Source organism: Hemiscyllium ocellatum, chromosome 17 (assembly GCF_020745735.1).
Source record: "Hemiscyllium ocellatum isolate sHemOce1 chromosome 17, sHemOce1.pat.X.cur, whole genome shotgun sequence".
Lineage (NCBI taxonomy): Eukaryota > Metazoa > Chordata > Chondrichthyes > Orectolobiformes > Hemiscylliidae > Hemiscyllium > Hemiscyllium ocellatum.
Window position 1 is genome coordinate 59,001,956 of NC_083417.1, and position 72,089 is coordinate 59,074,044.

Below are 72,089 nucleotides of genomic sequence, written 5' to 3' on the forward strand. Positions count from 1 at the left end.
AAGGGCCCTCCCACCGGGGTTCCAGGCCGTGCTTTCTGGCAAAGTTTTTAATCAATACAAAAGTGCCAGGTCGGATATTTGGGGCAACGGCAAATCCGACCGCAAAGGCCTGGCAGCTTTAACCATCGCATGGTTCATGCGTAAGGCATCAGTTAAGGATAAAACATAGGAGATCATCCCATCTGACATCTGATGTATGTCAACAGGAGAATCAGAGGAGTCAGAGCTAAAGGGAGTGCGGAGGGGCCGCCCATACAAAATCTCGGCGGGGGAGAGACGGTGGGCTCCTGCCCGGGACACCCGGAGTTGAAACAAGGCAATGGGAAAATTTTGGAGCCACGAGAGACCATTGTCAGCTGACAGTTTGGCCAATTTAGATTTCAAGGTCTGATTAGCCCATTCCACCACTCCCGCGCTCTGAGGTTGGTAGGCACAGTGGAACTGCTGCTTGATATTAAGAACTTTACAAAGTTCTTGACTAACAAGGGCCACAAAATGAGGGCCATTATCGGAACTGAGTGTCCGCGGCACACCAAATCTAGGGATAATCTCCTTGAGTAAAGTCTTAACAACAGTGTCAGCCTTGTTATCGGCTGCAGGATAAGCCACAATCCATTTACTAAAAACATCTACAATAACTAAAACATATTTACACTTGGCCGTTCTGGGTAGCTCAATGAAGTCCATTTGCAACGTATCGAAGGGGCCTTCAGGCAGTGGGGTTCTACCCTGTTCACAGGGGACCCCCTTGCCGGGGTTATGCTGCATAATGTCAAGCATTTTTTAGTTTGTGCTCTAGCCAATTGCAGAACACTGGGATGCCACCAAGATTCCCAGACTAAATCTGCAGTTTGTCTAGCCCCACAGTGTGTTAAGTGATGGACAACATCAACCACCCAGACAGCTAAAACATCAGTCATACACACCTGGCCTACTGGGGTTTTCCAAAGACCGTCAACGTCCTTGAAACATCCCAGATCAGTCCATTCATGAAGTACATTGTCAGGGGCGTCCCCCTGTAAAGCAACAATATCAGCGGTGGAGGGAGGCGGCTTGTCAGGAACTGAGGCCCTAATAGATTTCCTCTGAACCATCATAAAGGAGCCAGGGAGCTCCGTAGCCTGTTTAGCAACTTCATCTGCCTGTTTGTTTCCCATAGAAACCGGATCTGTTCCGGCAGAGTGCGCGGAACATTTAATAATGGCCAATTCGCGAGGACTTTGAATGGCCTGTAACAAATTAATGACTTCCTCCCTGTGTACGATAGGGGTCCCCGACGAGGTGAGGAAGCCTTGATTTTCCCATAGTGTCCCAAAATCATGGGCAACCCCGAAAGCATATCTAGAGTCAGTATATATATTAGCTGTAAGTCCGGAGGCTAGCTCACATGCCCTAGTTAATGCAATTAATTCAGCTTTCTGAGCCCTTTTGGTTTTGCCAGCCTGGGACATAAAAATCCGGTTCCAGCTGATAGCCTCTATTGTCAGACTGCAGCTGGGGACCGGGTAATCTCCACAGCCCTTGCTGCTGTGTCTGCTGGGGAGGGGTGGGAGGTTGCCGCAAGGGGGCCATGGTATTTTGATCACTTTCCCGTACAACAAATTCAGATTTAATAGGTTTTTCGGCCTTAGGACCGTCACCCTCGCCCCATAATGCTTTAATTGCCCTAGCTGTATCACCCTGTGAGGAATTGATCCAATTTAAGTTGTTAGTTTTCCATCTATCTTGTGTAGGTTTAAGCAAAGTGTTCATCAAGAGACTATTATACTGTTGTGAGACAGCCCCCGCTCCCAAAGGGAAAAGAGGGTTCCCAGAATATGTGCCATAAGTTTCATTAAACCTCTGTAGGTATTCCTCAGCACCCTCCCCCTTTTTTGGTTTTAAATCAATGATTTTTGCTAAGTCAACCGGTTTCCTGAGGACCTGCCGCATTGCTTCTTTAATTTCCTGCTCCTGTTGTTGTTGATTCGGGTGTTGTGCTGTAAAGGCAGTCCAACTGTTGGCACCAGGGGGCATATTTAATATTTCTAAAAATTTTGTCCACTTAAAGCCAATAAACACAACCCTCAAAAAGTTCCAAATGCTTTCAACTGATTCACACCATTTTTGTGGGTCCTTATCTTTGTCAGGGAGATTCATAGTCAGTGCCAAAATTTCCTGCGGTTTCCATGGCGTAAAAATTTCTAGGGTAGGAGGGTAAAGAATCGCAGCGACAGGAGGGTTAGCGCGCGGCTGGGCGGGGACTCTTACCCGTCCCGCTTGAGGGTTAGGAACAGTACGCATAGGGAACATGTGACCTGAGGGTTCCTCTATCTCTGAACTGTCATCGTCAGCCTCCTCTGTCCAAGGGTAGGACAATTTCCGTTCGGGTTCACACTGTGGTGGAGGCCGATATCCTTTTTTACCTGTGCTTGGGGTCAAACTCCTTTCACTACATGCCTCCTGGAGTATTGTACCTGATGGAGGGGGTTGGGGAGGGGATTCCACATTCCTAGAACTAATTCCCTTATCCTCCTATCCTGCACCCAGCCTCAGGTCTGACAATGCCGTCTGCACCGCTTGGTTGGCCAACCGTTTGTTCTTATTAATATTTTCATCAAAATTTGCACATGCAACCTTGAGCTCATGGAGGGTCAAAGGAAGCCCATCCTTAATGACACTTAGCCCCCTTTTTGTAGCATTATGTAACCAACTGTTGTAAACCTTCTGCTCGTGTTGTTGTTTAGCTTCCTCTTTCTTTTTTAAGCATGCATCTCTTAGTTTAGCCATAATTTTCTTACCCTTCTTTCCCCCTGTTCCCTTTTTCCATGCTAACTCCGTAGCTCTTTTTACAATCTCCAATTTCCACGTACCTCCTGCAGGCCATTCATCAGATCCCAATCTTTCGGTTAGCCATCCTGACAATTTCCTGAGTGACTGTGCATCCTCAGGATATTCTGCGCAGACTGTTACAATTAATGATCCCGGATCCTCACATTTATCCATAAACTGTCCCATAATGTTCCCTAAACTTTCCCTAACCTTTTGTGAGTGTTGCTTTTATGAGATCCTGCTCAAGGGACTTTAAAACCTCTCACACATACGTACCTCGGTGCTTTTATGAGGACTCTAACCCCATGGGACTTTAAACCCGTACGTATCTAAACAACTACTTGTGAGCGGTGCTTTTATGAGATCCTGCTCAAGGGACTTTAAACCCTCTCACACATACATATGTATCTAACTATTCTTATTTCTTACCGCGCTCCCAGCGCCCTTCTTTTCTTTTTGTCCTACCTTCTATAGCACTCCCAGTGCTTTTGTGGTGGTCCCTTTAAAAAGCTGTTCACTGGTTCGTTCTGGATCCCGTCCGGTAGCAGCTCCTGCTGCGGTGAGTTGGATCCAGGTCCGCCCCTGACTTGGGGAGACACTAGTCGTGAGTCCCAAACGGTATACTCACGTCCTAGTTGGGCCCGTGTCCACCTTGCCACAGCAAGACCGTGTCCTGTTCAACCGTCACCAGGAGCCGCCTTCCGTTGGGATCCCACCGCTGCTACCAAAATGTGGAAGCTCAGCCACGCTACCTGGCTTCTTGTGAACGCCTGTCCAAGAACAGAGAACCACCACTTGATTAACACATTTCAACAGCACTGTTTTTATTCAAGACTGTCAGTATACGAATATACAAACAATCCTGGGAGAAAAGCCACTTTAGACCACGCCGGGTACTAAAGAGTGGATTGTCTCACCGTTGATAGGGAAAGTTGTTACATTTATACATAACTTCTCACGCAATACAGAGTCCCGTGTCATTAAGCTATCGCAAAGTATATTAATCAAAGTATACTTAATTGGAAGCTTACACATCAAAAAATGCTCTAAATCTAACACACAGACACCAGCAGCCATCTGGTTAAGATATTAACACTATCTTTAAAGTCAGACATTAGCCCCCATTATTCTTCTCTTGCTCTTCAAGGTAACAGTCAAATCTCAGAGATGCTCTTAAATGTAAACATTCAAACCTCATTACTGTGTTACAGCTAGACCGTGAGGCACCAGTACTCCTCTGGTGGCTGCCCTTTGACCTAGTGCTATGTACTACATCATTCTCAGATCTGTGGGATTGGACATGTTTATCCAGCTTGTGCAGGGATCCTTACAAGTTGCTGTGTTAGCAATTTGTTTCGCTCGGCATGCCGGACAATACAGCCAATGTGCTTCAGCCATTTTAATTAACATTCTAAGCTCCATTTTCTATATGGTCACTATATCTATTTCCAACTTATCAATGTGGAACATCTTGTCACGAGGAAGAAGGAAGCTTACTTAAGGAGTGCTAGAAAGGAGTATCAAAAAAGGTTAAGCGGGTAGGATTACAGAAAACCTTCAGGCATTCTTCACTGATGTGAGGAACAAGGGAATGGCCAGAGTGAGGTCGGGCCAATCAGGGATAGTGGAGGGAACTTGTGCCTCGAGTTGGAGGCGGTAGTGGAGGTCCTTAATGAATACTTTGCTTCAGTATTCACTACTGAGAGGGACCTTGCCGTTTGTGAGGACAGGGTGAAACAGACTGATATGTTTGAACACGTTGATTTGCCGAAAATGTTGAAAAACAAAAGGAGAGATAAATCCCCTGAGCCAGACAAGTATACCCTCAGTTACTAAAGGAAGCAAGGGAAGAGATTGCTGTGTCTTTGGTGATGATCTTTGTCCATTAGAGTAGTGTCAGATGATTGGAGGGTGGCAAGTGTTATTCCTTTGTTGAAGAAAGGGAATAGGTATAATCCTGGGAATTACAGATCAGTCAGTCTTGTATAGTGGTGGGCAAAGTATTGGAGAGGATTCTAAGGGGCAGGATTTCTGATTACTTGGAAAAATAGTTTGATTAGAGAAAGCATGGCTTTGTGAGGGGCAGGTCATACTTCAGACACCTTATTGAATTCATTCAGGGTAGGACAAAAAACATTGAAAGGAGAGAAGTGGATATGGTGTACATTGACTTTAGCAAGGCGTTTGAGAAGGTTCCCCATTGTAGAATCGTTCAGCAAGTAAGGAGGAATGGGATACAGGGAAATTTGGCTGTCTGGATATAGAATTGGCTGGCCAACAAAAGACAGAGGGTGATAGTAGGTGGAAAGCATTCAGCCTGGAGCTCGGTGACCAGTGGTGTTCCATAGGGATCTGTTCTGGGACCACTGCTCTTTGTGGTTTTTATAAATGAGTTGGATGATGAAGTGGAAGGCTGGGTTAGAACATAGGACATAGAACAACATGGAACAATAGAGCGCAGTAGAGGCCCTTCAGCGCTCACTGTTACACCGACCTGTGAAACTGATGTGAACCCCACCATAGAGTCATAGAGCTGTACAGCATAGAAACACACCCTTCAGTCCAATCCTCAACCCAATCTCATCTCACCTGCCAGCACCTGGCTCAAATCCCTCCAAACCCTTCCTATTCTTGTACCCATCCAGATGCCTTTTAAATGTTGTATTTGTACCAACCTCCACCACTTCCTCTGGCAGCACATTCCATACCCGTACCATCCTCTGTGTGAAAAAGTTGCCCCTTAGGTCTCTTTTATATTTTCCCCTCTCACCCTAAACCTATGCCCTCTAGTTCTGGACTCGCCCACCCCAGGGAATGGACTTTGTCTATTTATCCTATCCAGCGATACAAAAACTTAGCTTGACCACAGTGTGGCACAAAGAGATTCAACAGTGGCTCTCAGGAGAGAACTGGTAACTAGGTGCAGAGAAAATAAAACTGGTAAGGTACAGGAAAAGGGCGGAAGAGTGGAACTAATCACAGTGCTCTTGTCCAGTCAGCATGGACATGATGGCTTGGATGGTCTCCTTCTGTGCTGAAGTCTTCAAGAGGAGTATTCTCCAAATTGGGATGTGGTTTGGTGAGGAATGGGCAATAACCATGGCTGAAAACCACAACTGAAAATGGAAAGGGAAATGTGTGCACTTCACTTCTGACTGGTCGTTGCATCGCTCTCTCTCACCAACTGCAAAAAGGTGAAAGGATTGACTATTCCATTCTCATCCATATATTTATCCAATGACCATTTAAATGCCCTTAAAGTTGGCAAATCTACTATGGTTTCTGGCATGTCATTCCACGCCCTTAATACTCTCTGAATAATGAAGATACATCTGACATCCATCCTGTAACTATTGTTGGGGAGAATCTGCTATCGGGGTACCCACATTGGGGCTAGGGAGGGGAGCACCATTATTAAAGCAGACACTGTCAGGTACCAGCTAAAACACAGCCATGTAAAGTAAATGCAGCCACTGCAGGCCACATTCCTTGGGGATTAGAACATGTCCGTCAATTTCAGATCATCCTGTTACACTCTCATTGTTAATAAAGGAAACCGGTAACTATCAGATAGTGTAAATCGCACCGATACTACACTTGATTGATAAAGTACTTGCTAATGCCTCCGCTGACGTCAAACTCATTCGGGTCCTGTGTTAAATGATAATACCTGTATATTCAACTATGGAGAACTATTGTGAACGCCCAGACAGCCAGACGCATGGCAATGAGGAAACCCTTCCAAACAATAAACTCTTAATTTACAAGATCGGAACCTGCTGAACCCAGGATGTCTACCCATTGTTCAGCACAGCAGGAGTTGGTCAGGTATCTCGGGGCAGCCAATAGAGACACTAATCCCTTCACAGACAGGTGAACCGACCAATGAGAAGACCGAACGAGGGAAAACTGACCGGGAACTTGAGGAAGCGCGAAGTATAACTGCACCAGATCCGAAGGGAAAGGGAGAACGCCTTCTCCAACGAATTTGCATGCTTTTGAATTCGTTGTATAGTTTGCCAGTCTTGATTCTGTAATAAACGGTGTTTTTGCTCCAAACTCTAGCCGGTTTGATCTCTCCTTCCAACGAACACATGGAGACGAGACCATACGGTTCCGTCCCAACAGATGGTGAGCCTGACCGTGGGAAGGGAAAGAGACGACCGCAAGTTGGCCACGTTGGCGGACCGGAGGGCAGACAAACTTTCGGCCGAACTTTTAAAAGGTGAGGAAGCGCCTGTTAAAGCAAAGACTTCCAGTAGGTAAATTTTTTAGTTAGTCAGTCTTTGTCTGCTCCCTGATCCTCACCAACACAAACAGTACTTTTAAATCAGTTTGGCAGCAACGTTGCAGAGTCCATACTGGTAAGCTATTTTCTCACTTCTTCACTAATACCTGCCTGTTTTCACGGTACTGAAGTGACTAATTGATCCACGGCTAGCCTTAAGTTAATGCGCAGTTTTTGAGTTGAGTTAATACGTGAATTTTGGATCCTGGATGCAGTTTTTGAGATGAGTTAATACGTGAATTTTGGATCCTGGACGAGGTTTTTGAGTTGAGTTAATGCGTGAATTTTGGATCCTGGACGAGGTTTTTGAGTTTTTAAAGTGTGTTTTTCCCAGAGGTAACAAGTGATTCCGGCAGCCCAATTTTCAGAGGTGACAAGGGACTCTGACGGCCAATTTTCAGAGGTGGCAAGGTGATCAGACGGACAATTTTCGAAGGTAACAAGGTGCCCTGATGGACTGTCTTCAGAGGTAACGAAGGCTCTGACACGCCAGACGTCCAGTACTGCAGTAATTTTCTTCTGAATAGGGGATTTTGTCGGGCCCGACGCGCTAGTGGGGAAAAAACTCTGGGTCTGAGTTAAGGTACAGCGTGGCTTACGGAGCCTGGACGCTTTGTGAAATTAATTAATACAGCGCTGACCGCACTTGACTGATTGGATCCTTTCTCTTTTTAATAAGCACTTTAACTCTGACAACTATCGATAGACACACTCGCTGCTAGCATCCTAAGGGGACAGAGGTAGACGGAAACGGGGATACAGACTCACCGATGGTATGAGTGGGATGAGCTGGGTGCAGACAAGCAGTGTGCGAGGGGCCGGTCCAGTGTGAGAGAGAGAGCGAGTGCTGTGAATTTAACGGACGTTGAGAACGGCAGGGAAGCAGATACGGGATAGATTACAAGAGATACGGATAGGGATAAGAAACTTACTTTCAGGATTGGGATTGCTGACTCGCGATGGCAGCGGAGGTGCGAGGAGCAGCAGACCTGTACCAGCAGCCTGTGTGAAATAGAGAGAGAGCGTGGACAGTGGCTCAGCGAGCAGGAGCTGTTTTACTCCTATTCGACTGTGTAAGTTTGTTCCTTGGATTTTACGATTCGGGACTGTTTTAAATGTGGTTTTCTACAATCTTACAATAACTTCTTTTAAGGTTGATAACTTCTGCCCTCCCACAAGTAAAGGCTGCCTTACTATCGAATCTAACTTATCTCTTATCCTTACGTAACAGCAATATATTGAGGACATTTAAAGTTTCATTTTTGACAGTAGCTTGTGGTAAGAACGGCACAGAAATAGGGACGGGGTGAAACAGTGTAGGAGAAAGGAAGAGAGACAGAGGGAAAGATAGGTATAGGGAGTGACGGGAAAGGCATAATGGAGAATGCAGATTTTGGATCGGAGAGATTGCGCCATCCCAGAATGGTACGTTCCGAGGTGCCCTGTTGGCGACTCAGTCTTGGCGGCACTGTGACCCTAACAGGTCACCTACTATTGCACAACATAACCCTCAGAGCTGAACATCCCAGGCGGCCCTGGGGGGGGCTCTCGCCTTCCCCCGACAGGGCAGGCCGTGATCGCTCCGACATGCCTGCCCGCGGTCAACCAACACGGCCGCCCACAGGGACACCAAGGGGGGAAAGGGGAGGTCAATTAGCCGGGCGTTGTTGGAAGTGTAGAGAAATCGGGCATTTTGCTTACAGCTGCGATAAGGAGGGAGGGAAATCATGCTGGATTTGCAAGGAAACAGGGCATTTTGCCCGCGACTGCGTCAAGGAGATGGGAGTTCAATGCAGGAATTGTAATGGCATCGGACATTTTGTCTGTAACTGCTCAGAGACTGGGGGGCACGGGATCGGACCAGACACCCGACTGGTCGAACGAAACGAGGTAAACCCTGCAATTGCTGGGCTTGCAGGGGGCAGCAAGAAACAGCATGTAGGGCAAAGAGGAACGGGGATACGGAGAACCAAGGAGTAGCATTGCTTACAGGTTTTGAGCAACAGGGGCTGTACCGACAGTCTCCACAGTCAGGATGCTGCTATTGTGAAAGGCTAACGGATTTCAGTCGGGAATGCCCTGATAAATGAAGGGAGAGCCGTTCCGGTTGTGATGTTGGAATTATATCACTGGGTGGGAAGTTGTTTATTAATTATTAGGTTAATATGAATCATGCTTCTACTTACATCTTTTTCGACAGGTTGTACATTTTACTTCTAACTATAACGTCCCGACCAACAACATGCGCATTGCCGTATCGCCATACTGTGCGTTTTCATTTACAATGTTTTGTATGTCCAGTGTTTGGCCGTCCCACTGCCCAAATATCCCCCAACCCACTTATTTTTGTCTCTCTCTCTTTTTCCCCTGCTGGTCACAGGCCTCAGGCCTCCAACTAGGACGTGCTACTCAGCACACAGCAGGGTGCTTGGCCCATCTCTTTTCCTCGCGGCCGCTCACTCATCTTTTTGTCCGCCGACATGGGTGTTTAGGCCATCCCTTTTCCCCTCACGTTCACAAAGTGCCAAGAACGAGGGGGGGCCCACCTACTCCTTCTTCCGTCTATGCCCTCCAAATTTTTCTGCCCCTTCTCACGCACCCATTTTTATCTTTTCTCCCAAGTCCACAGATTTTTTTCATTCGCTAAAGCATTATGGACGCTCATTTTAAAGCAATTTCCTCCTGCTACTTGTCCCCCCCCCTCCTCAACTTTGCGGCTAGGCAGGATTGAGCTACTGCTGTCACAGACACTGCCATTTCCAGTCCCAAAAGCGGGTATTGGCAACCATGCGGGGTGAAGATGCCAGCCAGTCTACCTGTCTGAGGCTACACTCTCCAATGCTTTGAACATGCAACCTGTAACTGCCAGTCAGTACCAAACCTTCCCATTGAAATCTCGTACAGACTCCTCTTGCCGATTGCACTGCCCTATCCTACAACCCTGCTCCCCATTCCCCACGCCATAGTCACGCCCCTTTATCGTTTTCTCCCAAAACCCACACACTTTATGTTCACCGCCGGATCCGAGGTCGTTTTAGTTCTGTCTTTCATTCAGCTTGCATGAATTCAACTGGGTCTTGCTGAGTAGAAGATCCGCGGATCCTTACGCTCCATCTCTTTTAAGGTTTTCAGCTCCCTGAGGTTTTCTACCAGGACACAGTAACTCATCTTCTGGCCTCATCTCTCCATTAGGGCATTTCACTCACTATGCTTCTACTGCCGTGCTCTGCGCCCCATCTTCTTTCCAAAGTCTTATGCTCCCTGAGGTTTCCTACCAGGGTTCGTCACGTCGTCTCCAAAAAACTAAATGGCTTCTTTCCCCAATCTCACGCTCCCTGAGGTTTTGCTGCCAGGACTTTCCCCACTCTCATGCTCCCTGAGGTTTGCTACCAGGATTCGTCACGTCATCTCCAAATAATAAATGGTGCCACCGCCACTGCAAACTTAAAGGTTCCCGACCCCTCTGTTGCACTGTGGGCGCTCACGCCTGCCTTTCATTTTTCTCTGTTACACTCCTGGCCGACGCTCTCTTTTGTCCTCCACCGCACCTACAGTATCGGCAGCACTTTGCCGTCACCTTTTGCTTGAAGGCATTATACATACAATCGCCTCCCACAGGGATCAATACTCAGCTCCTGCCCAAATCCTTCAGTCTATTCAACTGCGAGTAGTCCTCTCCAACTCATCTGTTCGTATCTTTTGCAAGGCGCTGGTTCGCGCTGAGAACAGCAGGGTCACCAGGTTCCTTTATGATCCTTTTCCCGGGGTATCTTTTAAAGGCTGTTACTTCCCTCAAACTGATCAAATCCTCAAGTGTCAAACGGAGGAAAGTGCTACTCAGACAATTTCTGTCCAGACCTGTCTGACCATCCTTTTATGATACTCTCCCTCTCCCTCTCCTTTACACAGGGATGAAGTCCGATATGCCCGCAGCACCTGCGCATTCTCTTTTGTCTATGCCACACGGCCCTTCACACACGCAGATTCTTGCATACACAAGGATTATACTTGCACCTCTCGTTCTGTATCTCGTTTGGGGGGACAAGTCCCCTCAGGCAAACAGTCCAATTTCGTCCCACCGCAAATCTCCTAATTGCCCAGAGTTTTACATTGTCCCCCTCTCCATAATCATCATCATCATATCTTATACTGAGCTGGCTGGAAACACATAGGCCACCGCACGCACCACTTCTCTCATTGCTCCAGGTCAGCAGAACCTAATCCCTCAATGGCTTTCTTTCGAATTCGTCTGATCCTGTTGTACTCATGACTAACTTTTCATCTTCATGTACGCTAAATGAAGCCTGGTTGTCCAAAGAGCCCCCACTTATTTATTTTGCCCGTTTAAATTGGGGATATGTGAATTGATCCTTCCATAACAGCGGGTGGGTGAGATGTACTGTGTGCCTTAGCAGATGAGACACTCCTGTTCTCGCAAGCGGCCTTTGCGGACTGTCCAGTATTCCTGACTGGCCTCAGCCACCCTCAGAGGCCACTGACCATGCTACTGAGCTGCCCACGCCTGTCCTTGGGGTGGTGAAACGGATGTCGGCGTCGATTACTCAATGCAGCACGACTGGTTAGCCAATGACGGGTAAGATCCCTCGGGCGAGGGACAACCTAAGACAGGCACAGTCGTGCATTGACATCGGAACGCGTGGCCTCCGTTCGTCTCCATTTGATGCGATTTCTGCCTGCTTGCATCCGTGTCGGACGGTTGGACAGCACTGCTGCTCTCTGGAGCATACTGATCTACGGGACCACCGGGGCACAGTACAGTTTCACACTGGGTTTCACATCTCTAGCGGGTACCTAGCTGCTGGTACCAGGCTGTTCCTACTCCCTTTCCAAACTTACAACACCTACTTACATTTGCTGGCTCTTTGGACTACAGACTTGCATTTACTAAATGGCTTACTCATTCTAACGCACTCGCGTACATTTCGCCAGCTCTGAATGACTTATTGCAATGCTTGTCTAATCCTGTGCTTTTCGTTATTTCTGCAGACACTGCCTCAATTACTTCAACTATTAGTTTAGCTTAGCATGCAGCTGTGACCATCTATTGCTTAATTGTGTAGCGGCGCGTTTTTCAGGGCACCCTTCAGCCCCATATGACTGTCTCCTTAGAACCGGTGAGTCTGGTCGATACAACACCGGACACCGGTCGCCTCGTGGGGTTGCGTTCCTTACGGGATAAGGGGGTGTGGCCTCTTTCGAGGCCAAGGGAGGGAATGTTGGGGAGAATCTGCTATCGGGGTACCTACATTGGGGCTAGGGAGGGGAGCACCATTATTAAAGCAGACACTGTCAGGTACCAGCTAAAACACAGCCATGTAAAGTAAATGCAGCCACTGCAGGCCACATTCCTTGGGGATTAGAACATGTCCGTCAGTTTCAGATCATCCTGTTACAATCTCATTGTTAATAAAGGAAACCGGTAACTATCGGATAGTGTAAATCGCACCGATACTACACTTGATTGATAAAGTACTTGCTAATGCCTCCGCTGACGTCAAACTCATTTGGGTCCTGTGTTAAATGATAATACCTGTATATTCAACTATGGAGAACTATTGTGAACGCCCAGACAGCCAGACGCATGGCAATGAGGAAACCCTTCCAAACAAAATACTCTTAAATTACAAGATCGGAAACTGCTGAACCCAGGATGTCTACCCATTGTTCAGCACAGCAGGAGCTGGTCAGGTATCTCGGGGCAGCCAATAGAGACACTAATCCCTTCACAGACAGGTGAACCGACCAATGAGAAGACCGAACGAGGGAAAACTGACCGGGAACTTGAGGAAGCGCGAAGTATAACTGCACCAGATCCGAAGGGAAAGGGAGAACGCCTTCTCCAACGAATTTGCATGCTTTTGAATTCGTTGTATAGTTTGCCAGTCTTGATTCTGTAATAAACGGTGTTTTTTGCTCCAAACTCTAGCCGGTTTGATCTCTCCTTCCAACGAACACGTGGAGACGAGACCCTACGGTTCCGTCCCAACACTATCACCCCTCAGTTTAAAGTTAGTAAGTTTGACAATGACACCAAGGTCGGTGCAGTGGTGGATAGTGTGGAGGGCTGTTGTAGGTTCCAACGAGACATCGACAGGATGCAGAACTGGGCTGATAACTGACAGATGGAGTTCAACCTGGAAAAGTGTGAAGTGATTCATTTTGTAAGACTGCATTTGAATTCAGAATACAGGGTTAAAGGCAGGATTCTTGGCAGTGTGGAGAAACAGAGTGATTTTGGGGTCCAGGTACATTGATCCCTCTAAGTTTGTACCCAGGTTGAAAGGGTAGATAAGAATGCAATTGGTGTGTTGGCTTTCATTCATAGGGGCATTGAGTTTAAGAGCCAGAAGGTTATGCTGCAGCTCTACAGAGCCCTGGTTAGACCACACTTGGAATATTGCTTTCAGTTCTGGTCACCTCATTATTGGAAGAATGTGGAAGCTTTAGAGAAGGTGCAGAGAAGATTTACCAGGATGCTGCCTGGACTGGACTGGACTTATGATGAAAGGTTGCAGCAGCTGAGGCTTTTCTTAATGCAGCAAAGAAGGGTGAGAGGTGACTTCATAATGGTGTTCAAGATAATGGGAGACATAGATAGAGTGAATAGTCAGAGACTTTTTCCCAGGGCAGAAATGGAGATCACTAGGGCCATAATATTAGTGTGATAGGAGGAAGTTCTCAGGGAGATGTCAGAGGTCAGTTCTTTACACAGAGAGTTGTGGGTGCATGGACTGCACTGCAGCGGTGGGGGTAGTGTCAGAGACATTAGGGACATTTAAGTAACTCTTGAATAGATACATGGATGAAAGTAAAATGAAGGGTATGTAGGTTAGTTGATCTTAGAGCAGGCTAAAAGGTCGGCACAACATCAAGAGTCAAAGGGCCTGTACTGTGCTGTCCTGTTCTATGTTCTATCACCCCACAAAACATCACAACCATTGCACTGTAAAGACACAGTGGGGCTGGATTTTCAAAGAGCTAATTATTGGAACTCAATGTGAGCAAGATATGACACTCACAGTCGTGGTGTTTGTCTCAGGATCCCAGGGTCTCTGTGACAGTTTGCAATTTGCATGGGGCCAGTGGGGGAAGGGAGACAATAATTAATGGTCTCTTTGTGCCACAAGGAGCTGGTTCAGGTACCTGGCCATTGCAGAACTGACATTTAAATGTTATCTTGGTGTATCTCAACAGTCTGTTAGCACAGAGCTGTCAGGTTCACTGTACAGCTATTTAAATATTAACGGTCTTGTTTAATAACATGTTCCTTCCCGACCCACTTGCTGTGGTGTAAGCATTAACCTTTCATTTCTCTTTCACAGCCCTGTCTGAGACCCATTGACTCTGCCAGCCATCTCAGGTATTCTCTATTCCCTTCAGTCTATTCTCTTCAAAGCAGCAGCAATCCCCAACATGGCTGCCACCTGTCTTTGTCATGGACACCAACCTGACAGCTCCCATCTCCTGAAAACACTTGGTACCTCAGGAACTCACCTCCTGGCCAATTAAATCATCTGAATTCAAATATAAAAATACCAAATCAATTCTGTTGGGGCATGGGGTTTGGTTGTGGAGTTCATGTGGATTAGGGATCTCGATGCTGGTTTGTAAATCGGCCCAAAATGTCACAGAAGCAGAATGTAAGCAAAGCAAAAAAATTCTTCACATTCAGCCTAAATAAAGTTAAAAATCACACAACTGGTGAAATCCACATTGATGCCCTGGGATTGAAGTGTTCCGAGACAGAAGATGAGACATTCTTCGTACAGGCGTCGGGTGGTGAGGGAGTGGCGGTGGAAGATGCCCAGGACCTCGATGTCCTCGGCAGAGTGGGAAAGGGAGTTGAAATGTTTGGCCACAGGGCGGTGTGGTTGATTGGTGCTGGTGTCCTGGGGAGATGTTCCCTAAAGCGCTCAGCTAGGAGGGGTCCAGTCTCCCCAATGTAGAGGAGTCCGCATCGGGAGCAACGAATACAATGAATTATATTGGTGGATGTGCAGGTAAAACTTTCATGGATGTGGAAGGCTCCTTTGGGGCCTTGGATGGAGGTGAGGGAGGAGGTGTGGGTGCAGGTTTTGCAATTCCTGCAGTGGCAGGGGAAGGTGCCAGGATGGGAGGATGGGTTGTTGGGGGGCATAGACCTGACCAGGTATTCACGGAGGGAACGGTCTTTGCGGAAGGCGAAAAGGGGTGGGGAGGGAAATATATCCCTGGTGCTGGAGTCCGTTTGGAGATGGTGGAAATGTCGCCGCATGATGAGCACCAGGGTGTTCTGTCCTTGTTACGGTTGGAGGGGTGAGGTTTGAGGGCAGGGGTGCGGGATGTGAATGAGATGCATTGGAGGGCATCTTCAACTACATGGGAAGGGAAATTGTGGTCTCTAAAGAAGGAGGCCATCTGGAACACACCTCAGTTTGCTTTCCTAATATCCTTTTTGATTTCTCTTTTCACTCTCCTACGCCTCTTAATTTTCTACAGTGTGAGTTCTCAGCATCAGACATAATTATTTACTTCAGTCAGACATTGTTTAGACGTGATGTGACACACCTTTGGGGCAGCTGGGACTTGCACCCAGATCATTCTGGCCTTGAGGAAGGACATTGAAGCTCTCCCACAATACCCCTCAGTATTGCATACAAGCTTTCCTTTGTGCCTTATGTTATCCCCATAAGCTCCTTGATATCTTGGGGAGAGTGGGTCTCGAGATTTGGCCGTTGCCCCCTGTTTTGTTTGTGGGAACATATTTACTCTAAAACCCTCGAATCTCCCACTTGAATATCTTGCAGCGCACTGACACTGATGTACCTTCAAGAACCTGTTTCCACCACACTTTGGCAAAATCATTGCACAGCTGACCTTCCAACCCCCCAATTGAGAATTCTTCTAACTCCTGTTCTATCGCTGTCCTTTTCAGTAATTATGTAGTTACTACTCACTGGTGACATTGCATCACTGCTATTGGCGCTTCATTCCCCTGCACATGCTCAGTTCCTCCTCTTCTCTCATTGCAGGACAAATTGGCCAATAACCTGATTGAGAGGCCCAAGGTGGAGGGGAGTGAACAAAGAACAAAGAAAATTTACAGCCCAGGAACAGGCCCTTCAGCCCCCCAAGCCTGAACTGATCCAAATCTACTGTCTAAACCTGTCGCCCAATTCCTAAGCACCTGTATCCCTCTGCTCCCCACCTCCTCATGCATCTGTCCAGATGCATCTTAAATGAATCTGCTGTGCCTGCCTCTACCACCTCTGCTGGCAACGCGTTCCAGACACCCACCACCCTCTGCATAAAGTACTTGTCGCGTGTATCCCCCTTTAACTTTTCACCTCTCACCTTGAAAGCATGACGTCTCGTTATTGTATCCTTCACCCCGGAGAAAAAGCTTATCGCTATCCACCCTGTCAATACCCTTCATGATTTTGAAAACCTCAATCAGTCTCCCCTCAATCTCCTGTTTTCTAATGAAAACAAATCTAACCAACTCAACCTGTCTTCATAGCTCGCACCTTCCATACCAAGCAACATCCTCATAAACCTTCTCTGCACCCTCTCCAAAGCTTTCACATCCTTTTGGTAATGTGGCAACCAGAACTGTACACTGTATTCAAAATGCAGCTGAACCAATGTCTTGTACAATTTTAACATGATCTGCCAGCTCTTATACTCAATACCCCGTCCAATGAAGGCAAGCAAAACATATGCCTTCTTGACCACTCTATCCATCTGTTCAGCTACCTTCAGGGTACAATGGACCTGCATTCCCAGATCTCTCTGCTCATCAACTTTTCCCAAGGCTCTTCCGTTCACTGTATAATTCACTCTAGAGTTAGACTTCCCAAAATGCATCACCTCACAGTTGCCTGGATTGAACTCCATCTGCCACTTCTCCGCCCAACTCTCCAGTCTATCTATATTCTCCTGTATTCTCTGACAGTCCCTCATGTTTTCTGCTACTCCACCAATCTTCGTGTCATCTGCAAACTTGCTGATCATACCAACAGTGCCCTCTTCCAGATCATTTATGTATATCACAAACAACAGTGGCCCCAGCACTGATCTCTGTGGGACACCACTGGTCACCTTTCTCCATTTCGAGAAACTCCCTTTAACTACTGCTCTCTGTCTCCTGTTGCTCAACCAGTTCCTTATCCACCTAGCTAGAACATCCTGTACACCATGTGACTTCACTTTCTCCATTAGTTTACCATGGGAAACCTTATCAAAAGTCTTACTAAAGTCCATGTATATGACATCAAAAGCCCTTCCTTCATCAATCAATTTGGTCGCTTCGTCAATGAACTTTATTAAATTGTTAAGGAACGATTTCCCCCGCACAAAACCATGTTGCCTATCACTGATAAGCCCATTCCTTTCTAAATATAAGTAGATCCTATCCCTCAGTGCCTTCTGCAGCAACTTCCTCACCACTGACATCAGACTCACTGGTCTGTAGTTACCTGGAATATCCCTACTAACCTTCTTGCACAGGGGTACAACATGAGCAAACTTCCAGTCCTCTGGCACCTCACCTGTGTTTAAGGATGCCCCAGATATCTGTCAGAGCCACACCTATTTCCTCTCTCGCCTCCCTCAGCAACCTGGGATAGATCCCATCCTGACCTGGGGATGTGTCCACCTTAATAACCACGAGCATACTTAACAGATCTTCCCTACTTATGTTAACATGATCCAGACTAATCAAACGTCTATCTCTAATCGCAACATTCATCATGTTCCTCTCCTCCGTGGACACTGATGCAAAGTAATCATTCAGAATCTCACCCATTCTCTCAGGTTCGGCACACAGCCTTCCTTCATTATCCTCTAGTGAACCAATCCTTTCTCTAGTTACCTGCTTGCTTCTTCTATAAGAATAAAATGCTTTGGCATTCTCCTTAATTCTGTTCGCTCAAGCTTTTTCATGACTCCTTTTAGCCCGCTTGATTTCTCGTTTACGATGGTCCTACTCTTCCGATATTCCTCCAGGATCCATTCTGTTCTTAGCTGCCTGGACCTTATATATGCTTTCCTTTTCCTCTTGGCTAATCGTACGATTTCTCCTGTCATCCACGATTCATGAATCTTGCCTTCCCTATCCTTCGCCTTCAACGGGACATGCCTATCCTGCACTATCTTTAACCTATCTTTGAAAGCCTCCCACATCTCAAATGTGGACTTCCCTTCAAATAGTTGTGTCCATTCCACATTTCCCAACTCCTGCCTAATTTGGATATAATTGGCCTTGGCCCAGTTTAATACTCTTCCCTTAGGACCACTCTCATCCTTGTCTATGAGTATTTTAAAACTTAGAGAATTACAGTCACTGTTCCCAAAGAAATCCCCCACCGCAACTTCTACCACCTGCCCTTGCTCATTCCCCAATATCAGGTACAATATGGCCCCTTCCCTCGTCGGACTATTGATATATTGCTCTAGAAAACTCTCCTGGACACTTTATACAAATTCTATCCCATCCAGACCTCTGACGCAAAGTGTATCCCAGTCAATGTTGGGAAAATTAAAATCTCCCATCACCACTACCTTATTGCCTCTACATCTTTCCATAATCTGGTGGATTTCAGCTCCTCACTCCCTGCAGGGAAAAAATTCTGGAATTAGCTGGAGAAGAACCTGGTGGCTCATGTGGGAAGAGGGAAGCCTGTATGTCACACACACTGACCCAGCTTCATTGGGCTGTGCTTCCCTCACATTAACACCAGGGCTCATTGATTCTGAACCACTCCACCCACCCCAGAAGAGGAATATCTGCTCCATCCACTTTTCATCTGGTCTCAGCCATTTTTGCTGCTGTTGTGTAATTGATATTTGAGCTTTTGTGATAAAGTTCCAATTTCATGTTCTTGTGAGAGACTTACAGGCTGCTTCTGTGTGAGAATATTTTCCCTCTATCCTTCATGTTCCCTTTTGTGTTGCTGACCCTGTGTGCCCTATGACCTTACAGTGTCCCCCTGATTTCTTTGAGCACCTTCATGTTACAATTAATGTGCTCGCTTTAGTCCGATGGGCAATGAATTTATAAGTTCCAATGTCCTTGATGGCTTTGCATGATCGTTACCTGGGAGAGCCAGTCCCCCTCTGATTTCATCTTTCTTCTCTAGAACGTCCCCCTGTTGATTCATATTCCCCGAGTGACTCTATGCAATGAAATCCACCCCTCGGCATGAGTAGCTCCCTTTCCCCAGGTTACCATGATCCTTCACCCATATGCTCCTGAATGATACTGAGCAAAATACAGAAACACAGAAGATAGGAACAGGAGGAGGCCATTTGGCCCTTTGAGCCTGCTTCACCATTTATCATGATCATGGCTGACCATCCAACTCAATAGCCTAATCCTGCTTTCTCCCCATAACCTTTGATCCCATTCACCCCAAGTGCTTTCTCGAGCTGCTCCCTGAATACATTCAATGTTTTGTCATCAGCTACTTCCTGTGGTAATGAGTTCCACAGGCTCACCACTCTTTGGGTGATGAAATGGCTCCTCATCTCTGTCCTAAATGGTCTACCCTGAATCCTCAGACTGTGACCCCTGGTTCTGGACACACCTACCATCGGGTACACCCTCCCTGCATCTACCCTGTCCAGTCCTGTGGAAGTCTCTAAATCTCTCTAAGATCCTCCCTCATTTGTCTGAACTCCAACAAGGACTGAGCTGAGGACTGACAGTGGGCCTCCCCGTGGGTCTGACTTCGAGGGACAACCGTGACTGAACCTAGCACAGCCCCGACTGATATCTCCACTACACCCTGACTGGTCTCCCTGTAACCTGGGGACTGGCTGCCCTAGGCCTTTGGGATTGATGCTGGTCCAGTCCATGGACTGCAAGGAAATGGATCTCTAGCCTAACCATGTTCCACATCCTGGATTGGAATCAGACCGATCCCTTGACTGATTATGGATGAAGGGTCAAGGAGGGCGATGGCCATGGAGCATGCAGGGATACTATGCTGAAGGCAGAGATGGCTGATGGCTGGGACAAGCAATCAGTGAGGTGCAGCTTCAGGGTTACAGGTTGGAAGTTTGTGCTGTCTCGTTTCTCAGAGAAGGGGAGGAGAATTGTCAGTGTCATATAAATGAGGTGAGTTGGAATATTAATAAGATGCAAATGCATCAAAATGAGATAGTTACCTCTCAATAGCGAGATGCTGAAGGATTTAAGGTTGAAGTGAAAATTACAATCAGTGTTGAGATTCTGGTCCCTCTCCATTTTGTCCCGTCGTTTTTGCCATTGCTGAGGTCACACCAAGATGAAGTGAATTCTGTCGTATGTTTAATTTGAAAAGCAAAGCAGGTCAGGAAACCTTTGGAGATCAGGAAAGTATGATGAAACAACTTGAGGAAGAAATTGGGGCATTGCAAGGGAACTAGCAAGAATAGTAAAACATGATAAACATTTCAACAAATACTAAGAGTAGCTACAGTGAGTATTCCAGGGTGAAGCTTGAGAATGAGGGATGGGAAAGAAGGTGGTCACAAGGCATTTAGAAGATTACAATACAATCAGGCAGAGTCCAAGCTTGGTTTTGTTAGTGGGAAACCTTTGACAAGGTTACAAGACTTCTTTGATCATGTGACAAGCAGGTGGATAAAGGGGAACCAGGAGATGTGGTAGATTTGGATTTCCAAAAAACATTCAATCAGGTGTCCCATAAAGGTTTACTGCACATTAAATCCTCAAGGTGATGGGGAAATACATTAACATGAATACACGATTAGCCAACAGGGAACAGAGAGTTGGGAGAAACAGATTAGTTACAATCTGGTAAAGTGTAACTAATGAAGTGCCGCAGTGAGTAATGTTGGGCCCTCAAATATATATGATCTGTGTCAATTACTTTGATAAAAAGTTTGACTGTCTTGTATCAGGATTTCCTGACACTACAAAGATAGGTTGGCAAGCAAGTTGAGGCAGCTCCAAGGTGTCTGCAAATGAATATTGATGAGTCAAAGTACAAAGAAAAGGCACTGGAGAATAATGTGGGAAAATGTCACTTTGGTAGGAAGGCTACCAATTGGAGAGAGACTGCAGAGTACTTCAGTCCAGAGAGATCAAGGTTTCCTGAAACATGAACCATAAAATATTAGCATGCAGGTATAGGGAACAATCAGGGAGCAAATGGGATGTTTAGTTTTAATTTCCACGCTGAAGAAGTGTAAAAACATGGATGTCCTGCTACAGATTATTGATGGGCATTGACGAGACAACACCACGAGAACTGTGTAGAGTTTTGGTCTCCTTCCTTCAGGAGGGAGAGAATAGCATTGGAAACAAATTGAAGAATGTTCACCAAGCTGATCCCTGGGGGGAAAGGATTCGATTATGAGGAAACTTTGAACAGGGTGGGGGCATATGCTCATTGGAATTTGGAGGAATGAGGGGGATCTTATTGAAACTGATAAGGTTCTGAGGGGGACTGAGAGGATTGTTTTCCCTTGTAGGGTAACCCACAGTGAGGCGGATCACTAATAAAAGGGGCCTCCTATTTCACATGGAGATGAAGAAGAATTTTTCCTTTTGGAGAATCCTTAATCTTTTGGAATTTATCTCCCTGGATTGTGGTGGAGGCCGGGTCATTGAATATATTGAAGGTTGGGTGGGATTGCTTTTAGACCAAAGAAGTCTCTGTTGAAGGCTCCAGGTAGGAAAGTGGAGCCAAGGCCACAATCAGGTCAGCCAGGATTGTATTCAATGACAGAGTGGGATCAATGGGTCATATGGCCACATCCTCCTAATTAGTGGCTCCTTATGCTGGTTTGGCACCAATTTGGTCATCATTGCTTTTGAGAGTATTTTAAAATAATCAGATATAACAATGTGAGAACAGTTACTTCATTTTGTTTTATTATTGGCAAGTAAAGCATGAAACACAATCGTATGTGGACTCTGTCCGAGCAAATTCTCACCAGCCTGCAATAATCAGTCACAACTTGTACATTTGTTTGATACATCAGGTATTCAGATTATTTCAGTGTCAAAACATCCAGCAAGTCTCACACTCAACTCCAATAATATATGTCATCTAATGATTAAAACATCAAAATATAATTTCTTCAACAAACATGAAACAAGCTTGCTAATGATTTCATATATTATGTCAATTCTTCTTGGAAATCATTTTATCGATAGAAAATTGCTTTTAATACATAGAGAAGCACCTCAGCAAATTTGAAATAATTATAGTGTGTAATGACAAACACTGTTAGAATAGTGACCATCAGGAGAGGGAAAGGGAATAGCCAGACAGTACAGGGACCCCACTGTGGCCACCCCCCTCATCAATAACTATACCGTTTTGGATACTGTTGGGAGCAGTGAGCTATCAGGGGAAAGCCTCAGTGGCCAGGTCTCTGTCACTGAGCCTGGCTCTGTGTCTCAGAAGGGAAGGGGGGGGAAATAGGAGAGCGATAGTGAGAGGAGATTCAATGGTGAGAGGAACAGACAGGAGATTCTGTGGTTGCAGACAAGACTCCCGGATGGTATGTTACCTCCCCGGTGCCAAGGTGAGGGATGTCTTGGATCGAGTCTACAGGATCCCCAAGGGGGAGGGTGAGAAGCCAGACAGTGTGGTACACATTGGTACGAATGATACAGCTAGGAAAAGTGATGAGGACCTGACAAGTGAATACAGGGAATTAGTTTGGAAGCTAAAAAGGCAGGATGAGCAGAGTAGGAATCTCAGGATTGCGACCAGTATCAAGGGTGAGTGAGGCTAGAAACAGAGAGCGAGTGTAGATGATCACATGGTTGCAGGGCTGGTGGGGGAGGGAGGCCTTCAGAGATATGGATCATTGGGATACCTTCTGGGGAAGGTGACATGTACAAGAAGGACGGGTTGCACCTGAACTGGAGGAGCAATGGGCAGGAGGTTTGCGAGAGCTCTTCGGATGGGTTTAACCTAGTTTGGCAGACCCCCTCAATAGCAACAGAGACAAGGAGGAGCAGATTGGGAGGCAGAATTTGGAAAGGTGCAGAAGTAACAGGTTGTTGTCATGGGTGACTTTAACTTCCCTAATATTGATTGGAACCTCCTCAGTTCAAACAGTTTGGATGGAGCAGTTTTTGTCTGGTGTGTCCAGGAAGGATTCCTGACTCATTATGGAGGTTGGCCAACTAGAGGGAAGGCCGTATTGGATTTGGTTCTTGGTAACGGACCAGGCCAGGTGTCAGATCTCTTGGTGGGAGAGCATTTCAGTGATAGTAATCAACAAGTCCCTGACCTTTACAATAGTCATGGAGAAGGATAGCAGCAGACGGTATGGGAAAGTATCCAGTTGGGGTAGTGAGACTTACAGTGCTATTAGACAGGGACTGGGACACCTAAACTGGGAACAGGTGTTCTCAGGAAAATGCACAACAGAAATGTGGAGGTTGTTTAGGGAGCAGTTGCTGATGGTGCTGGATAGGTTTGTCCCACTGAGGTAAGGAAGGGATGGTCGGGTGAAGGAACCTTGGATAAGAAGGGATGTGGAACATCTAGTCAAGAGGAAGAAGGAAGCTGACTTAAGGTTGAGGAAGCAAGGCTGAGGGCTCTCGAGGGTTACAAGATAGCCAGGAAGGAACTGAAGAACGGAATGAGGACAGCGGGAAGGGGGCATAAAAATGGTTAAGTGGGTGGGTTTAAGGAAAATCCTAAGGTTTTTATCACTGATGTGAGGAACAAGAGAACGGCCAGAGTGAGGGTCAGGCCAATCAGGGATAGTGGAGGGAACTTGTGCCTCGAGTTGGAGGCGGTAGTGGAGGTCCTTAATGAATACTTTGCTTCAGTATTCACTACAGAGAGGGACCTTGTCGTTTGTGAGGACAGGGTGAAACAGACTGATAGGCTTGAACAGGTTGATGTTCGGAAGGAGGACGTGTTGAATGTATTCAGCCTGAAACTTTACATTCTGCCTTCTCGCCATGTGCTTTATTACTAGCTTTGTAAAACACCTTAGCAAGGTATGACGGACAGGGATAGCACTGTGTTTCAGTGGTTTGATTTGATTAGATTCCCTACAATATGGAAACAGGCTCTTCAGCCCAGCAAGCCCACACTGACCCAGACCCATTCACCCCTGACTTGGCAGCTTAGCATGGCCAATTCACCTGACCTTCACATCGTTTGGATTGTGGGAGAACACCAGAGCACCCAGAAGAAACCCACACAGACAAGGGGAGAATGGGCAAACTGCACACAGACAGTTACCCAAGGCTGGAATTGAACCTGGGTCTCTGTACTGACAGGCAGCAGTGCTAACCACTGAGCCACCATGCCACACTATGAATGACATACACCATCCATGTTTCCCATTGTCCTTATCTCATTATGGAAAGCCATGGGGCCTGTCAGCTGCCCATTTCAGAATCACAGCAGTTTGCTTCTTGGGTTTCAGCAATGCTGTTTGAGCTGGACAGACATACATCCTGAAAGCAGATCACCGAGACAGTGAATAGGAAGGAGTGTGCACTCCTGGGTCAAGACTGAGAACTAGCTCTCACCATTTTTCTAAACAGTTTGGTGCAGTGTAACAATAAAATGGAGGAATGATTTATTTCCTCCTCTTTCTTCACCCACACTCCAAGCTGAGCAGGCATTAAGGTGAGATTGGAATCCATTGACAGTGATAAACAATTTAACAAAGGAAGACTGGCTTCAGAGACAAACCTGTCACTGGAAGAAGATATTCTGGAGGTTTGTTCCATGCAGCCATGATGTAGTATGACATAGAAATGACCAGCTCTGGTTACAAGGTTATGTTTGTGTCTCTTCATTAGCAGAAACTTTGGAAATTCTTTAGCTATTTGAAAAGTATTCCAGCCACAGAATGTAATGGCACTCGAGGGGTAAAAGCCAGGATCATTCTGTTCAAATTGCTTAGAACTGGAAACGTCCTGGAGGTTTTCCTGAAGGCCAAATCATCCTGCTGGTGAAGAAAGAGAATATAAATATTCAAAGGGAGCAAAACACTGACAGGATATTTCAGAGCCAATTGTCTTCATTCGCTTGACCTTGACATGAGCTTGAAATACTGACACACCTTTATTCATTATGGCTTTAAACTGCAAATTTCTGACAATAAAAACAACAGTTGGGAGGGAACACATTGGGTTAATCTGTGAGAGACAGGAATTTAGAATGATTGTTTGTCCAGAGTTGAGTTTAATCTGAAATCCTGATTGTGAGGGAACAGGCCTACACCTTCAGGCTCCATCCTGTACATTGTGGCAGGTTTGAGGCTGTGTCAGAGGTGAGCTGGGAATTCCAGCAAGTGCAGCATCCTTCACATTAACAGACTCTGCCTTGTCTCAAGGCAGCAATGGGGTTGGTAATGGGCCTCACAGAGACCCAAGTACAAGAGTATAAACCCACTTTGGTCTAGATCCGCAGCTGTGTTTCAGTAGAGGCCCTGGGGATCTTTTCCATCCACCTGAGAGGGCAGCGAGGCTTTTGATTTAGAGCTTCATCTGAAAGACAGCCCCTCTGCCACTGCAGCACTTCAATTGCACTTCACTGAGGTACCAGCCTCCATCAGGTGCTCAAGTCTCCAGAATGAAACTTGAAACTACAACCATTGATTTGCCACAATTTCAACTTAAAACACTTTAACAAAGGCAACATTTCAATTGTCACATCATCAAAAATTCAAAATAGTTTACACTATTGGCCACGGGTGAACTGATTGAAGTCCCTCCCAGGAGGGGAGTAAAGTCAAGCATCAGCTCCTATGAAAAACTAAGACTCGGAAGACAAGTCCATGAGAAGAGCTTTCAAAAACAAAGGAACAATTTGATAAATAAACCTAAAAAATAATGTTTTAGATTCTTTCAGTGTTTCGATGTGAACATCCTGTATGGATTTTCCCCTCATACACGCTGTGAATCCATATTCTAATTACTTGTATCCAGCCTGCAGTTTTCCATCTGCTCACTCAAAGAATATAAAGAAATTCAGGCTGGGATTGCAAGTTTTGCAATATGGATTGTCACATTGGAATATTCACAGTGAAGTTCAGGAGTTAGTAATTCAAGACAGCAACATTTGATTCAACATTGTCCCTTCTCCTCGTCAAAGGTTTATTAATAGGTGATTATTGCTTTGGGTTTGTTATTATACTGTTCATTGTGTGAAGAAATTCAAATAATCGAAGCATACACTAAAATCAAAGTAAAACGTGGAAACTAGTCACTTGATCCAATCAGTTTGGATTAGCGTATGTGCATGTAGCCTGTAATTGATTGAAAGAAATAACAATTCAGGGTGAACAATGTGTAAATGTAAAACAGAATGGATTTGCAGCAGAAATAGACTTCAAAAGGAGAATGACAGCTTTGAGAGCAGATTTTCTTACCTGATCGTTTCGTAGCAGTGAACTGTAATCACTACGAAAATGATAAAAGTGCCAACAATAATCAGTGCAACAGAACGATTCGATGAAGTAACATCGTCACTGTGATAATCCTTTGAGAAAGAAAATTCTAAATGTTATTATATCAAAGCACCATCAGGGATCTAGCCACAGGTCCACCATATTTAATGCTGATCACAAAAATCCTGAAAGCCGTTAGAAATGTTCTAAAGGCATTTCCACCAATTCATACCTTAACTCAAGGCTGAAAGAGGAGAGGTTGAAGAAATAACAGGAAAAAGGAAATCGAAAGGAAACATGAAATATGGACAAGACTAAAGAAGTCCAGTCTCCAGTACAACATGCCTCACTGGTGCAGAGGGAAACTTCCAATACTGGCTGTACCAGCCTTCAACTGCACAGTGGTTGCAGGTGCCCTTGTAATCCACGCTGCCTTTAGCTCCCAGAAGACAGTGTCCCATGGCTGTGAGCAGGTGGAGATGTATGTGGATTGTGCCATCTTGCAGAGTCTGTCAAACCAGCTTCGTTGCCAGTTGGTGACCCTGTTTTCTTTTCACATCAGAATTGAGGCAGTTCAGCCTCAACCAACTATTCTGAATGTTCCTTAAAACTCCAGCTCCCACCCAGCTCCCATTCAATGTGCAGAAGAAACCAAGGTCTAAAGGATCAGACCAATATCTGTCAATCAAAATGGGGCAGCTGGACAAAACACCAGAAGTTTTGAAGTCCTTTTTAATTAATTGTCTCTGTTCTATTCTGTTAAATCTACACCAAATGCTGCCTAAATTAATAACATTTCACATCCTGTAGAAAGAGACAGTCAAACCAAAATGTACGTGTAGCAATTCAAAACGAACCCTCAGAAACCACGATTTCTGCAAAGGTGACAAACAACTCCAACAATTCGGTCTGCTGTGTAATGGATTACACATTTCCAATCTCATCTGCATCAATGATCATGACATGTTGTACTGTCGGAAAAATGATAACTTACAGTGGCCTGTTATGGGTGAGAGAAATGTGCACTGGGCATCTAGACTTTGCTTTGGGATTCTCTCTTGCCTGATGCATTTGCAGAAATCAAAATTTGTGCCGTGTTTTATTTTTGGGGTTGGGTTTGCAAGGGGTTCTGGGAGAAAACTGCCTGCCCTTGGATCATTTGAACTTGAAATGCCTCGACCTTGACTATTGCCAACTTGACTCTTTCCTCGGCTCATCAATGACAATTTCTGATCCCACAAGGATGGAGAGAGTCAGGTGAGTGAGGTGGGTCACAGGAGTCATTGCAGTGATTTCAATGGCAGTGTAGCAGAGTAACAGCAAAGGGAGCTGAAGGACACAGCATGAAACAAATAACAAAGTGGCATCACAGAGCAAGGCAGGTCAGCGACTCACAGGGAAATGTTTCAGTTCAGTTACTGATAACTTCATTGGGATCAAGAAATCAGGTCGAAACAAATGAAGTTGAAATGGAAAGCCTGGAGGGAAGGGAATGGGAGCAGTGGGAATATAAAAGAATAGTGTGACATCAGCACAAGGGGAGGAGCAGATCCCAAGTAGCTGGGACTATTTTTCAAAGAAGACACAACCCTCTGTCTTTCTGGTAAGTCTATACACTGTGCAGTGAAAAAGGACATGGTGGGGCACCTCAGTTGTGTTGAGGACACAACCTGTAGCACTGGGCAATCCAGGATGCTGCTCGTGTTGGACAAGGGATTTTCTCATGAACCTGTTCAGAATTGTGATGTCACTCCCCTGGAGCAGGGAGCACTTGAACCCAAGCCTCCTGCCTCAGGGGTAGGGACACTACCCACTGTATCACAGGAGCCCTCTTGTGCTGGACAATCACGTACACAGGAATTATCACCGTCTGGAGCAGCTTGAGCTTCAGAGCCTGAGCAGGAGCTGACATGCTGCAGCTTAAGAATCCCCGAGCAGAGAGGGAATGGATGACTGCCTAAAGAGAACCAGGTAGGAGTCCCAATGCATCTTTCTCTTTGATTGGAGGTGGGTTTGTGAACTGATGATGGCAATGCCAAACGGAGAGCACCTTGGTGACTCTGTTTAGGGAAACACCGATAAAATTCCGAATGATGACAGTGGAAGTGCAACCACTACTTAAGGGAATAAACATACATTACTGTAGCCACAGACACCAGGATGGCATATTGCCTCCCTGTTATCTGGGTTAGTGATGTTACTGAGCAGCCAGGGACCACTGTAAGGGGAAAGAATGATATGGGAGACTGGGCAGAAAAGCAAGAACCCACGGGATCCAAGAGCACGGGACAAATTGAATCTGAGCTGTTCAATGATAGGAAGCAAAGGGCAATGGGCAACAGTGCTTTTGTGATTGTGAGGCTGTTTCAGTGGGGGTTGTGTAAGGCTCTGTCCCTTACTTTACTTGGCATGTATCAATGATGTAGGGACAGGATTCAGTTTGCAGATGTTATAAAAATGGATAGTGGGGAAGAAAGCTGCAGGCGTTAGAGAGATTCTCACTGAGCTGGGAGGAAACGTGGTGGAGAGAAATGTAAGTAGGGAATTGGAAGAGGGCAAATGGGTGAGGGAAGAAATGATAAATAGTGGAATACTGAGCAGTGTGAAGGAATAGAGAGACTGTGGAGCACATGTTCCCCGAGGTTACACATAAGGTCGATCAACTGCAAAGAAGGCCAATGGGATCGATGATGAACCAAGGTGTGAAATATAGCAGCAGAGAGCTTCAGCTCAATCTAGGTCAGCCCCTGGTGGAGTCCCGCACACAACCCCATTTACAGGGTTATTGGAAGGATTTGATCACAGAGAAAATGTACACAGAGACTGACAAAGATATCACCATGAATAAAGAACACAAGGACAGATTGGAAATACCAGGCTTATTTGGAACAGGGAAGGTTGCGGAGAAATTGAATTGAGATGGACAATGCAATCGGTGTTTGAGGCAGAGTGAGCCTGTTTCCCTTGGCAGAGAGATCATTAACCATGGGGTAGACATTTAGATTAATTTGTGGATGAATAGAGGGCAGTTGAGGAGAAGATAGGGATCTGGAACTCGCTACCGAAAAGTGTAATGGAGTCAAACCCTAATTATGTTCAAAAATGAAAATTGGATATACATGTAAATTGTTGTAATTTACAGAGCTGCTACTGGAAAGTGGGATTGATTTTGGATCGATCCCTCTCAGTATGCACAGATGTGATGGACAGAATGGTCCCCATCTGAGCTTTCAATGATCTATGTTTCTCTGCTTCCCTTTCATTCCACAGTGAAATTGTATTCAAACCACAATGAGAGGACAGATTGACCACAGCATGCTGGAGCTTTATTGTTCCCACTGCAATCCATCCAGAATAAAACACAGTATTTGATTGGATCATTCGTACCAGTAAGACAGCGAAAGAGGTCAAGTGGGTGCACTTGCAGGTGATGTTGTGAAGCTGAATTTCTGTCGTACAGCCAGACTCACTCCAGATGCCATGACTTGTGCTCCCTACAATGGAAAGTTAGAAAATCAGAGGTGACCCATTACTCCTCAATTCTAGAGTGAACAAATTTTGTTGTATCAAATGTTAACTCACCCTTTCTGAAATCCCAAAAGACACATTTTCCACTTGAGTTAGTCTAAAATGGAATTGATTTATATTATAAAGGACTCTCATTCACTTAAATCATTTATTTGTTCAGTTGCACAACGATGAATGAATGAATGTTTGTTTTTCCCCTTACCGGCAAGGTTGTGTTCTGGAAGACAATGGTCACTGGGTCTGGGAGGTTTTCAATGGTGACATTGACCACTTCTATTCCACTGACTAGATTGTTTAACACAGTGCTGTTATTGTCACTCTGGAGGCAAAGAACAGCAAGAGTAATGTCTACTTAAGGACTGTGTATACTTTTGACAGATGGGACTGTGTATTTTATACAGGATTAAATTTGATTAAATTTGTATATACAAACCTTTTTGCAGAGACTTGGTCTTATTGGTATTTCAGTAAGTGAGGCAAAATGAGAAGCATTTCTGAACAGGATGAGTGTGCAGCCAGCATGCAACTGCCCACCCAAACAGGACAGAGGCAGCTTAGTTTTGCAGAAACATGTTTGGATTCATTTGTCAGAAGGTCCTCACCAACATATGGGCAGCACGGTGGCACAGTGATTTGCACTGCTGTCTCACAGCGCCTGAGACCTGGGTTCAAATCCTGCCTCAGGCAACTGACTGTGTGGAGTTTGCACATTCTCCCCGTGTCTGTGTGGGTTTCCTCCGGGTGCTCCGGTTTCCTCCTACAGTCCAAAAATGTGCAGGCCAGGAGAATTGGCCATGCTAAATTGCCCATAGTGTTAGGTGCAGTGGTAAATATAGGAGAATGGGTCTGGGTGGGTGCGCTTCAGTGGGTCGGTATGGACTTGTTGGGCTGAAGGGCCTGTTTCCACACTGTAAGTAATCTTAAAACATTCCAAAAGGCTGATTAAAACTGAATCCTCATATGTTCTTTACAACTTTGAACACATTGTTTATGATCCGACATTTGAAGTAAGAATTTCTTCCTGTAATGAGAGGCTGTCCATCCGGGGTGCTGAATATTGGAAAGAGAAAAGATCATGTTGTGTGGATGGAAGTCATCTCCTGATCTCTGTACTGGAAAGGAACACTTTGTCTGTGACTGCTGATGTTCCAGTTTACCTGACATCAAGTTAAAACAGGAAATGGTTTTGCAATCCATGGATTTTCCGATGTTTGTAGCACCTTCACTTCCATTTCAGTATTTACTCCAGGTCTCCCAATGTCAGCTATTTTCCCAGCTCGTTAAAGCTGTTCCAACCCACACTGCCCAATTCTTTTACAATTACAGAGTACTCCCCGGGATATGAGAGATTGGGAGAATTGGTCAGTATGAACTGGCCAGAGGAGAAAATTACTGAATGAAAATGCAGCAGATAAGGACAACTAATGTTTGAGAAGTCAAAGTGATGCAAAAGATGAAATAAACAAAAACTGAAAGTATTGTTCCTGTTATTTCCTTTGTATGTTTTTATTTGCTGGAGACTGGTATTCTGGAAGGAACACCAAGCTAATGATGGATCAATGTACTGAGTACTTTGTGTCCATTTTCACAAAAGAGGAAGCAAACAAAACCCCAGTAATAAACAGTAAACCTATTAACTAGGAGCAGGAGGAGGGAACTCAGCCCCTCGAGCCGATTTTGCTGTTGAACTGATCATTGCTGATTTAATCTCTGCCTCAACTCCACTATCCTGCCCTCTCCCCATAACCCTCTAACCCAGTATTAATTAAACATCTGTTTCTCTCCTCCTCAAATTTATTCAGTCTCCCATGTCCACTGCATTCTGGAATAGAGAATCCCATAGATTCATGACCCTTTGAGAGTACAATGGGATGAATGAAGGGATTGGGGTCCTTGTCAAGAATACAAAAGCATTATAGGTGAGATGTAGACAACTGGGATCAAATGATTCTTATGAAGAGTATAAAGAGGGTAGGAGCATTCTGAAGAGGGAGATCAGGAGGTCAGAGAGGGGATATGAGAGCCTTGGCAGATAAGGTTCAGGATTCTCCAAAAACATGAACAGTAAAAGAGGAGCTCGAGAGAGAATCGGATCCCTTACAGGTCAATGAGGTTCTCTTTGTGTTAGGAGATGGGAGAGATACAAAATAAATACTACGTGTCAATTTTTCACTGTGGAGAAAAAAGATGGTGGCTAGGGAACTCTGGGTAAATAAATATTGATGTGTTGAATACAGTTCACATTGCAGAAGAGGAAGTGTTGAATGTCTGAGAAAACATAAAGTTAAATAAATCTCCAGGACCTGATCAAATGTATCCCAGAATGCTGTGGGAAGTGACAGAAGAAATTGTGGAGCCCATTCAGAAATATTTGACTCATCTGTCACCACAGGTGAGTTGCCAGAGGACTAATGTTTTGTCTTTATTTAAGAAAATTGATTGGAGAATTATGTTCAAGAGTCAGGAGGTCATGATGCAGCTGTGTAAGACATTGATTAGGCCACACTTAGAATTTTGCGTTCATTTCTAGTTGTCAGTTCAAAGGAAGGATTGGAGGCTTCAGAAAGGGTACACAAGAGTTTACAAGGATGCTGCCTGGATGAGAGGGTATGAGCTATAAGGAGAGGTGAGTAAAACTCGGAGCACTGAGGCTGAGGGGAGACTTAGTTGAAAACTACAAAATTATGAGACATCACTGTCCATCTGAGCAGTTTGTGCTCTCAAACCCAATGTTTCCCTGCTATAACTTCAATACAGCTCAGAACTAAAAACTACTCAACGAGTTTTGTAAATTGAAGGGTCAAATGTGATGTTCATACAGGCACACAAGCCCTGGGGGCTGGGACTCAGACCAAACATCCAGATGCTGCACCTTGTTCTCATGCAGAACCCAGTGAGGCCAGATCCTCACCCAGTTCCTGCTGCTTCCACAAAACCCCAGCTACTCGGTATAGCAGCCCCATCACACGGCACGGTACAATCCAATCACTGGGACATTTCTCTCTCTCTTGGTGGAAAATGTTGACCATGAGAGTATGAAGCAGCGTGTATAAGCATAAACCTGCTGTCCTTTCTTGCATCCCACTCTGAGGCACACACTGCATTTCACGTTGTTAATTTCATAAATGTAGCGATTACTTGATAAAATATTATACTACTGTTATATTTCAAATGAATGAAATTGCATTATACTTCAATGTTGATTCTGACTACGTTACCTGGAAAAGTTTTGTATTTCCATAGATAACAAAAATGATTCTCGATATCAGAACATTTGGCTCGTCCTTAACCTTGTCCAGAAGAGTTGGAGGCAATTCAATTCCAACCTTTCGGGCTAAGCTGGAGACATGTATCTGCTGGATCTGTTTGAATGAAACAAGGTCAATCAATTGTTGATCATGAGCCCAGCTGGTGATAATACTGACCCAGTTAGATTCCAGAGGGAAACCTGACTTGATTGACTGTAAAGTTTATTTTTCCAGTTTGGGTGCCATGGTGATCAGTCACTGAACATATTCATAAGAGGTTTCTCATATTCTTTTAACAAAGAACAGAAGTTTCACAAACAAACTGGAAAAACCAACAACATGATATAAGTGAGACGTTTTGGAAGTATTCGATCATAAACAGCAAAAAGAACCATGAACCCATTTCCACGACAGTATCTCTCACACACACTTAACCCCCTGTGAACTGTCGCTCTGGTCAATTTCTTACTCAACTGACAAGCTCACCAGGGTGACATTTACACATTCACCTGGGATCTTTTCTCCCCATTACTGCCTTTTCTGAGATACCCAGACACTGACGGACTAAGAAATGCTAAGAGTTTTTTTCTGCTCTGTCTCCCTGTCCTGCTGAAACAGCTTATAACATCTTGTTCACTCTGATGGTCTGGGGACTGCCAAAATTAAACTGCTCTTTTACTGGTATGTATTCTTTTCTTTCAAACCTCTCCCTACCCTCTCTCCAACTGTCTCTCAATCTGTCATGAATCTTAAATTGGTAAACACTCCAAGTGAATCACCTTTCTAACTTGGAAGTATTTCACCATTACTTCAGTATCACTGGGTCAAAATCCTGGAGCTCCCTCCCAATGCCATTGTGGGTCTACCCACAGCACATGGTCTGCAGCAGTTCAAGAAGGCATCTCATCACCACCTTCTCATGGGCAACTCGGGATGGGCAATAAATGCTGACCCAGTCAGTGACCCCCACATCCAATGGGGGGAAAAAGAAACAAAGAAACATCTTCCAACAGTCTTTCCATCAGGTGACATGCTTGGGTGTTCAGCTTCAACACATCATTTCATGGAAAGGTCGTTTTGATCCAATGCTTCACAGGAAAAATTTTCGTAGAACTGAAAATCCATTTAAATGTACTTTCGAGTACAAGATCCCTGATAATAACATACTGGCAACTTTTATCACAGTCTGTACTCTGAAATATCAGGAGCAATAAATGCTGAAGGAAAATAGGTGGGAAGGCAGCTTGTCAGAGGGAGATCAACAGTTTATACAGAAATACTGATAGGTTCAGTAACTGGGCAAAACGTTGGCAAAAAGAGTATAATGTGGGAAAATGCGAAGCTGTTCATGCTGGAAGGGAAATCAAAACAGTGTCATTTAAATGGAGAAACCCTGCAGAAAGCTGCAACACAAAGGGACTTGGGGAAACTTGTGCACAAAACACAACAAGCCCACTCCCAGGTGCAGCAGGTAATCAGGAAGTCTAATACAATGTTGGCCCTGATTTCAATGGGGTTGGAATATTACAGTAGGGAAGTCTTACTGCAACTGAACAAGGGGCTAGTGAGACCACATCGGGAGTATTTTGGTCCCTTATTTAAGGAAAGATTACATTTCATTGTCATCTGAGGCTGTTCAGAGAAGGGTCACTAGAATACACTTTAGAGGCTTGACAGTGTAATTGCTGAGAGTGTATTTCACCTCATGGGAGAGTGTAGGACTAGAAGCATAGTCTCAGAATAAAGGGGAGCCAATTTAAGACAGAGATGAGGAGAAATGTCTCCTCTCGGAGGGTTAGGAATCTTTGGAACTCCTTGCCACAGAGAGCTGGGGGACAGAATCCTTGTGTACATTTAAGGCTGAGATCGTTAGATTCTTGGATCAGTGGGGGGTCAGGGGTTATGTGGAAAGTGGCCATGGGGAATGTCGGCTCAGCTGTTATATTGGATGGAGGAGGAGCCTCAAGGAGTCAAACAGCCTCCTCCTGTTCCCATTTCTTATGGCCTTATGGAATTCTGGGAGGTAACTCCCTGGGATCTTCCTTGAGAAACAGCTTCCCTTCCCCTGTAAATACAGTCACTTCCTCTCTGGGTTATTCACTGATAGGAGCGACCATATTAAAGTAAGCTGTTAGTTGTCTGCCAGTCACCCAAAGTTGGGATCGAATCCAAGCCCATGACGCTGTGAGGTAGCAGTACTATCCATCAAACCACCATCCCGCCCTAATTATCTGTGTGCTGCTGCTGAGATCCTTTTGTTACTGTACTCAAATTACGTTCTTGTTTTTCAAGGAAGAGATGATGTCGTTATCTTTCAAACCAAAATGTGTATCACATGTTTATCTGTATTGATATTTGTTTGTAAACTTTATGCCCATTCTGCAAATATTAGCTTTCTGATCATTTGTGGTAATCCCCATCTTTCTTGGTTTCATCCATAAATTTACAATTTTTTTCGATTCCAAACTCTAAGTGAATAATAAAAATTATAAACAATTATGATGTATCTCCTGATGCCAAATTCAAGAGCACCTTCGAAGAGGCTCTGGATTGGATTAAGTATGACCCTGAGGTAGTTCACATACATTGAGTGGAATTAAATATGTCTAGAATACAGTATCAATTCAAAGTTTTGTAGAAGATTTGTAGCTCGTGTGCTCGTTGTTGTGGTTCTGTTCGCCGAGCTGGAGTTTTTGTTGCAAACATTTCGTCCCCTTTCTAGATGACATCCCAAGCACTGAGGATGTCACCTAAACATTTGCAACAAAAACTCCAGCTCGGCAAACAGAACCACAACATACAGTATCAATGTGAATTCAAAGGAAGGGTTAACTTCAATTTGAAATAACTACCCTGAAAGATTCTCAAGCCCTCTCACAACATTTTCCCTAAAAATGGTGTTAGTTTCCAACACATGATAGTCATTGCTTACAATGCCCAGCTCAACACAACACTCACCAAATCTGATGGAGGAAAGTGAAGTCCTGAGAACTTTTCAGCTTCTATTCTTTGAATGTGCGCAAAATAATTTGGCGTTGAGAAGGATTGATTTTCTCCTTTGATTTCTATCTCTGCGAGTATTCTCTCCAGGGTTGTACTACAACAGAAACGCAATTTAATAAAAACAGAAAGTGCTGGAAATATTCAGCCTGGCAACATCTGTGCAGTGAGCAACATGGACATGGCTCCCCAATAAAAAGTAAAGGGGTCACCCCCACAAGCTCATAACCAGATGGGAGGGACCTTGTTGATGACACATGTGGGATTTTCCAGGTAAATGCTGTAAAGTGCTTTAATAAATCCAGGAAAACATACCGTGGATTATTAAGGAAATAATGAGATGAAGCAAGACATATTTCTCATACTGTGAGCCCTGGGGGTGCTCAGAGTCTGGCAGCCAGCATTCCCAGGGACTGGACATGAGTGTCAGGCACTAACCATTTTAATCACTGGTTAGTGCGATCAATCAGGGAGCGTTAAACAGACAAAAAGGGAGCTTTAAAAAGGTGAATATGAGAAGAAATTCTTCCATCTTCTTGTGACATTGCAAATGCCCCCATTTCATCAGCAATGTTAACAGACCTGCTAACCACTGCCAACATGGAACCTGACCTCGATGGGTGGGAATTATCCTGAACCAGGGTCTGAACCAGGAATATAGGGAAAGGAGAGAAATCCCCAACACGTGACAAAAGGTAAGCACCTGACCCCCACACAACAGTCACATGAACACTTATTTGTAGATGTTTAATTTAATCACCGGGCTTACACTGGAATTGTACATGAAATGGAGGTGAAAATTAGACAGTTTCTATAACAGACAGCTGATTAGCAACAAGTTGAAAATCACAGATCTCCTGCAGTGCCACATGGCCCATTGAGTCTGCACCAACCAGACAGTCAGCCAAGGCTGGAATTGAACAGAGATAACTGGTGCTGGGAGGCAGCAGTGCTAACCACAGTGTGACCAATCAATCCCACAGATTCTGTTCTCAGATGAAAATCACATTTTATGAGCACTGATACCTACCTGTCAGGAATGACAGCATCACATTGCGCTAGGAATTTATTCACTGAATCAGAGTTGCTCATATTTTTCTCCCTGGAAAGCAGTTGCTGCATCATGTCACGGCACATTTGGTTGGGATCCAAATTCTGGGGAGTGGGATTGTTCCCTGCACGATGACGGAATATGAAGGAGACAAAATATAAGCAAGTAAAATGGTTTGAACTTTATCAGGAGTAATACAGGAAATAACAAGAAACTACCCAAAACTCACAACTAGAATTGGGGAATTGGAAACCTTTGTTCAGATGTTTCTTTGAAAGGAGGAGAGGGTGTTTAGTCATAAGCCCGTGGGTAATGTAAGAAAGGGCTCTTTATTTATTGATTCATTTGTGGGATGTGGGCGTTGCTGGCTGGACCCCCCACTTCTGACTTGGTGATGGAGGGAAGATCACTGATGAAGCAGCTGAAGATGTTTAGGCCTAGGACACTACTCTGAGGAACGTGTGCAAAGATGTCCTGGAGCTAAGATGGCTGACCTCCAACAACCACGAGCATCTTCCTATGTGTTAAGGGATGACTCTAAATACCAAAGATTTTGCCCCCTGACGCCCACTAATTCCAGTTTTGCTAGGACTCCTTGATGCCACACTTGGTTGAATGCAGCCTTGATGTCAAAGGCTGTCACTCTCACCTCACCATTGGAATTCAGTTTTTTTGTCCATTTTTGAGCCAATGCTGTAATGAGGCCAGGAGCTGAGTGGCCTGGTGGAACCTAAACTGGGCGTCACTGAGCAGGTTATTACTGAGCAGGTGCTGCTGGATAGCACTGTTGATGGACACCTTCCATCACTTTCCTGATGGTCGAGAGTAGACTGATTGGCAGGAATTGGATTTGTCCTGCCTTTTATGTGCAGGACATGCCTGGGCAATTTTCCACATTACTGTGTAGATCCCAGTTTTGTAACTGTACTGGAACAGCTTAGCTAGGGATGTAGCAAGTTCTGGAACACAAGTCTTCAGTACTATTGCCAGTACTATTGAAATATTTGTGGGTGGCAAGGTGGCACAGTGGTTAGCACTGCAGCCTCACAGTGCCAGAGACCTGGGTTCAATTCTCGCCTCAGGTGACTGTCTGTATAGAGTTTGCACATTCTCCCCATGTCTGCGTGGGTTTCCTCTGGGTGCTCCGGTTTCCTCCCACAGTCCAAAAATGCGCAGATTATGTGAATTGGCCATGCTAAATTGCCCATAGTGTTAAGTGAAGGGGTAAATGTAGGGGAATGTGTCTGGGTGGGTTGCGCTTTGGCGGGTCGGGCCGAAGGACCTGTTTCCACACTGTCAGTAATAAAATGTTGTCAGGGCCCAGGGCCTTTGCAGAATCCAGTATTTCCAGCCATTTCTGGATATTATGTGGAGTGAACTGAATTGGCTGAAGATTGGTATCTGTAATGCTGGGGGCCACTGGAGGAGGCCAAGATGGATCATCCATTCAGCACTTCTGGCTGAAGGTTGCTGTGAAAGCTGAGGGGAATGATGGTTGGTGCAGAGCAGTGCATGAGTGAAAATCAACAGGATCTGCTGTGATCTGGGAGAGACTGGTTAGGGGGAAGAGTACACCTAGTTAGTGAGATTGGTGGACACCTGAGGGGAAGTATCCTGAATATAAAATACCACTGCCATCATTATCTCATAGTTAATTCTATGCTGAAGACTTTTGAAACTAACAGCAGGTTGCTCTACATCTGCAGCAAAATAATGGATACACCATAAAGCTGAAATCATTGGAACTGTGGTTTAGATTAGAGTGGTGCTGGAAAAGAACAGCAGGTCAGGCAGCATCCGGGGAGCAGGAAAATTGACGTTTCAGGCAAAAGTCCTTCATCAGGAATGGAAGCAGAGAGCCTCCAGGGTGGAGAGATAAATGGGGGCTGTGTTTTATAAGAAAATTCAAACAAGATATTTCCCCAATCTGCTGCGACAGTGGTCTTTCTCCCACTGGGCTTTCATCCAGCACGTTCTGCACTAATACAGCCATCGCTGGAACACAATCCCCAAAACTGAATCGTAGAGTTTATTATAAAGTTCATTTACCTGCTGAAGAGGACAGGCTGGTGGATGATTCCTAAAGTGGAAATTCATACGTGAGATATTTTTCAATCAAATCGATGTTTATAAATAATGGAATTGAGATACTGAAGGGTAATTCTGTCTTACCGGGGGTGTTTCACAGGGTCTGCCTGTCACTGGGGTAGTGACACTGACATGATTGGAAAGGTTACTCTGTGTTGTAATTTTAAATGGGTCTCCACTTGGAAAAAAGGCAAAAATGTCCTGTAAAGAAATATGATAAAAATATTGTAACAGATCATCCTAAATTAAAGATTCATACCATAAGTATTTCACTGATTGATTCATCTCCGATATGGAAAAGATAAACATGTTCATGTCTCTACCTGTCATCAAAACACAGAAAAATGAGAAGTGTAATTGGTTTTGAGCAAGTGAAAGGAGATCAGGGAACATTCCAGAATGTCTCTGTACTTGATTAGTACCCAAGTATCTTTGTGTCTTGGATAAATGTTTAAATACTTCAAAGTTCACTAAAACGTGATCATTATTATCACAAAGTGTCAGTCTGCAGACTCCAAATGTGAGAATTCCCAAGTCTAAGCACTTCAGTGGGTGCTATTGTGTAACTGCTCTAACTATCCCTGATTGGAGGGGAATCCCACATTAACAGGAGTGGAACTGGGGGCTAACCAGGGGCTCAGGCTGAGATCAAGGTTTGGACTGCTGAAGGAAATCCAAACATTTAAAATTGAAGCTTTAATACAGCTTTCACTGGGGCCCTATTCAGCCTTCCCAGTCTGGTGAAGGTTCCAGATGTACCTGCTAAACATTGAGGCCTAGCAGGCAGGGACACATATAAACAGATGGACAGGGAGCAGGAGCAGGCCATACAGGCCTTGGGCCTGTTCCACAATTTAATAAAATCACAATACATTGGAGCAGAAGGAGGAGGCCATTTGGCCCATCGTATCTGCTCTGTGATTCAATAAGTTCATGGCTGATCTGATCACCCTCACTTCCACTTCCCGAACTTTTTCCAATAACCCTTAACTCTGTCACTGATTAAAATCTGTTGATCTCAGTCTTGAATACATTTTATGGCCCAGCCTCTCCAGGTCTCTGCACTAAAGAGTTTCATACGACCAGTGCCTCTGAGAAAAGACATTCCTCATCATCTCTGTCTGAAACAGACACATCCTTACTCTGAGATTATTCCCTCTGCCCCTAAACTCTCCCACAAATAACTCTCAGCATCTAGCCTGTCAAACCCCCTCAGAACTTTAAATGTTTCAACAAGGTCATCTCTCATTCCTTGAGACCCCAATAAGGACAGACAAAATCTCCTCAACCTCTTGTCATACAGAATCACTGAATTCTTACAGTGCAGAAGATGGCCCATTTGGCTCATTGTGCTTACACATCTCTTCAAACGCGCATCATTACCTCATCCCAATCTCCTGCCTCCTCCCCATAACCTTGCATATCATTTTTATCCAAATACCCAGCCAACGCCCTGTTGAAGGCATCAGTTGAACCTGCCTGCACCACATTTCCAGGCAGTACATTCCATACTCTAACTCTTCACTCAGTGAGAATGTGTTTGTTTGTTCTCACATCACCCCTGTTTGGTTTGCCCATCCCTTTAACTCTCTGTCCTCTTGTCCTTGTCCCTTTCACAAGCAGGAGCAGTTTCTCCCTGTGGGCTCCATCCAGCCCACTCGGTTTCAAAAGCCTCTATCAAATCTCCTCTCAGCCACCCTCTCTCTGAGAACAGTGTCAACTTCTTCAATCTGTCCTCATCACTGTCATTCCTCATTCCTGGACGTATTCCTGTAAATTACTTCTGCATTCTCTCCAATGCACTCACATCCTTTCTATAATAACATGGCCACATCTCCTAACAATACTCCAATTACAGTCTAACCAATGTATTGCACAAGTTCAACATCACCTCCCTGTTCTTGTACTCCATGCCCCTACTAATACAGGTGAGAATACTGTGGGCTTCAACTGCTTTCTCCACTAGTCCCATCACCTTCAATGAACTGCGCACCTAAACACCCAAGACCCTCTGCTCCTGCACCCCCTTTTCTTTGGGACCCACACAGTGAACATTTCGGGACTGCCTCCAATGCCAGGACATCTTTCCTTAGATTAGGGGACCAAACTGTTCACTGTCTTCTTGGTGTGTTCCAGCAGGTGCCCAGTTTCATTTTAACAAGTCTTCCTTATTTTTATACTTCACTCCTTTGAAATAAGAAGCAACATTCCGTTGGCCTTTCCGATTACCTTCTGAACTTACACACCAATATTTTCAGATTCCTAGATGAGAACCACCAAATCCCTCTGTCCTGTACTTTTCCACAGTCTTCCTTCATTGAAATTATACTCAGCTCCACTAATCTCTCTGTCAAAGTGCATCATCTCACATTTCCCACCATTATATACCATCTGTCAAGGTGTTGTCACACACTTAATCTGTCTCTATCCCTTTGCAGAGTTTTTGTGTAATCCTCGCTGCTTGCCTTCCCACCTATTTTGTGTCATTCACAAACTTGACGACAGTAATTCCCCTTCCTCATCGCAGTCAGTAATGTGTATTGTAAATAACTGTGGCCCCAGCACTGATCCCTGTAGTCCCTTATGTGAGGAAAGATGGACTGACTCTGGAGGCAGTCTGGAGACTGTTCACGAGGCTGATGCCATGTATGCAGGGGCTGTCTTATGAGGAGAGATTGAGTAGGTTGGGCCTGTACTTACTGGAATTTAGAAAAATGAGAGGTGAACTTATTGGAACATGCCAGATTCTGAGGGAAATGGACAGGTTAGATGTGGAAAGTTTGAAAAGAATTTTAATCAGATCCAAGAAGTAAGGCATTCTAAAACTATTGGCGAACAGTCTGGATATTGCACTGGGGGATGCACAGGGAAGTGTGGAACTGGAAATCAACAAGATAGTCCTGGCAAAGAATCCATGAGAACAGACGAGCCCAGAATTAGAATTCCAAAGGGAAAGTGGGAACAGAGAAAAAGAGAATGGATACGGGGCAAGAAAAGGAATTTCAGTTCTAAAGGTTTGAATGAAAAGGGAACAATTCCCCTGAACTCAGTGAAGATATTGATAGGGAAAGATCTGCCTCCAGCTCAGGGACAAGTGAGGTGCTATTTAAATTTCCCCAGCAATCCACAAATCTGCCAGGGGCCCTGACAGATATCTTTTTAGCATCCTTAAACACAGGTGAGGTGCCGGAGGGCTGGAAGGTTGCTTATGTTGTACCCTTGTACCAAAGGGTAGTAGGGATATTCCAGGTAACTACAGACCAGTGAGCCTGACGTCAGTGGGGGGAAAGTTGCTGGAGAAGGTACTGAGGGATAGGATCTAGTCGTATTTCGAAAAGAATGGGCTTATCGGTGATAGGCAACATGGTTTTGTGCGGGGGAGATCGTGCCTTACCAACTTAATAGAGTTCGTTGAGAAAGTGACCAAGTTGATAGATGAAGGAAGGGCTATTGATGTCATATACATGGACTTTAGTAAGGCATTTGATAAGGTTCCCCATGGTAGACTGATGGAGAAAGTGAAGACACATGGTGTGCAGGGTGTTCTAGCTAGGTGGATAAGGAACTGGTTGAGCAACAGGAGACAGAGGTTAGTCGTTGAAGGGAGTATCTCAAAATGGAGAAAGATGACCAGTGGTGTTCCACAGGGCTCAGTGCTGGAGCCACTGTAGTTTGAGATATACATAAATGATCTGGAAGAGGGCACTGTTGGTATGATCAGCAAGTTTGCAGATGACACGAAGATTGGTGGAGTAGCAGAAAGCATAAGGGACTGTCAGAGAATACAGGAGAATGTAGATAGACTGGAGAGTTGGGTGGAGAAGTGGCAGATGGGGTCCAATCCAGACAACTGTGAGGTGATGCATTTTGGGAAGTCTAATTCTAGAGTGAATTATACAGTGAACGGAAGAACCTTGGGAAAAGTTGATGAGCAGAGAGATCTGGGAGTGCAGGTCCATTGTACCCTGAAGGTAACTGCACAGGTGGATAGAGTGGTCAAGAAGGCATATGGTACGCTGGCCTTCATTGGACAGGGTATTGAGTATAAGAGCTGGCAAGTCATGTTAACATTGTGCAAGATGTTGGTTCGACTGCATTTAGAATACAGTGTACAGTTCTGGTGGCCACATTACCAAAAGGATGTGGATGCTTTGGAGAGGATGCAGAGAAGGTTTACGAGGATTTTGCCTGGTATGGAAGGTGCTAGCTATGAAGAGAGATTGAGTAAGTTAGGCTTGTTTTCATTAGAAAAAAGGAGATTGAGGGGTGACCTGATTGAGGTTTTCAAAATAATGAAGGGTATCGACAGGGTGGTAGCGATAACTTTTTTCCCCGGCGTGAAGGATCCAATAACGAGAGGTCACGCTTTCAAGATGAGAGGTGAAAAGTTACAGGGGGATACATGCGGCAAGTACTTTACGCATTGTATACTGGAAGAAATGTCCCAGGTCACTGGTCAGGAGAGAACTGGAGACCAGGCCCCTGCACAACACCAGGCAGAATATGACCCTCTGTTCTCAGCAATTAAAGGACATCAGCAACATGCAGAGATACACCCAGCAACAGGATACAACACGTTGCCAGCAGAGGTGGTAGAGGCAGGCACAGTAGATTCATTTAGGATGCGTCTGGACAGATGTAGGAATAGGTGGGGGGCAGAGGGTTACAGATGATTAGAAATTGGACAATAGATTTAGACACGTAGAAATGGAGGTAAAAACAATGACTGCAGATGCTGGAAACCAGATTCTGGATCAGTGGTGCTGGAAGAGCACAGCAGTTCAGGCAGCATCCAAAGTGCAGCGAAATCGACGTTTCGGGCAAAAGCCCCCCATCAGGAATAAAGGCAGTGGTTCCTGGATTAGTGGATTTCCAGTAGAAATGGATCTGCTCAGGCTTGGAGGGCCGAAAGGTCTGCTCCTGGGCTGTAAAATATCTTTGTTCTTTGTTCTTTGTTCTAAATTTGAAGAAAGGGACATGGAGGCATTTTCCTTTCCTTTGAAACATTGCAGAACAAAACAATTGTCCCACAGAAGGCTGGGCCCTTCTCATGCAGAGCAGGCTGACTGGTGAAACCCCTGTGGGGTTTGAAATGCTTTCTGAAGAAGTTTCTGTCGATTGTGAAACAGCCAAGATCACTCGCCTCAGTGCTGTTGGGTTTGTCCCTGAAGGGGACAGGCAGAGCTTTCCAAACCTCCCGAAGCAGCCTGAGCAGAGACACAGAGACCATTGGATGTAGACATTTAAAATAGATGCCACACATGACTCCTCCGAGTGGTCATACTCCTTGAGGAATTAAAAACTTCATTCCTTACTTCGATCGGGACACAAGTGGGGAACTAAAAGGTTCCCAAAACCTGACAAACAACCATGGTGTGTGTGAAAACCATGTCCCCAGAAGACCAGCCTGGGGTTCAGCATTACTAACCCAGTGACAATTCCACTTTCCCACCACTTCCCCTCCAGTTTGATTGGGCCGTGCTGTGCTGCTTTCCCAGTATTGCCAGCGCAAACAGATCCTCAACACGCACCAACCTTTAGTCCTTTCACACAACTAGTTCCCTTTCTTCTCTTATGCATGCTCTTGTGAGACCCAGCAAACCACCACAAAGAAGGGACACACACTGGAGAGCCTCAGTTCTAACCCCACCTCTGAAGAGGATGTGACTGAGTGCTCAGAGAATGTACCAGCAAGGCTTTCACTGCACCCTGGACCAGCTCAGACTTTCATCTCAGTGGGTACCCTTTCTAGATGAGAGACAGGAGCACAGGCTGGTGAACACATCGTTGTGCTGTCCCAGAGTTGGCCAAGGAAGAAATGTCCCAGGTCACTGGTCAGGAGGGAACTGGAGACCAGGCCCCTGCACAACACCAGGCAGAATATGACCCTCTGTTCTCAGCAATTAAAGGACATCAGCAACATGCAGAGACACACCCAGCAACAGGATACAAGCTTGTCTGCAGCAGTCAGGAAAGTGAATCCAAGGATGGATGAGTGCACCAACGCTAGCTCTGGCACCATGGACAGGCTGGTGACTGCTCTGGAAACCCAGGTCCCTCACACCAAGTGTCTGCTGCTTGTCCACACAGGCCTGACCTCCATCAGTGTAGCTATTGGCTCTCAGCATCAATGGCAAAGCCAAAGGGGGATGAGGGACCTCAACCTCATTCCAGATCCTCCTTCCCCTCAGGGAGACAGGATGGTGCCAGCAGACACCCACAGGAGGAGTCCCACACGGGACCTCCTGCAGCTTCTCAGGACAGTCTAGTGGTGTCCGGCCCCTTCACCTCCCCCCTGCCTCTGATGCTGATACTTGCTGAAGTCCAAGCCAAGAAGAAAGAGCCAATATCTGGGCAGGACAATCTTAGCCAACCCAGGCCCTCTGCAATCAAATATCCCTGGGTGTGACCAGCCACCTCTTCCAGGCCAACATGGCCAGTTACAGAGAACATTCCCTCTCCCCCAGCAGCAGAAGGCTGGACTGTACTGAGACATCGGAGAGAGAAACAAAGGAAGATAAAAACTGCATTGAGGATAAATGGGTGACAGGGATGACACATCAGTGCATTTCTCTAAAACTATGTTCCCTTGCATTCTTAAAACGTCCTGAATCACTGACTGCTGCTTTCTCCAAAATGCAGATCCTGGAAGGTGGAAGCACCTGAAGAGAGCAAGCAGACAATCATATGAAGAACAAACCATTTCTTCATGAACAGACAAGGTCAAGGAGGGCACAAATTGTCTGTTCCACACATACTGACCAGGGGTGTCTTGCCATACACCTCACCGAGAGTTACAGAATAAAAGGAAGTTGAAAATCCAGCACATTCATCCTGGAAACAGGTTTCAATTATTTCCTGCCTGGTCTCTCATGCTTGATGAAGCATAGCTCTATCATGCTTCCTTGGGCACCTCTCTTCGTCAATGTCCTGATCCTCATCTTCCTCCTCAGAAACTTCCTCAATGATGAAGCACACCCTTTCTGGGTAGACTGTAAGTCCCCACAGGAGCAGTCCAGGCAGCAAAGCCTCACAGAAACACAGGATCAGGAGATGGCCATTCAGCCCATTGAAACTGCCCTGCCATTCAGTATGATCATGGCTGATTGAACATTTCAATTGCCCTTTACTCATCCTATCCCCCATATTAGTGATCATCAGAAATATATCAATCTCTCCCTTAAACACACCCAAAGCTTACGTTTCCACAGCCTGAGACAGAGAGTTCCAAAGGTTCCCAACCCTCTGAGGGAAAACAATTCTCCTCATTTCAGACCTAAGTGGCATCCCCCTTATTTTTAAATTGTGTCTGTGGTTCCAAAAACCCCGACCAGGATAACACTCCACCCGCACCAACCCTGTCCATCCCTTTAAATATTTTGCATGTTTCAATGAACTCACTTCTTATTCTTTGAAACTCTGGAGAATAAAGACCAAACTTTTTCAATCTCTCTTCATTGAACATTGTTACCAACGGCAACAGGTCTACGATCAGTTCCATTATGGCCCTGGTGGAAACATGGACAGTGTTGTGTCTCTGTTCTGCCTCAGTCTGAGGCTTTTGTGAAGGTGTCATCAGTTTTTGATGGAGTTGATGAAGTGGGAACCTTTTCGGTTGCTGATGTTTACCAGCTGGTGATAGGAAACGATCAAAGCAAGGTGGGTGCACTCGATGGCACCCTGTACCTGGGAGAAACCAGCTCTGGGGGAGAATCCCACAGTTCAGGCTGCTTGATTGAGCCAGCACATACATCATTTGTAGATGTATGAGATTCATATGTGTCCCTGTCTGCAAAGTGACTGGCAGAAGCAAGCAGCTCATTAGCATCCCTGAGCTCGAAAGTGAAGTCTGAAGGGGGTGATGATGTGTGTGATTTGCCTAAAAGCAGCCGTGATGATGTGCTGAGGCTGGGTGTTTGGTGATGCCCACTTGCATGGATCAAGGGTGGAAGAGGGCAGTGTCCATGGAGCATGTGGTGAAATGATGGAAAGATGGAGCTGTCCAAAGGCATGGAGAGGGAGGCAATAAGCTGCAGTTGCCAGGTAACCGCTGTGACATCCATGTAGTTTAGTTTGAACTGGGGTCATCTAGTTTCTCAGGGACGGGGAGGAGAACTGGAAGCTGCATACAGTGACAGGAGTGGGACTGATAATGAGATGGAACTTCATGGAAATAAAATGGTGACCGCTCATGTGCAAGATTCAGAATATGCTGTGTGAACTGTTGGGAAACCTGGAAACGTTATTCCCAACATTGAGGACCTGATTTTTCCATTCTCTCTGTATTTTCCCAATTTTCTTACCATTTCCCACGCCACTCAAGGGAGAAGAAATTTCCACCCAAAAGGATACTCTCCTCAAGTCAAACTGAGAGATGCTGGGAGTGGGAGTGAAGTCCAAAAGCCGATGTTTCCTTTGAAACAAGATGTAACACAGGAACAACATTGCACTGATTGCTGGAAATGGGCCCATAAACCAGGGGCAATAGAAGAGCAGCATGTTCTCCCAGAACCTTCTAGAATAGAGAATGTACCTCGGGATAGATAAGGAAATATTTCCTTTATCCCGATTGAACTTAGCCAGATTACGGGAGGTTACAGAGGTTTTATCTCTCAGTGAGAAATATTCCCTTTCCTCTCCAACAAAACAAAGATATAAATTCACCTTTTGAGAAACACTCGGACAGTGTCATTGGTGAGTGTCTTGTTGCAGTTCCTGATCATGTTGGTCTTATCCAAACTCTCCACAATTACTGAGGCCAAACCCAAGCAGCCTATTGCTGATAATGACAGTTAAAGGAAAAGCTGATCACGTGGTGAACCAATTTTGTGCTGAAATGGTGAATTTGCTGAAGAAAATACAAACTGGCGAGAGCACTTCAGCATCGGTCACAGGAACTAAAGTACTTGAGCGAGAACTTACAATGTCCCAATGATAAACACGTGGAAGCAAATTCAACAAAGATTGATCTTCAGTTTAAACCTTCAAATCTCAAAAACCTCTCTGAGATCGTGTGACAAATACCGTGAAGAGGAGAAGGAATTGCTGATGGCTCAGAATAGTTGGCTCAGTGTAGAATTAAAAACCAGGACGGATGGATAACTGATGCTTTCTCATGAGAAGAACAATTAAAGTTCGAAATGCTGATGCAAACTGGGAAATAAGAATGATGAGATATTCAGTGTGAAAGACAATATCCAGACTTTACAACAGGCAAAGAGATTTTTAAGGAACGGATTTAGGACCAATTAGTAACCTATGGAGGAAAAGTTTTGAAATGAATGGAGTTGCCATGGAAACTGGTCACACTTGTGTCTGGGATTTACAGATAACTCTGAAACAAAGATAACGACACTGACCAGAGGAGGGGGAATGAAAAAAATCAATAAATTTGAGAATGAATTGGGAGGTAAGAGAGAAAACAAATGTTTGAAGGAAATTAAGTGGCAGATAACATTCACACTAACTGTCAGACAATAATCATCTCCAACAAGAGAGAATCGAACCATCTCCTCATGACATTCAATGCCATTACTATTGTTGACTTCCCCCCCTTATAACATCATGGGCTTACCCCTGACCAGAAACGGGACTGATCAGCGATATCAGTCCTGTGGCTGTGAGAGCAGCTCAGCGGCTCGGTATTCTGCTGTGAGTGACTCACCTCTGCACTCGTAAGGCCTACCTCAGCATTGGATACTCTCCACTTGTCCTTGCTATGGGTCCAGCTGATGACGGGACTGGACAGTTCAGATCTTAAAATGAAATCAGCCTTGATAAATTGCATAGATCATACTTCTATTTACTTTCAAGTGAGGATTATGTATCAAATCTAATGGTGAGGAAGGCAAATGCAATGTTAGCATTCACTTAGAGAGGCAAGATTACGAGAGCAGAAATGTCCTGCTGAGGCCACAAGACGGGTAGATTGAGGCCATTCAGCCCATTGAATCAGCTCTCACATTCAATCATGGCTGGTCTGTTCCTCAACCACATCCTCCTGCCTGCTCCCATAACCTTTACTCCCTTACTGATCAAGGACCTGTACATCTCTATCTTAAAGACACTTGGGCAATGAGATCCATAGCATCAGCACCCTCTGGCAGCAGAAATTCCTCCTCCTCTAAATGGTCATCCCTTCACCCTGAGGCTATGTCCCCAGTTCCTAGTCTTCAATTGGTGGAAACAATTTCTCCTCATCCACTCAATCCATGCCCCTTAGTATCAAGTTTCAGTCAGATCCCCCTCATCCGACTACATGCCATTGAGTATGTTCCCAGAGTTCCCATTTGCTCCTCATATGACAAGCCCTTCATCCACAGGATCATTCTTTTAAGCATCCTCGAGACCTCCTCCAATACCCTTCCTTCGATATGGGGCCCAAAACTCAGACTCAGCAACACATTTCTGTTGTTACAACCTGCTACATCCATCATCGAGAATTCCCTTCCTGTCAGCATTGTGGGGACAAGGATTACAGAGGTTCAAGTAGGCAGCACACAACCAGCTTCTCCAGAGCAATTTGGGACAGGGAACTATTGTTGGCCCATCCAGCAACACCTGCATCCTGGGAGAGAATGAAAACAAATGCCTGATTTCCCTGGTTTGTCTGCACTAGCGGAAGCTCAGACACTGCAGCAGAGTTGGGAGGCCCATTGAAAATCCATGGGTGGGCATTGATATCAAAGTCAGAACGGGATTTCAAGCAGGAGGTTCATCTGAACTGAGAGGCTGAAATATTGTTACATTGCTGGTTTTTAAACAGATTAAAAATAAACAGAGAGACTGGGGTGGCAGAGCTACAGAATATTTTGCAGAGGCATGTCCAAGACTTGGGCAGAGCTGTATTGAACTGCAGTAAGAATGTGACAACAGTCTCACTTTCCAGGCCAATTGAACCTTATATTGGGGTTTATTTACAGTGTGGGGATGAGCATGATTCATACCTTCGATTCCAGTGTTAGTACAAAGAAGAAACCCAGACGGTCACATCTGCAAGTGATCGTATCCACTCCATTTATGAGGGTATTACATCCAAGCTGATCGAAGGGGCCTGTATTGGAGAATTATTAATCATGAGAACCATTCCCTCATTTACACATTCCAGGATTGAGTGATGTCAGCATTTTAAAAACTCTTTACTTACCATTTCCACCAGAGTCCCAGACGCTGCATGGTGTAGAATCTGACTAAAATGGAAAAGATAAACCAGAACATTAGCTTCACCAACAATAACACAGTTGAAGCAGCTGTGTTGATACAAACACATTGAGACATTTCTCTCTCGCCTGTCTAACAGGGTAAGGCAGGGAAGGAGGAGGAAATGTGATGCCAACTGGGAAATTATCGGGTTAAATTTTCCGGATCCTGGGTATGACCTCACTGTTTCCACCAAAGCAACGTTACACAAAGCAGATTCCTAATTGGTCACCTCCCCATTCACCATCTTTAACTTTACCAGGAAGTACAGGGCCCAGTGGGAGGGTCTGAAGCAGTGTCCAGGCAGCAGCTCATTGGGAGAGGAGAACGCTGCTGGACAAGGGAGAGACTGAGCAGACACCTTAAAATAGGGGCACTCACAAATGTCCCTCTCTTCAGTGGTGAGAACGATATAAAGTCCTGAGAGGAGCCTCAGGTTGGATAGTGATCACTCCGAAAGAGTGTCTGCACCACTCCAGGACCACTGTGAGCATTGCAGCTCCCTGATGCTGACAGTTATATCAGTTACCCATGGTTCACTGCCCTCCCAGTGAGAGAGCCCTTCCACCATGTTACTCAACTCCTGACAGAGCAGGGGCCTGTGTAACACCAGCAGCATTGCAGCACTGGAGGATCATGGTCCCTGAGTGGGGCCATATTTGACCTCACTGCCTGGCCATCTCTGTGGAGGTTGCTGCTGAGTCCTGTGATCGCTCCAGTCCCTTATCATGAGAGAGTCACCCCTGGACAGGGTCAAGGAGTGATCTGTCAGGGTTTCTGGCTCTTTAACCAGGCCATTCACCCCCAAACCTGTCTCCATGAGATTGGGAAAATGCAGCCCGTTCTGAGTGCTGAGAGAGAGAGAGAGAGAGAGAGAGAGAGACCCACATTGCTAACTGACACAGCAGTGAACCTGTACAGTTACTGCCTTTGCTGTTTGAATTCATGTATTGCTGGACATTGAGTGCGTCTGGGAAAATTAACAAAATAGTGAAATTCAGTGAAAACGGATAAGTGAATATTTTAGGTATGGCCTTACAGTAAGTCTGCAATAGTGAGTAGAGTGGTTTATTTCTTGATTATATGTTATATCGAGATCTATCTCTTGATTAAACTTAAAAATATAAGCCATAAGTATTAATTTAACCTGGAGCAGTGTTTTGTAGAGGAATAAGACAGGGCTCTTCTCTACGTCTGTGGATTGAACGAAGCAAAAACAGCCTTTAGTAGAGTGATAGGCTCTTCTTGTCAGATGTGGGAGTTGAGGGAGAGTTTACTTGTCAGTGAGGATTATACTGGAGTAAATGCCATTGGTTGCAAATCCTCTCAGATTGAATGGATCAACTGAAGCGACAGTTAGAGGAAATGAGGAATTTACAAGAGCAAGGGGATGTGATGGATTGCAGTCATAGGAAGGGAGAAAAGCCGCAGAGGCGGTCAACTGGCTAAAAGGTAGAAGACAGAGGGTGGTGGTGGAGGGTGGTTTTTCAGACTGGAGACCTGTGACCAGTGGAGTGCCACAAGGATCAGTGCTGGGTCCTCTACTTTTCTTCATTTACATAAATGATTTGAATGCGAGCAGAAGAGGTACAGTTAGTAAGTTTGCAGATGACACCAAAATTGGAGGTGTAGTGGGCAGCGATACACCAGGATCTGGACCAAATGGACCAATGGGCTGAGAAGTGGCAGATGGAGTTTAATTCAGATAATGCGAGGTGCTGCATTTTGGGAAGGCAAATCTTAGCAGGACTTATACACTTAATGGTAAGGTCCTAGGGAGTGTTGCTGAACAAAGAGACCTTGGAGTGCAGGTTCATTGCTCCTTGAAAGTGGAGGTAGATAGAACAGTGAAGATGGTGTTTGGTATGCTTTCCTTTATTGGTCAGAGTATTGAGTACAGGAGTTGGGAGGTCATGTTGTGGCTGTACAGTACATTGATTAGGCCACTGTTGGACTATTGCATACAATTCTGGTCTCCTTCCTATCGGAAAGATGTTGTGAAACTTGAAAGAGTTCAGAAAAGATTTACAAGGAAGTTGCCAGGGTTGGAGGATCTGAGCTACAGGGAGAGGCTGATCAGGCTGGGGCTGTTTTCCCTGGAGCGTCGGAGGCTGAGGGGTGACCTTATAGAGGTTTACAAAATTATGAAGGGCATGGATAGGATAAATAGACAAAGTCTTTTCCCTGGGGTGGGGGAGTTCAGAACTAGAGGGCATAGATTTAGGGTGAGAGGAGAAAGATATAAAGGAGGCCTAAGGGGCAACACTTTCACACAGAGGGTGGTGCGTGTATGGAATGAGCTGCCAGAGGATGTGGTGGAGGCTGGTATAATTGCAACATTTAAAAGGCATTTGGATGGGTATATGAATAGGAAGGGTTTAGGGGGATATGGACCGGATGCTGGCAGGAAGGACTAGATTGGTTTGGGATATCTGGTCGACATGGACGGGTTGGAAGGGTCTGTTTCCATGCTGTACATCTCTATGACTTTATGACTGTATGACATAGATGGGTTAACTCCAGAAAAACTAAGAGAGGTAGGCAGGTAGTGCAGGAGTCTTCTGTGGTGATCCCCATTTCTAACAAGTATGTTTTTTTGGAAAATGTAGGGGGTGATGGATTCACAGGGGAATGTCACATGAACAGCCAAGTTTACGGTATCAAGACCAGCTCGAATTTAATGTGGGGAACGTCAGGTTCCAAGTGTTCAATTGTGTTACGGGACTCTCTAGTCAGAGGCACAGACAAACGTTTCTGCAGCTAGCAGCAAAAAAATCAAAATGGTGTGTTGCCTCTCTGGTGCCAGGATCAAAGGTGTCTCAGAGAGGGTGCAGAGTGTTCTCAAAGTGGGGAGGGGCAAGCAGGAGGTCATTATACACATTGGAACCAATGACATTGGAAGGGGAAAGGTTGAGACTCTGAAGGGAGATTACAAAGAGTTAGGCAGCAAGTTTAAAAGGAGGACCTCAAGAGTAGTAATATCTGCTACCAGTGAGTGAGGGCAGGAACAGGAGGATAGAGCAGATGAATACATGGCTGAGGAGCTGGTATATGAGAGATGGATTTACATTTTTGGATCTTGGGGTAGAAGTGGCCTGTACAAGAAGGACGGATTGCACCTAAATTGGAAGGGGACTAATATACTGGCAGGGAAATTTGCGACAGCTGCTCCGGGGGATTTAAACTAGTAAGGTTGGGGGGGGGGTGGTTGGTAGTGGTTGGTGGGGGGAGGGTGTTGGGGGGCGGTGGTGGGTGTGTGTGGGAGGGGGGAGGTGGTGGGGGCAGGGTGTGGGGGGCGTATATGAGGGGTGGGAGGGGGGTGATGGTGGTGGGGGGAGGGTGTGGGGGTGATGGTTAGGGGGAGGTTGTGGGGGGATGGTGGTGGGGTGAGGGTGTGGGGTGGATGGGAGGGGATGTGGTGGTGGGGGGAGGGTGTGAGTGGGCAGAGGGTGTGGGGGGACAAGGGGGGGTGGCGGTGGGGAGGAGGGGGTGATAGTGAGGAAAGAGATCAATCTGAGACTGGCACAGTTGAGAACAGAAGCGAGTCAAACAGTCAGGGCAGGGAATTACAGAAACATAGCTCAGGGATGGGCAGGACTGGCAGCTTAACGTTTCAGGGTACAAATTCGAAAGGAAGGATAGAAAGGGAGGCAAGAGAGGAGGGCAAGTGGTATTTTTGATAAGGGATAGCATTACAGCTGTACTGAGGGAGGATATTCCTGGAAATACATCCAGGGAAGTTGTTTGGGTGGAACTGAGCAATAAGAAAGGGATGATCATCTTCTTGGGATTGTATGATAGAACCCCTAATAGTCAGAGGGAAATTGAGAAACAAATACATAAGGCGATCTCAGTTATATGTCGGAATAATCGGGTGGTTATGGTTGGAGATTTTAACTTTCCAAACATAGACTGGGACTGCCACAGTGTGAAGGGTTTAGATGGAGAGGAGTTTATTAAGTGTGTACAAGAAAATTTTCTGATTCGGTATGTGGATTTACCTACCAGAAAAGGTGCAAAACATGTCCTACTCATGGGAAATAAGGCAGGGCAGGTGACTGAGGTGTCAGTGGGTGAGCACTTTGGGGCCAGTGAACATAATTCCATTTGTTCTAAAATTATGGTGGAAAAAGATATACTAGATCTAAAAGTTGAAGTTCTAAATTGGAGAAAGGCTAATTTTGATGGTATTTGGCAAGAACTTTCAAATGCTGACAGGGGGTGGGGGTGCAGATGTTCACAGGTAAAGGGATGGCTGGAAAATGGGAAGTTGTCAGAAATGAGGTAATGAGAATCCAGAGAAAATATATTCCTGTCAGGGTGAAAGGGAAGGCTGACGGTACAGGGAATGCTGGATGACTAAAGAAATTGAGGGTTTTGGTTAAGGAAAAGAAGGAAGCATATGACAGGTACAGACAGGATAGATCGAGTGAATCCTTAGAAGAGTCTAAAGGAAGTAGGAGTATACTGAAGAGGGAAATCAGGAGGGCAAAAAAGGAACATGAGATAGCTTTGGCAAACAGAGTTAAGGAGAATCCAAAGGGTTTCTACAAATACATAAAGGACAAAAGGATAACTAGAGAGAGAATAGGGCCCCTCAAAGGTCAGCAAGGCGGCCATTGTGTGGAGCCACAGGAAATGGGGCAGATACTATTTTGCATCATTATTTACTGTGGAAAAGGGCATGGAAGATATAGAATGTAGGGACATAGATGGTGACATCTTGCAAAATGTCCATATTACAGAGGAGGAAGTGCTGGATGTATTGAGATATATAAAAGTGGATAAATGCCCAGGACCTGATCAGTTGTACCCGAGAACTCTGTGGGAAGCTAGGAAAGTGATAACTGGGCCTCTTACTGAGATATTTGTGCCATCAATAGCCACAGGTGAGGTGCCAGAAAACTGGAAGTTGGCTAACGTGGTGCCACTGTTTAAGAAGGGTGGTAAGGACAGGCCAGGGAACTATAGAACAGTGAGCCTGACATCGGTGGTGGACAGGTTGTTGGAGGGGATCCTGAGGAACAGAATGTACATGTATTTGGAAATGCAAGGACTGATTAGTGATAGTTAACAAGGCTTTATGCGAGGGAAATCATGTCTCACAAACTTGATTGAGTTTTTTGAGGGAATAACAAAGAGGATTGATGAGGGTAGAGTAGTAGACGTGATCTATATGGATTTCAGTAAGGCATTCGACAAGGTTTCCCATGGGAGACTAGTTAGCAAGGTTAGATATCAAGGAATACAGGGAGAATTAGCCATTTGGATACAGAACTGGCTCAAAGGTAGAAGACAGAGGATGGTGGTAGAGGGTTCTTTTTCAGACTGGAGGCCTTTGACCAGTGGAGTGCCACAAGGATTGGTGCTGGTCCACTACTTTTCATCATTTACATAAATGATTTCGATGTGACCATAAGAGGTACAGTTCGTAAGTTTGCTGATGACACCAAAATTGGAGGTGTAGTGGACAGCAAAGAAAGTTACGTCAGATCACAATGGGATCTTGATCAGGTGGGCCAAAGGGCTGAGGAGTGGTAGATGGATAATTTAGATAAATGTGAGATGCTGCATGTTGAGAAAGCAATTCCTAGCAGGAGTTATACACTTAACGGTAATGTCCTAGAGAGTGTTGCTGAACAAACAGACCTTGGAGAGTAGTTTAGCTCCTTGAAAGTAGAGTCGCGGGGAGATAGGATAGTGAAGAAGGCGTTTGGTATATAGGAGTTAGGATGTCATGTTGCAGCTGTTTAGGACATTGGTTAGGCCACTTTTGGAATATTGCATGCAATTCTGGCCTTTATCCTATCACAAAGATGTTGTGAAACTTGAAAGGGTTCAGAAAAGATTTAAAAGGATGTTGCCAGGGTTGGAGGATTTGTGCAATAAGGAGAGGTTGAATAGGATGGGGCTGTTTTCTCTGGACCGTCGGAGACTGAGGGGTGACCTTATAGAGGTTTATAAAATCATGTGGGTCATGGATAGGATAAATAGACAGAGTCTCTTCACTGGGGTGGTGGAGCCCAGAACTAGAGGACATAGGTTTAGGGTAAGAGAGGAAAGATAGAGACCTAAGGGGCAACTTTTTCACACGGACATGTATGGAATGAGCTGCCAGAGCAAATGGTGGAGGCTAGTAGAATTGCAACATTTAAGAGGCATCTGGATGGATCCATGAATAGGAAGGATTTGGAGGGAGATGGGCCGGTGCTGGCAGGTGGGACTGGATTGTGTTGGGATATCTGGTCGGCATGGATAGGTTGGACGAAGGGTCTGTTTCTGTGCTGTACATCGCTATGTTTCTATGACTGTAAGTGACCAAACCAGACTGTGGCCATTTTTAATGATTTTTTCTATAATCTCCACAAACCTGAATAACCTGGGTCACCTGACCTGAGGGGAACAACCTGTTTCACCAGGAATGTTGTGGGGGGTCCACCTGTAACAGAGAAATCCCTCTGACCATGGGATTTTGGATGAGGTCAGGGCCATATCCATGGGGTAGACAATCATTCTGTCCTGTCCCAGACCCTCCTTTCTAAACCGTCCAGAGGAATTTCAGACACAAGTGATGGGAAATATCTCACAAGGCACAGCGATCCTCATTTGTTCAGCATCATAACATTCCACACCCTCATCATGATCACAGCTTCTGATGGACATTAAAGAAACAAGGAGATCAGCTCCGAATCCTCAAACCTGCCCAGACAGGGCTCCATTCACAGCCTGAGGACTATAGAATTTCAGGGTCATTCAGTTGAACTTGTTCATCAACACTGGAGATGGTCCAGACTGTGCTGCACAATCCAGTCAGACCTGGCTGCTCACAGGCTCAGCTCGATGATATTGTGGAGGTTTACCTCACCTGGAAAGGCACGTCCCGAAATGTAACTGTCAGAGGGAGGGTGAGATCATCAATCATTGAATCCCCCACTTGGATTGTAACATCGGGTGAGACAGGGTTCCTCTCCTGGCCCTGTAACAACACACAGACTGAATGATTGAAAATCTACTCATTGAGGATTTACAGAACACACAGAAACATTTCAACGATCTTCATTTCTGTGGTGAGGGTGAACAGAGGAGGCTTCCTCATTGTAACAAATGTTACCTTAGGGGCTGCAATCCCAGAAGCTCCCTTTGCTGTCAGAAATGTGGGAATGATAACTCCAGACCCTCCATGAAGCTTTCTGCCTGCCCTGCCCGAGACTATGGGGATGGGTCATTAACACATTAAAGTACATCAGTGATGTCCACCCCAGTGGGAGTTCAGAGAGACAGAGCAACACCTTACACAGGGACAGAAACAGAAATACAGAGACACTCAGTGTTGGGGAGTGAAAGGGTGTGGGGTTCCTGATGACCCAGCCCAGTCACCCCCTGATTTTGAGGGCTGGATGCTCATTCCCACTGTTCACCTTTTTAAGCATCAAGACACCTCACAAAATCGAGAGCTTTCAATGCTGACTGATGTAACAGTTCGTCACATTCAGGACAATATACAGGGAAACACCAGGGAACTGGTTTTGATTTGATTTTGGCTTCCTTGCCATGTGTACTCAAGTACAAACATACAGAAGTACAGAGAAAAATGTTTCATGTCTCCACATAAAGTGCCATCTTCGGTACGAATACCGAGGGACAAAATCCTAAAAACTAGGTAGAAAGGAAGAAAAAAGTCAAGAGTTAAACATTGCAGTAGTTATCGTGTCGTGTAAAACAAATGAAGAAAGGTTAAAAGTTATACACTATGGACCTTCTTAGTTTTCCACAGAAAATAAAAATATAAAACTGCAGGTTCAAACATTACAGTCTTTCTTGAGTGCTTCACCCATCACAGATCTCCATTTAATAGCTCAAACAAGGAGGGACAGAGACCTTGTCCCATGGTCACAGCTCAAACAAGGGAGACAGAGGACAAAGACGAAAAACAGGCAGATAGTTGATTACCCGCTGACCTTAAAACATTACAATGAGAAAACAGCCTCTAATTGAGCCTCTGAGAATCAGTTTGACATGTGTTGCCTCACTACAATCTCCTGAAGATCTCTGTACACATTCAAGGAGCTTAATGAAACCACATTGCAGACTTTCCTGTAAAGTACAGATTTGGGGACAGAAGAAGGCCATTCACCTATCATGTCTCCCCTGGGTCTTCAAATTAGCATCATTCCCTGGTGCCAATCACTTGTTTATCCTCCATATCTTTGTACATTATTTCTGCCCAAATAATGACCCACCGTCCTCTTGAATGTCTCAGTTGAAACTGGCTCCACCACACCTCCTCGGTAACACATTCTCGACCCAAACTATTTGCTGAGTGAATGCTTTTGTCTCATATCACATTTGTACCTTTTGCAAATCACTTCAAATCAATGCCTTTGCATTTTTCCTTCTTTCTGCAAGCAGGAATAGTTTCTCCTGGTCTACTCGAGCTCATCCTTTTGAAAACATCAATCAGATCTCCTTTTTCATCTTTTTTTCTCCAAAGACAACAGTCACAACGTCTTCAATCCAATCTTATAACCAAACTTCCTCATCTCTGCATCACTCTTGTAAATCCCTTCTGCACTCTCTCCAATGCATCCATGTCCTTCCTACAATGTGCCACCCAGAACTGTACTCATTAAAGTGAAAGTATAAATCCTGTCAATAGTGTCCAGTCAGTCGGGATAAAGATGAGGGATGATGCAGAGCAAAGGTTAACTATGTCCTTATTTTACGAATAGCTGCTGAGCATGTGTGACAGGATCCATCTCACAGTAACATCAGGTCAGATGGAATCAAAGTCTGACTCTGTCCCAAAATGTGCCCAAGGTAAGATATGAACCATTGTCATTGCTCAAGGATTCACTCATCTCCTTATCTTTCTGTCATCAGCTGGGTCACCTCTTCAAACACTCAAACACCATCTACGCTCCCAGTCACTCTGTTAACTCACCTTATCTTCAACAAATGATTTGGATATGAGCTTAAGAGTTATAGTTAGCAAGTTTGCAGATGACACCAACATTGTAGATGTAGTGGACAGAGAAGAGGGTTACCTTTGATTACAACAGGATCTTGATGAAACGAGCCACTTGGCTGAGGAGAGGCAGATGGAGTTTAATTTAGATAAATGCGAGGTGTTGCATTTTGGGAAAGCAAATCAGGGCAGGACTTATACACCTAATGTCAAGAGTGTGTTGCTGGGAAAGCACAACAGGTCAGGAAGCATCTGAGGATCAGGATAATCGATGTATCAGGCGTAAGGCATTCATCAGGAATGAGGCTTGTGGGCTGGGGCTGAGACATAAATGGGAGGGAATGGGGTTGGGGGAAGTGAGCTGAAAAATCGATAGGTGGACAAAAGTGAGGGAGAAGGTGATAGGTCGGGGGGGATGTGATGGACAGGTCAGGAGGGAGGTGCTGAGTTGGAGACTTGAGACTGGGATAATGTTGGGGGAAGGGAAATGAGGAAGCTGTTGAATTCCACATTTATCTTGTGTGGTTGTAGGGTCCCAAGGCAGAATATGAGGCATTCTTCCTCTAGACATCGGGTAACGGTTTCGTAGTGGAGCAGGCCCAGGACCTGCATGTCCTTGGGAGAGTGGGAGGGGGAGTTGAAGTGTTCAGCCATGGGGCAGTGGGGTTGGTGGGTGCAGATGTCTGTGAGATCTTCTCTGAAACGATCTGCAAGAAGGTGTCCTGTCTCCCCGATGTAAAGGAGACCACACTGGCTGCAATGGATGCCGGGGATGACATTGGTAGAGGAACAGGTAAATTTCTGATGGATGTGGAAGGATCCTTTGGGGCCTTGGACAGAGGTGAGGGGAGTGGTGTGGGTGCAGGTTTTGCAACTCCTGTGATGGCAGGGAAAGGTCCCAGGACTGGGGGGTGGGCTGCTGGGGGCGGGGTGGGGGGGAGGGGGGAGTGTGGACCTGATGAGGGAGTGGTGGAGGGAATGGTGTTTCTGGAACGCTGATAGGGGTAGGGAGGGAAATAAATCTTTGGAGGTGGTGGAATTGGCAGAGGATGATGCGATGTACATGGAAGTTGGTGGGGTAGAAGGTGAGGACTGGGGGGTTCTGTCCTTGTACGTTGGGAGGAATTGTTCCAGAGGACCACCTCATATTCCGACTTGGGACCCTGCAACCACATGGGATAACTGTGGATTTGAACAGCTTTCTTATTTCCCCTCCACCCACATTATCCCAGACCCAAACGTCCAACTCGGCACTCCCCTCTCAACCTGTCGGTCACCCCACACCCCCACACCCCCCGACCTATCACCTTCTCCCTCACATTCATCCGCCTATCGCTTTCAGCTACCTTCCCCTAACCCCACCCCCTCCCATTTATCTCTCAGCCCCAGCCCACAAGCCTCATTCTTGATGAAGAGCTTTGGCCTGAAACGTCAGTTTTCCTGCTCCTCGGATGCTGCCTGTCCTGCTGTGCTTTTCCAACAATACACTCTCAACTCTGATCTCCAGTACCTGCAGTCCTCACTTTCTCCTTATCCACTTCATGGTAAAGTCCTAGGGCGTGTTGCTGAACTAAGAGACCTTGGAGTGCATGTTCATAGCTCCTTGAAATTTGAGTCACAGCTAGATAGGATAATGAAGAAGGGGTTTGGTATGGTTTCCTTTGTTGGTCAGAGTACTGAATACAGGAGTTGGGAGGTCATGTTGCGGCTGTACAGAACATTAGTTAGGCCACTTTTGGAATATTGCATGCAATTCTGGTCTCCTTCCTATCAGAAGGATGTTGTGAAACTTGAAAGTATTCAGAAAAGATTTATAAGGAGGTTGCCAGGATTGGAAGATTTGAGCTATAAGGAGAGGCTGAATAGGCTGGGGTTGTTTTCCCTGGAGCGTTGGAGGCTGAGGGATGATCTTATCGAGGTTTATAAAATTATAAGGGGCATGGCTAGGATAAATAAACCAGGTTTTTTCCCTGGCTATGGGAGTCCAGAACGAGAGGGCATAGGTTTAGGCTGAGAGGGGGAGAAATATAAAAGAGACCTCAGGGGCAACGTTTTCACACAAAGGGTGGTCCGTGTTTGGAATGAGCTGCCAGAGGAAGTGATGGAGGCTTGTATTATTTCAACATTTAAAAGGCATTTGGATGAGTATATGAATAAGGATGGTTTGGAGGGATATGGACCAGGTGCTGGTATGTGGGACTGGATTGTGTTGGGATATCTGGTAGACATGGTCGATTTGGACTGAAGGGTCTGTTTCTGTGCTGTAGATCCCAATGACTCTATGAATTTAAGTATTTCTGACAATCTCCAAAGAACTGTTCATTCAGAGAAACAATGTACTTGAACCTTGCCCCATCATGCATCCATCTGGAAGAAAACACACCTCCCGACACTCCCATTGCATTCACAATCGCTTTACTTGCTGACAAGATACAAGGTGATAAGGAACCAGCGACAGAGAACTGCAACTGCAGAGGAAAACTCAGACTGAAACTCCTGAATCCAGAATGAAATCACAGGATAAGGCCATTCAGTCCAGCAAATCTGTAACTGATGGTTTAAAGAGCATGCCCTCCTTTGCTCTGTCCTCATAGAGTCAAACAGCACAGACTCATCTTCTGGCAATCTTTTCTCCTTCAATTATTTATTCAATTCCATTTTAAAATTTAGTGTTGAATATGTACCCACTACACGGTCAGTCACTGAATGTCACAGTCTAACTGGAGGTCAAATCAAAATATTTCTCCACATGTCACCTCTGACTTTTTTCCCCTAAATCTGTGCTCCCTGGTGACCCACCCTTCAGCTGTAGGAAACAGGCTTCATTTCTTTGCTCAATCAAAGCTCTTTATTGTGTTAAATTCCTTGATCAGGTCTCCTCTTGGCTTTCCTTTCCACACTCCTCCGGGTTGCTCTTTCCTCACTCCATTGTGACCCTTCCCTGACTCCATGACTTTGATCTTCTGTTCTTTCCTCCCTCCTTCCCTCCAATCCCCCGGCTCCACTAATCCTCATTCTTCTTGACCTGGTGGGATGAGCCAGGGCTTGAGGACAAATTTTCACATTGTAGTTCTTCCAGAATTTGAAACTGAATTAATTTCCAGTGGCGCCTTGTGTTCAGTGATTTTTAAAAAAACAACCGCTGCTAATAAATATCCTCCATCTAAAACCGTAAATAAATCAGGGAACTACTTCCCACCAGGATTTCCTCAATTCACCAGTCATTTCTACTGCAATGATTTCAAATGTAAGAGAATGAATTTCCTCAAGTCAGAGATTCAAACATTACTGTGAAAGATCAGAAACTCTTTAAAATTCAGTCACTGTTTGGATGTGACAGTCGACACATCAAGGACAGTGCCATGTGAACGTTAACTCCCAAAGGGTCAGTCTAAGATTTGGTTTCCTTGCAATGCCTAACCCCAGGCTGCCAGGCTCCCTCATGGAGGCTGTGGACAAGGTTACAACTCAGATTCAACTCAGCCAATGGCACAGCATTAAAATCAGCTTGCTTTTTTGAAAACTGCTGTTTTTGACCTAGAAACACAGGAAATAGGAACAGGAGTAGGCCATTCAGCCCATCGAGTAAGCCAAATATCACCAAATCCATCATTCTGCATTTAAACACAAGTGGATTGAAATGACAGTGTGTGGAATAAGTTATTGAAAGCTTTAATCCAGCGTATTTGCTGAAAATAAATTTGAAGCAAATCTTCTCATTAATCTGCTGCAACTTTAACTGGTCTGTTGGCTGTACTAAAGGTTGTGGAGGCACATGAACATACGAAGAAGGGACAGGGGGAGGTCATTCAGCCCCTGTCACCTACTCTACCATTTGAAAACAAAATGGCTGACCTGTTTGTGGCCTCACCTCCTCATTCCCACCTCCCATCAATAACCTTTGTAAGTTCAGGAGACACAGAAACATTGGGCCCCTCGAGCCTGCATGATTAAGGCTGATCCTCCAACTCAGTTCCCTGATGCCTTTCTCTCCCCGTACTGAAGAACAATGTCTCCCTCTTTCGTGAAAGTTGTCAATGTGTTGGTCTCAATGCTTTCTTAAGGCAGAGAATGCCGGAGGCCTCGCACTCTATGAATGAACAAATTTCTTCTCATCTCTGCCCTAAGAGGCCTAACCTGTTTCCTTCGATAGTGACGGCTGGTCCTGGGCTCCCTGGTTGTGAGGAACATCTTTCCTGAAACTCCCCCATCAACACCTGTTAGTAACTTAAAGGTTTCAATGAGATTCCCCCTCATTGTTCTGAACTTCAGTTAATATAGTCCTGCCACAGCCAGAGAAGCCGGGTTCCAAAACCGAGAAAGAAATAATAGGAATCCTACAGAACCAATTTCACTGAAATCCTTGGGGATTGCTGAAAGGCTCAGATTCCATAAAGATAACCAGCAAGATGGTGAATCTGTCTCCCAATTTGTAGCAACTTCGAAGCCATTAGCAGAATGTTGTGAATTTGGAGACAACTTAAATGATGCAATCAGAGACAGACTGGTGTGTAGTTTAAGATTTGAAATAATCCAGAAGTCATTACTGACAGAAAGGAACTGAGATTTAAAGAAAGTATTGGAAATAGCAGTTACTATGGTACCAGCAGATAAGAAACCTCAACAGCTAAGCCTTTTTGAACATCCATTCACAGAATGAATATGTCACTGGCTCGGCCTGCATTTATTGCCCATCTCTAATTGCCCAGAGGATAGTTAAGAGTTAACCACATTGCTGTGGGTCTGGAGTCACATGTAGGCTAGACCAGGTGAGGATGACAGTTTCCTTCCCTAAAGTACGTTCGTGAACCAGATGGGTTTATCCCAAATATCTACAATGATTGCACAGTCATTGACTCTTATTCAAATTTAAATTCCACGAACTGCTAAAACAGGATTTGAACCCAGGCCCCGAAAATTTTACTTGCAATGCTGGATTAATAGCCCAGCAATAATACCTCTAGATCATTGCCACTCAAGCTGAAATATGAGAGCTTGTAAAATGGTGGTTGAGAAAGTTCACAAAATGGTGACTGAGAGACAATCACCAAAACAGACTCAAAACATTCCCACCTTCAGGACTCAATCCCAAGGTTAATAATTTTAAACCATGAATATCTTCTTCCTTTTCGATTCCCCACTCCCACATTTGCCATTGATGTGATAAAACAGGTCAGACAGCAGCACCTCGCTGGGATATAGAAACTATATGTTCAAAGCGCAGCAAAAAAAGAAACATTTCCTGGGTGCAGTTGATTGTATCGATGTGAATGTTCCCTTATATGGTCAGGGTGAAAGTTTGCCCTTACACGTTGTCAAAGGAAATGTTCCAGCTTTATTGTGAAGAATGTAGTTGGAGAAAGTCAAAATCAACTGAACAGAAGTGAATCACTTAGAGTCACAGAGTCATGCAGATGTCCAGCTCCGATACAGACTCTTCAGTCCAACTCATCCATGGCAACCAGATATCCCAACATAATCTAGTCCAACCTGCCAGCACCCAGCTCATATCCCTCTAAACCCTTCCTATTCATATCCCCATCCAGATGCCTTTTAAATGCTGTAATTGTCCCAGTCACCACCACTTCCTCTGGCAATTCAATCCATACATGCACCACCCTCTGTGGGAAAAAGTTGCCCCTTAGGTCTCTTTCATATCTTTCCCCTCTCACCCTAAACCTATGCTGTCTAGTTCTGGACTCCCTCACCCAGGGAAATGTCTTTGTCTATTTATCCTATCCATGTCCCCCATGATTTTATAAACCTCTATAAGGTCATCCCTCAGCCTCCAACATTCCAGGGAAAACAACCCAGCCTGGCAGCCTCTCTCTATAGCTCAAACCCTCCAACCCTGGCAACGTCCTTGTAAATCTTTTCTGAACCCTTTCAAGTTTCACAACATCCTTCCAATTGGAAGAGGACCAGAATTGTACGCAATATTCCAAAAGTGGCCTAACCACTATCTTGTACAGCCGCAACATGACCTCCCAACTCTTATACTAAATACTCTGAACAATAAAGGAAAGTATACCAAATGCATTCTTCACTATCCTATCTACCTGCAACTCTACATTCAAGGAGCTATGAACCTGCATTCCAAGGTCTCTTTGTTCAGCAACACTCACTAGGACCTTACCATTAAGTGTATAAGTCCTGCTACAATTTGCTTTCCAACAATGCTGCACCTCGCATTTATCTAAATTAAAACTATCTGCCACTCCTCAGCCCATTCACCCATCTGATCAAGATCCCATTGTAATCTGAGGTGTCGTGACCACTGTCTACTACACCTCCAATGTTGGTGTTATCTGCAAACTTACTAACCACACTTTCAATGTTCAAATCATTTATATAAATGGCAAAACGTAATGGACCCAGCACTCCACTGGTCACAGGCCTCCAGTCTGAAAAACAATCCTCTACCACCACCCACTGCCTTCGACCCTCAAGCCAATTCTGTATCAAAATGGCTCGTTCTCCCCGTATTCCTGAGGTCTAACCTTATTAACCAGTCTCTTCTGGGGAACGTTGTCGAACGCCTTACTGACGTCCATATAGATGACATCCACCACTCTGCCCTCATCAATCCTCTTTGTTACTTCTTCAAAAACCTCAATCAAATTCATGAGACTTGATTTTCCACACACAAAGCCACTTTGACTATCACTAATCAGTTCTTGCCTTTCTAAATACATGTAAATCCTGTCCCTCAGGATTCCCTCCAACAACTTGCCCACCACCAACATCTGGCTCACTGGTTTATAGTTCCTTGGTTTGTCCTTACCACTCTTCTTAAACAGTGGCACCACGTTAGCTAACCTCCAGTTTTTCGCCACCTCACCTGTGACTATCGCTGATACAAATATCTCAGCACAGGGCCCAGCAATCATTTCTCTAGCTTCCCACAGAGTCCTAGGGTACACCTGATCAAGTCCTGGGGATTTATCCACTTTTATGCATTTCAAGACATCCAGCAATTCCTTCTCTGTTATATGGACATTTTTCAAGATGTCACCAACTATTTCTGCCATATCCTTATCCACAGTAAACACTGATGTAAAATACTCATTTAGTATCTCCCACATCTTCTGCGGCTCCACACAAAGGGCGCCTTGAGGTGCCCTATTCTCTCCCTAGTTACCCTTTTGTCCTTAATGTATTTGGATTCTCCTTAACTCTATTTGCCAAAGCTATCTCATGTCTCCTTTTTGCCCTCCAGATTTCCCTCTTCAGTAAACTCCTACTGCCTTCATACTCTTCTAAGGATTCACTCGATCTATCCTGTCTATACTTTATATATGCTTCCTTCTTTTTCTTTATCAAACTCTCAATTTCTCTAGTCATCCAGCATTCCCTACACCTACCAGCCTTTCCTTTCACCCTAACAGGAATATACCGTCTCTGACTCTCGTTTTCTCATTTCTGAAGGCTTCCCATTTTCCAGCCGTCCCTTTACCTGCGAACATCTGGCCCCAATCAGCTTTTGAAAGTTCTTGCCTAATACCATCAAAACTAGACAGCCTCTAATTTAGAACTTCCACTTTTAGATTAGATTACTTACAGTGTGAAAACAGGCCCTTCAGCCCAACAAGTCCACACTGACCCTCCAAAGAGCAACCCACCCAGACTTATTCCCCTACATTTACCCCTTCACCTAACACTACAGGCAGTTAGGCACGGCCAGTTCACCTAACCTGCACATTTTTGGACTGTGGGAGGAAACCGGAGCACCCGGAGGAAACCCACGCAGACACAGGGAGAATGTGCAAACTCCACACAGACAGTTGCCTGAGGCGGGAATTGAACCCAGGTCTCTGGCGCTGTGAGGCAGCACTGCTAACCACTGAGCCACCGTGCCACCCACTGTACCACCGGGCCACCCACGGTCTATCCTTTTCCATCACGACTTTAAAACTAATGGAATTATGGTCGCTGGCACCAAAGTGCTCGCCCACTGACACCTCAGTCACCTGCCCTGCCTTATTTCCCAAGAGTAGGTCAGGTTTTGCACCTTTTCTAGTAGTTACATCCACATACTGAGTCAGAAAACTTTCTTGTACACACTTAACAAATCCCTCTCCATCTAAACCCTTAACACTGTGGCAGTCCCAGTCGATGTTTGGAAAGGTCAAATCACTGACCATAACCACCCTACTTTTCTAACAGATAACTGAAATCTCTTTAGCAATTTGTTTCTCAATTTCCCTCTGATTATTAGGGGGTCTATAATACAATCCCAATAAGGTGATTATCCCTTTCTTATTTCTCAGTCTCACCCAAATGACTTCCCTGGATGTATTTCCGGGAATACCCTCCCTCAGTACAGCTGTAATGCTATCCCTTATCAAACACCCCACTCCCCCTCTTCTCTTACCTCCCTTTCTGTCCTTCCTGTAGTATTTGTATCCTGGAACATTAAGCTGCCTTCCCTGTTAGGCCCCTTGCATTGAAATAAATGCAGTTTAATTGATCAGTCCTACCTTGTTCTCTGATTTGTTCCTGCCTGCCCTGACTGTTAGACTCACTTCTTTTCTCAACTGTACCAGTCTCAAAATAATCTCTTTCCTCACTATCTTCTTGGGCCCCACCCCCCACCTTAATAGTTTAAATCCTCCCAAGCAGCACTAGCAAATCTCCCTGCCAATATATTAGTCCCCTTCCAATTTAGGTACAATCCATCCTTCTTGTACAGGTCACTTCTACCCCTGAAGAGATTCCAATGATCCAAAAATGTGAATCCCTCCTCCATACACCAGCTCCTCAGCCATGAATTCATCTGCTCTATCCTCCTCTTTCTACCCTCAATTGCTCATATCACTGGGAGTAATCCAGATATTACTAGCCTCAAGGACCTTCTTTTTAAATTCCTGCATAACTTTCTATAATATCCCTTCAGAATCTCATCCTTGTCATTGGTTCCAATGTGTACAATGACCTCCTGCTTGCCCCTCTCCCCCTGCAGAACATTCTGTACTGTCTCGGAGACATCCTTGATCCTGGCACCATAGAGGCAACACACCATTCTGATTTTCCACTTCTGGCCACAGAAATATTTGCCTGTGCCTCTGACTAGAGTGTCTCCTAACACAATTGGTCGCTTGGAAACCGGTGTACACCTAATTACATTAGAGCCTGTCTTGATACCAGAAACATGGCTGTTCGTGCTACATTCCCCTGAGAATCCATCATCCCCTACATTTTCCAAAACAGCATATCTGTTTGAAATGGGGATAGTCACAGAAGACTCCTGCACTACCTGCCTACACCTCTTACATTTCCTAGAGTTAACCCATCTATGTGACACTATCTGTAACATTTCTCCCTTCCTATAATTGCCATCCATCATATCCCCTTGCTCTTGTAAATTCCTCATTGCCTGTAACTGTCGCTTCAACTGATCCATTTGATCTGATAGGATTTGCAACCAATGGCACTTACTGCAGCTATAATCCTCAGTGACATGTAAACTCGCCCTAAATTCCGACATCCGACAAGAAGACCATATCACTCTACTAAAGGCCATTTTTGCTTCTTTCAATCTACAGACCCAGAAGATCAGGTGTGAATTTCACTGTTAATTTTCCCATTCGCACTCCGATGTCCAGTGATACATGAATTCAAACAGCAAAGGCAGTAACTGTGCAGATTCACTGCTGGGTCAGTTAGTGGGCTTCTCTCTCTCTCTCTCTCTCTCTCTCTCACTCTCCCGCACAGATCATGTGCTGCCTATTGTCTGTTCTTCTCTCTTTTAATAGTGCTGTTGTTTTGACTTTATTTCTCCAAAGTTCCAACACAATGCAGCAGCATATAAAACAGTAATTGCTGTTCCTGGAATTCGAGGGAATCACCTCTAATACCTAAAACACCTCAAAAAAGGAGCAGCTGTTATAGCCAGATATTTTTCCCGTCCTCCATCTTGGATTACCAAGAATCACTAAATTTTCAATTATTCCTTCCTGATTACACAAACCCAGTCAAGGATGGCTTTTTCTCTAGTTGGTGCCTCAAAGTGCCTCATAAAACTGACCCGTACACCACCAAGAATTCCTCCTCTCTGCTGTTACTAATGATTTGATTTGCCCAATCTATATGCAGATTGAAATAACCCATAATTACAGCAGGAGCTGTAAATGTGTTGCTGGAAAAGCGCAGCAGCTCAGGCAGCATCCCAGGAACAGGAAATTCGACGTTTTGGGCATAAGCCCTTCTTCAGGAATAAAGGCAGAGAGCCTGAAGCGTGGAGAGATAAGCTGGAGGAGGGTGGGGGTGGAGAGAAATTTGCATAGAGAACAATTTGTGAGTGGGGGAGGGGATGAAGGTGATAGGTCAGAGAGGAGAGGGTTGAGTAGATAGGTGGAAAAGGAGCTCGGCAGGTAGGACAAGTCTGGACTAGTCATGGGGACAGTGCTGAGCTGGAAGTTTTGAACTCGGGTGAGGTGGGGGAAGGGGAAATGAGGAAACTGTTGAAGTCCACATTGATGTCCTGGGGTTGAAGTGTTCCGAGGCGGAAGATGAGGCATTCTTCCTCTAGGCGTCTGGTGGTGAGGGAGCGGCAGTGAAGGAGGCTCAGTACTTCCATGTCCTCGGCAGAGTCGGAGGGGGAGTTGAAATGTTGGGCCTTGGGGCGGTGTGGTTGATTGGTGCAGGTGTCCCTGAGATGTTCCCTAAAGCGCTCTGCTAGGAGTCGCCCAGTCTCCCCAATGTAGAGGAGACCGCATCGGGAGCAACGGATACAATAAATGATATTAGTGAATGTGCAGGTAAAACTTTGATGGATGTGGAAGGCTCCTTTAGGGCCTTGGATAGAGGTGAGGGAGGAGGTGTGGGCACAGGTTTTATAGCTCGTGAGGTGGCAGGGGAAAGTGCCAAGATGGGAGGGTGAGTTGTAGCGGGTGGCGTGGACCTGACCAGGTAGTCACGGAGGGAGCGTCTTTGCGGAAGGCAGAAAGGGGTGGGGGGGGTGTATCCCTGGTGGTGGGGTATTTTTGGTGGGGTGGAAGGTGAGCACCAGGGGCGTTCTGTCCTTGTTACAGATGGAGGGGTGGGGTCTGAGGGCGGAGGTGCGGGATGTGGACGCGATGCGTTGGAGGGCATCTTGAACCACGTGGGAAGGGAAATTGCGGTCTCTAAAGAAGGAGGCCATCTGGTGTGTTCTATGGTGGAACTGGTCCTCCTGGGAGCAGATACGGCGGAGGTGGAAGAATTGGGAATACGGGATGGCATTTTTGCAAGAGGTAGGGTGGGAAGAGGTGTAATCCAGGTCGGTGAGGGAGTCGGTGGGTTTGTAAAAAATGTCAGTGTCAAGTCATTAGCAATTCATCAACTTCACCAACACATTCCACCCTGACCTTAAATTTACCTGGACCATCTCTGACACCTCCATTCCCTTCCTGGACCTCTCCATCTCCATTAATGGCGACCGACTTGACACTGACATTTTTTACAAACCCACCGACTCCCACCCTAACTGTACCTTTTACGCTCACATCCAAATCATTTATATAAGTGATGAAAAGTAGTGGACCCAACACTGACACTTATGGCACTCCAATGGTCACAGGCTTCCAATCTGCAAAACAATCCTCCACCACCACCCTCTGTCTTCTACCTTTGAGCCAGTTCTGTATCCAAATGGTGAGTTCTCCCTGTATTCCATGAGATCTAACCTTGCCAACCAATCTCCCATGGGGAACCTTGTTGAATGCCTTACTGAAATCCATATAGATCACATCTACTACTCTGCCCTCATCAATCCTCTTTGTTGTTTGCTCAGAAAACTCAATCACGTTTATGAGACATGATTTCCCTCGCATAAAGCCTTGTTGACTATCCTTAATCAGTCCTTGCATTTCCAAATCCATGTACATCCTGTCCCTCAGGATCCCCTTCAACAACCTGCCCACCATCGACGTCAGGCTCACTGATCTATAGTTCCCTGGCCTGTCCTTACCACCCTTCTTAAACAGTGGCACCACGTTCGCCAACTTCCAGTTTTCTGGCACCTCACCTGTGGCTATTGATGGCACAAATATCTCAGTAAGAGGCCCAGTTATCACTTCCCTAGCTTCCCACAGAGTTCTCGGGTACACCTGATCAGGTCCTGGGCATTTATCCACCTTTATACATTTCAAGATATCCAGCACTTCCTCCTCTGGAAAATGGACATTTTTCAAGATGTCACTATATATTTCCTTACATTCTATATCTTCCATGTCCTTTTCCACAGTAAATACTGATGCAAAATACTCGTTTAGTATCTCCCCCATCTCCTGCTGCTCCACACAATGGCTGCCGTGATGATCTTTCAGGGGCCCTATTCTCTCACTAGTTACCCTTTTGTCCTTAATGTATCTGTAAAAACCCTTTGGATTCTCCTTAACTCTCTTTACCGAAGCTATCTCATGTTCCCTTTTTGCCCTCCTGATTTCTCTCTTAAGTTTACTCCTATTGCCTTTATACTCTTCTAAGGATTCACTCGATCTATCCAGTCTATACCTGACTTACGCTTCCTTCTTTTCCCTA

The 72,089-nt window shown here is 45.2% G+C and overlaps 1 protein-coding gene across 1 annotated transcript; it reads right to left on the bottom strand.

The window, feature by feature from the left end:
* Positions 1-22,243: 22,243 nt before the first annotated feature.
* On the bottom strand, positions 22,244-50,577 carry LOC132823777 (adhesion G-protein coupled receptor G1-like). Its single transcript, XM_060837794.1, has 12 exons — positions 50,550-50,577; positions 50,350-50,456; positions 39,488-39,604; positions 39,365-39,395; positions 37,295-37,439; positions 36,223-36,361; positions 33,235-33,378; positions 30,219-30,335; positions 30,071-30,113; positions 29,876-29,982; positions 26,471-26,580; positions 22,244-25,045 (listed from the first exon to the last, which is right to left on the bottom strand). Exons 5-12 carry the CDS (start codon positions 37,399-37,401, stop codon positions 24,997-24,999), a joined length of 816 nt encoding a protein of 271 aa, XP_060693777.1. The 5' UTR covers positions 37,402-37,439; positions 39,365-39,395; positions 39,488-39,604; positions 50,350-50,456; positions 50,550-50,577; the 3' UTR covers positions 22,244-24,996.
* Positions 50,578-72,089: the final 21,512 nt, after the last annotated feature.

Coding starts and splice junctions, on each gene's coding strand:
- LOC132823777 (XM_060837794.1), bottom strand. CDS start 37,401: ATGTGCCGTGACATGATGCAGCAACTGCTTTCCAGGGAGAAAAATATG. Junction 36,362..37,294: donor GATGCTGTCATTCCTGACAG/GTAGGTATCAGT, acceptor TTTCTGTTGTAG/TACAACCCTGGAGAGAATAC. Junction 26,581..29,875: donor CCTCTTTCGCTGTCTTACTG/GTACGAATGATC, acceptor TCTTTCTCAAAG/GATTATCACAGTGACGATGT.